Source organism: Pyxicephalus adspersus, chromosome 4, assembly GCF_032062135.1.
Source record: "Pyxicephalus adspersus chromosome 4, UCB_Pads_2.0, whole genome shotgun sequence".
In the NCBI taxonomy this organism is placed as follows: Eukaryota; Metazoa; Chordata; class Amphibia; order Anura; family Pyxicephalidae; genus Pyxicephalus; species Pyxicephalus adspersus.
This window is the reverse complement of record NC_092861.1, coordinates 60,682,746-60,750,373: the sequence shown is the minus strand read 5'-3', so window position 1 is coordinate 60,750,373 and position 67,628 is coordinate 60,682,746. Positions and strand designations below refer to the sequence as shown.

Sequence of the window (67,628 nt, the reverse complement as noted above, 5' to 3'; positions counted from 1 at the left end):
TGCACTGTTCTGCCGTAGATGTGGCATTGATAACTCATGTACTGTTCTGCCGTAGATGTGGCATTAATAAGTCCTGCACCGTTCTGTCATGGATATGGCATTGATCTGCCATGGATGTCTTTATGAATTGTTTTAGTGGTCAATATACTTAATAGGTGTCCCCTGTGCGGTGTAAACATTAATCTTTTCAGAAACAGAAAAACAACATGGGGTGTCAGGGTTACCTTGCTACGTTTTGTTTTAGAAAATTCAGAGAATACCTGGCCTAGAAGGATAAGTAGAAGTGCTTTTTATTGTTGTGTAGTAGGTATGTTTTGTGTGTCCAGTTTTTTAAACTGGTTACTTTTTGCCATCTATAGCCTGTTAAAGTAATTTCCCTTTAATGTCTGCCCTAAAGATGCGACAAGAAATTGGTGGAAATCCCTCTAAAATGGACCACATTTTCATATCTGATGACAATTCAAATTGTTGTATTTTACCTAACTTTCTATCTTAGGTTGCACTGTCATGAAATAAATAAAAAGGTAAGTGTATGAGTGTCTTATCCTGAATGACCCCAGGCAGAGGTATAAATGTGCTGAGGTGACTTCATGTAGTGATGTGGCAGGAGGAGGAGCGATGAACCAAACCCTCCATGAGGTGCACAGCACAGTCCACATTACCCCCTGTAGCCTCCATGAGGTGATAATACCCCCTGTAGCCTTCATGAGGTGATAATACCCCCTGTAGCCTCCTTGGGAAGCACAGCATTGTCTTATTCCCCCTATGCACCTCCTGTAGGGAGTATAGTCTTATTACCACTATACCCTCCATAATATTACACTCCACAACAAGGATTTTGCTACTTCGAATAACACATGTGATTTACATGATATCGAGTGTCCTGATTCCAAATCTGAATTTACCCGTACAGATTTTAAGTTAGAGGCCTGCTATAGCTGATCAAATGGTCGGTAATTGGGTAATGTATTTATACATAAGAACATTATAACAGTTGCAGCTACTACTATGCCTGCTGCCACCTCAGCTGAATCACGTGCCCTGGTGGCATGCATGTTCCAGCAGCAGCTGGGCACATCTGGACAAGTCAGTGAGCTGATGTCAGAAATAGGTATATAAGGCAAGATGGACCAAGGGCTTGTCTATAGTGCAAAACCATCTTTTTGGATAGTACAGCTAGGCCATAGTGAGTCTGTTTTGAGCTAAAGGTGAGTAGGCGCAGCTGTGTAATAAACCAGACAATGCTTGCTACATTTGTGGCAAATATACCCTGTGTGATCAACGCAAGAACCTAACTAAGAGGGTGAGATTTGCTTACAAGTATTACTTTGGATGTGAATTTAGAGATCAGGATAAAAGCTGGGCACCTCATAGCTGCTGTCAGGTGTGTTACCTTGGTCTAACACAATGGTTGAATAGGAAAAGGAATAAAATGCCGTTTGCTGTGCCTATGGTTTGGCGTGAGCCAAAAGACCATCACTCAGACTGCTACTTCTGTATGAGTAAAATTGCTGGGTTTTCCTAGAAGACTAAAGCTGGGTACACACGTCCAATGGTTCTCGCCCGATAATCGGCTCAGGGCCGTTATCGGACGAGAATCTGGCATGTGTCCAGCGCACGTCGTTCATTGTCCGAATGACTGATTTGGGAGATCCACGGACGATGGAAGACGAACGATCCTAATCCAAGGGAAGGGAGAGAGCGCAGCGGTGTGCCGCTCTGTCATTCTCCCCTCTCCATAGAGCAGACCGGTGCTGTATGTATGGCACTTGTTCATTCATTCATCGTGCAGTCCTTAGTCGTTAGAAAGGATCCTGAAAGATCCTTTCCAATGACACTGCTTGTGTGTATGTAGCTTAAATCAAAAATTGTCTTTCCTGATTGTGAGTCTGCTCTGAAGCAAGTGCCGCATGATGCAGAGAATCCATTACCAGTCCCTCCTACATCTGTTGTTACTGACAGTGACATGTTCGATGAGGAACAGGAGGATGACGTCGATGTTAATGAATGTTATGAACCCCAATTTGAAGGGGGTAAGCCATATTTTATAAGCCAATCAGATTTAGATGATCTAGTAAGGGCCCTTTCTTTGTCAAAAGAGAAGTCTGAAGTATCTGAAGGACAAGTTTGGAAAAGTTATAACAGATGCTAAACTGAAAGCAGGCAATTTTGTTGGTCCCCAAATCCACAATTTGATGCGTGATGCCACGTCAAGAGACAAACTCAACCCACTTGAACATGCTGCTTGGGATTCATTTGTGATAGTTGCATAAAACTTTCTGGGCAACCAGCGAGCTGAAAACCATGCTGAACTTGTGAACAACATGCTAACAGCACACCATCAACTGCTGCTGAATGTCACGTAACATTAATTTCTTACATTACCACCCGGACTTCTTCCCACAAAATTTGGGTGATGTGAGTCATGAAAAAGGGGAGAGGTTCCACCAGGATATTTCTCTTATAGAAACAAGATATCAAGGCCCGTGCAACCCCAACATGATGGGTGACTACTGCTGGATTCTGCAACAGGAGACAGCGCAGAGCCACAAACTCAAAAGCAAGCGCCTGAAACTCTTCTAAAGTGTACATGTGTGTAGAACAAGGACCCGGGTGAAATATGTGTAATTGTATATGTTGTTGTATCATAAAACTACGTTTTTGTAATGTCATAGAACTATGAGGCAAAAGTTAGTTATGTATAGAGATTACATAGTAACTGAGAAACGAGAAAATGTAGCTAATCGCGTAATTAACCTAACATCCTGACGTCCTAGGCAGAATCAGACTTCAGATTTGGATTCAGCGCACTTGAGATCGTATAGGACACATGGATTAGACCAAGTAGCATTTTTGTGTGATGCAGTGTTATAATTGCAGGATTCATATAGCACCAACGTATTATGTAGCCCTGTGAGGCGCATAGCCCTGTATTATCACCCCCTGTGAGGAGCATAGCCCTGTGTATTACCCCCTGTGAGGGTGCTGGATATACTGCCCTGTACATGTCTGCCTAATATTATTACAGTTTGTTCCTTCCAGAAGGCAGAGGGGTCATCTGATCCTAATGTATGAGACCTAACATAATCTTAGCTGGCTTCCAATCACAAAATGATTCAATGGATCAATGCAACCCACCATAAACCTTTCACACTGGGATGGTGGTAAGTTGGGGAGATCCATGGGATTGTTATCAAAAGTTAGTTGAAGTAGTGACAGACTGGAAGAGAAAGCTGGAGCAAAGGTACCCCATGTTCAATATTTTGGTACACCTTTGGTATGGGTATAATAAATTGGGGTCAAATGATCATTAGCATTGTTATTACACAGTATTTATATAGCACCAACATATTATGCAGAGCTGTACAAAGTCCGTAGTCATATCACTAGAAACCTACACAAACACGGGGAACCTGCAAACTCCATGCAGATAGTATCCTAACCGAGATCCTAACCTTGGACCCAGCACTGCAAAGATCAGAGTGCTAACCACTGAGACACCGTGCATCTTACATAGTCCTATGGTGGGGATGTCCCATGAGTCCTACACTAGAAGATATTCCTTGGTTGGTATCACCAGGGTTTACAGGCACCACCTGGTAATCCCATGTTACCATAGAACAGACTTGATGACAAGGGTAGGCCATTACAGGGTTTAGAACACCATGTCTACACCTATACATCCCAAAGACAGTCCACATAAAAGTACCAACAAATAATGGAACAAAAATCTTTGCAATCCAATTGGATCACATGGGAGACGACATAAGACCACAAGTTTCAGCTCTTTTCCAGCAACATACTTTGGATACTAAACTTCAACTCCAAGATGTGACTTTATGTCATTCCAGGGTCCCAGGGGTGGTGCCAACTTCTGATCCTTTACATTGATAGAACGTGCCGCAGAGTAGGTCTAACTGCTTGGCCCATTCACATACCTGGATCTTGTCTATCCACAGACCAAATTCCTAAAAATTTGTTATGTGTATGGCACTTTGTAAAGGAAAACACAGAAATATTGTCCTAGTATTTCAGAATCACTGTAAAACTTTGCACATTCTACTAAGTACAAGATTTTATGTTTTTAGATATCATATGAAGAACCCCCATGATTGGCTGTATCATTTATCACCACATTGACAGGATACATAAGTTATTAAAGCTTAGATGATAAATGGCTTAGTCAGCACAGATCAGTACATTGGCAATGGCCCTGACAATTAATGCATATCTATAGCCAAACTGCCAGTTTATTTCTTGTGTAACATTGTTTAAATAGTAAATCTCCTTACAGGTAAGATAATCGGTCCCATAGCAGGAGTTCTCATGAGGTTCTGGTGGTACCTGGATTTCCCTTCACTTGTTTAGATGACAGTGGTAAGAAGCACCATTAGAAGAATCCATTCCAGCAATGGAGAAACAGACAATAAAACTCCTCCTCTATCCAAAATTCAAAAAACAAATGTTTGTCCAGATGTTTACTTTAAATTGATACATGGTGATGACAATGTTGTGCTGTTGTTAGAGTTTCTTTGATTTGTCACACATTCCCATGTAACATGTTTGGTCTTGGTGGTTTCATGCAGTAATTGTTGTGGTGTCATATTGATGCCCAGCTGTGAGAATTGAACACAGGGACAGCACAGATCTTTGAATGATATTGTTGTTGCACACTTTACAGTATAAGCAGACTTGTGCCTGATGTTCAGCTTGTACTACAACACAAAACATTGTTTTGGTGCCCCGGGCAATGGGGGGACAATGACTTCCCAGTGTGACTTATCTTGGGTTTAGTAACTGAAGTGTTATCACTTGTGGTTTGTCTCAGCAATACACAGGAGATGCACACCACATGGCAGTATTGCTGTGCAAACTGTTCTTAGAAGATACAAACACACCCAGCAATGTAAGCAGTCCTGGTATTTTGGATAGGACATTGAGAACTAAAGGTGGTTTTTGTAGGTGCAGTCAGTACATCACAGGTACAATACCTGCAGGTTTGTTTTAGTAACCTTTAGGAGAAACTCCTAAAATAAGTACAGAAATAGAATAGTTGAATAGCTGTAGTCTGTGTCTGCTAGAAGTGACGGTGCAATCTTCAGCATCTCCTTCTGCAGGGTGTTCTTGTAACCTGAAATGAACACCATAGTGATGTGTTGTTACAATGCTGTGTTTGTTCACTTTTTAGGTCCTAAAATAGTTCCCTGAATGCAGCATTTTATGATTTACTGTAAAAAAAATGAACCTCATAATAGGGTGTTTGTGTTTGCAACATTGGATTTTCTCTGTACAGTGAGGGAGTTGGAAAGGCGGAATTGATTGGATTTTGTGGGACATCACACTTTCTGCTTTTATAATTCATGGTACATAATTCATCAATGCATTTCTCTCCACTTCTGGTACGTCCAGAGCCTTCAGGTTTCAGCATAGCACCCATTGTTCAAATAACAATCTTCCTGTGATCTAATGGTTATAAGTACCTTGGCCTACTTTTAAACATTTGCTGCAGTGCAGTGTGCATTAGACAAACTTTATATATTTTTCTTTGCTATATCCGAAGTTAAAATTTACTCACAGGAGTGGATACCTTATCTTAGTAATGCATGCTTCACGTGTTAAATCGCAGTCTAAAGTTTCAGTCAAATAATTGAAGCCACAGGGAGGTAGACATTTCAGCGTTGCTCAGTGCTCTCCTTTATCATGTATTCAATATTTGCTGATTTGACAGTTGCATGATTGATGGGACTTGATGTCAGTGGTTATTATTTAAAATGTTTTTAAATGTTCAGTTATTACTTGTTGCCTGGTTTACTAAAAAGCCAGCTTGTGTGAAATGAAAGCTGAAGTTCCACTTCAATAATATTACTAAATATGTAGGAGATAAAGATTGTTTAGAGTTTGAGGGTTAGAATTCCAGAGAACGGGGCTAAATGAATAGGTCTTTGCACTCATTACAGTTGTGATCAAGTATAAAGTGGAGAGTAGCTCAGTAAGTGAATGTTGTCTGCACAACATACTTCTGGCTTTTTGCAGTAGGAGGAAAGGATAAAACCAGTGATTGTAACAGTATGAGTAGAAGGTTGTCAGTATTCTTATGCTGTGTAGGTACTTATGGGTTGATTTACTTAAAGAATATAAGTTGTTCACTGCCTAGTAAATAATGTAAAGCTTAGCTTACTTTAGATATCTAATCATGTGCAATCTCAAATACTTTTTATTTATTTTTCATGCATGTGGTTGGGTATTCTTTGCAAAGTGAACTTTTTGCTTCTAAGAGTGAGCATGCTTCCTTCTTAAAGTATGTCACCCTCATTGTATTCTATATACGGTACCTAATTAGCAACTATTGTGATTTTTCTATCCAGCTAATAAACCATTCCCCTCCAGGTGTTACCTTTTCCTCACTAGTTGTCAATGTTATCACAGACTTTCTTCACAGACCCCCTAATTCATAGCATGCCTATCAGACTGTCCCCTATCCTAAGGTTGTATCAGCTCTACATATTTTATACATTTACTGTATCGCAGCATTTCTGCATGATCTGTCTATGAATAAAAACATTCTGAAGTATCATTACACAGTAAAACTTTACCTGTCTACCTTTCTTACCAGATTAAGTAACTTTTGTTTCAGCATTTGGCTTCCTTTTTTTAAAACAATTTTTACACCTTGTTGCCCTGTATTTGTTTCGGTATCCTGTGATATGCTAGTTAGACACAGAAATGTGAAATGTGGCTCTCATTGATGGATTCAATTCAAGGATTTAAAAGTCAAGCTTTTATAACACCTGAGGTTATTTTTGTGTGTGATGAGGATAATCACATCCTGCTTGAGATAGTTATTAATCACAACTGATCACTCATGGTTCTGATACTTGGCTTAAAAGGTAGCAAGATTACATCTTCATGCATGCTTTTTCGCTGTAAAGCAACAAATGACTAATTGGCTGAGCGTGCTAGTTTTGCCTTTTTAGCCCTTAAAGTTTTAAAGAAAAACTGAAGTCTAGAAGCTGTGCTCAAATTAGACGGCAGACTAGTTACCAGTATTATCCATAGTCTACCTGTAGCTGATGGTTATTCTGCTACTGATTTAGCATGCCATGGTCTGTACTGTGTAAAGGCAACCATATTGGTAGAAGAAGAGTTTTACTTCCTCATCTTAGATCTTCCATCACTTTCTAATATCATATCCTCGCTCAAAACCACTCCAAGTCCCTTGATTCTAGCCGTTAGGATGCAGCAGTTCTTTAGACTCACACTGTACATATGTAAATAGGGCAGGGGTCGGCAAACTTTTTGGACTACTAGGCCATTTCAGGAGGTCAAGAAGGCACATTAGGCCAAGGAATGTTTTTTTCCAACCGTGATGCAAGCGAGCAACCTCAGTCTTCCTCTCATCCGTGGTATAGTCTCTGTACGTGTGCGCGTGCTTGGCATTGAAATGGCCCTTGAGATTCAACTGCTTGAAAGTGCTGTTGGTGTCGTGTGCACACTAAGCTCAGGACTTTGTTGCCATGTTGGACGAAGAATAATCAGTCCATTCTGGGTTGAAGACACGACATTCGAGGGCAACCATCCGGAGACTGGTAGTTGCATGTTGCTTCTGGTCTTTTGGCATTGTAATTGGGGTTACTGTGTGGGAACTCGATGATATCACGAGAACTCACGTTAACGTGACAATTCAAATAGGCCGGATCCAACAATAAATAACTAGGGGGGCGTTTGGCCGGACTGGAATACTGGCTAGGTCATATCTGTCCTAAAGACCGGAGTTTGCCTACCTCTGCTGTAAGGTTACAGACACCGAGGTGCCTAGGCACCCTCGCATTCCTGCATAGACTACACTTCTGTTTTTAGGAGGATCTCAACCCTAATTAGATCATGATCTAGAACAGAAAATCCAAATGTTCCCCAATGACATAGCAAATCTTCAATTTTTAGCTTAAATGCACTTTAGGATACCACTGTCAAGTAGTAAATGTAGTTATAGTAGTAGCTGTTGCAATAAAAGGCAAACTACAATACACGTACTGTTTTTCAGGTTCTCTGATCCACAGCACTGCTAACTCTTAATGGATTGAAAGCCTTTTAACAACTTACAATGGGTTCAATTCACAAAATTATACACAAGGATAAAGATCTTTAAATTCACCCATGTGATTATAATTTTCAATCTCATTGAGCTAAGCTGATATGTGTTTTCTTTTTTTTTTTTTTAGTACATGGGATACCTTTTTTTGCTGTTTATACTTTATGATTTGAACCTGTTGTGTGTAACTTGCACTTTGGGTCACAGGGTTACAGGAGCAGCAAAATATCACCAGTGTATTCATCACATTTTAGGTCAGGTAGGTCAAGTAAGTGCCATGGGTATTTTCCCTAGCTAGTAACTAATTTTTCCTTTAAATATTGCTGGCACCAGGAATATCTTTTACATACCTAAACTTCAGTAACTTGGGCAGGGAGATAGACATGTCATTGCCCTGTATGGATCTAGCACATGAACAGTATGCAAAAGATAGAATGTTCTATCTGGTTTAAAATTCAGGATCTTGCTAAATTGTATACTAAATATGTAGGAGATAAAGATTGTTTAGAGTTAGAGGGTTAGTATTCCAGTGAACAGGGGGCTAAATGAATAGGTCGCTGCACTCATTACAGTTAGTATGAAGATAAGAGTAACTCGGTGAATGTTGTCTGCGTAACATACTGCCGGGTACAATGAATCTTTTGTCATTGTTCCTGTTTCATTACTGACAAATATATACTTAGTTGTTATAATAGGAAGATTATAAAAGAGCTGTGAGTTAACAGTGACGGTGAAACTTCAGCTTTCTCTAAAATTATTCAAAGCTTATAGCCACCTACACTGGTATCTGCTCCTGTAATAAAGGCTAAAGCTGCATACACAGGTGCAATTGTTGTCGTTGGAAAGTATCTTTCACGATCTTTCCCAACGACTAATGACTGCACGATGCATGAACGAGTCCTGTACATACAGCACCGTTCTGCTCTATAGAGAGAGAGGAGGGGGAGAACGACAGAGTGGCACCCCGCTGCGCTCTCTCCCTTCCCTTGCATTAGGACCGTTCATGGTCCGTGGACCTGCCAGGACGGTCGTTCAGATGATGGACAATGGGCTCTGTACATACGGCAGATTCTTGTCTGGTATCGGCCCTGAGCTGATTATCAGGCGAGAACCATTGGCTGTCTGTACGTAGCTTTAGTCTAAAGCCGCATACTTACTTGCAGTTATTGTCATTCCTTTTTGTAGAAAATTCTACTCCTTTAATCTGTAGGCCAACAGTTCAGACTTCTCTTTTGACAAAGACAGGTTCCTAACTAGATCATCTAAATCATCTGATTGGTTTATAAAATGTCTTATCCTCTTCAAATTGGGGTTCATACCATTCATTAACATCAACATCATCCTCCTGTTCCTCATCAGACATGTCACGGTCAGTTACATCAGATGTAGGAGGGACTGGCACTGGATTCTCTGCACCATATGGCACTGGGTTCAGAGCAGATTCACAATCGGGATAGACGATTTTTGACTTAAGCTACATACACACAAGCAATTATTGTGGTTGGAAAGGATCCTTCAAGTGTGTACTTAGCTTAGGGATAACTCCCATTTGCATCAACATTAATGTCTCACAATTCTTGTAGGTCACATATACTATTACAGATTACCCTTTTGTTTCATGAATTTCATGTCCTCATTTGTTGAAGAAGTAGAGAAAATCATTAGCCCAGGGAGGCATTTTAATGCTTTGCATATGTCACAGTTTCCATGATACAAAGTTACAGGTAAAGTCCAAGAACCCATTTCATACTCTCCCACATCATGATTTTATCAAGGCTAAGTAAAGAACATTTGTCAGGTTTTTTTTCTGTCCATTTGGGAGGATTAGCACCTACTTTCCTATTATTGTTAACTATTGAAACAGGAAGTGAGGGTAAACCTCTGTTATAAAGAGATGCCAATAAAAACCTTTTTATGCAGAGAGAGGAGACTGCATAAAGTATTTTTTGTCTATAAGGGGAAATCTATAGTTTCTAATTTCCAAAAAGAATAAGGTATTGTCTAAAAACAGTTATATAGAAACTGTTTTACCTTCCAAAGTATTTGCAGCTCCATTGATCTAGTCATGTGATTCCAGCTACCTTTCCAAATAGCATAATCCAGTTTAGTCCTTGATGTACATTGGAAGCATTAATTTATCTACTACACAATTCCATCCTGCTGATTCCACACTAATGATGATCTGATAAGTCAGTGCATTGGTTCTTGTTTGCATGTAAGCTTCCTTCCAATTTCCTGAGATTTAGGAGATCAGAGGAGCTCAACATTGAGGCATATTCAGGTACTTGCTCTAGTCACTTTAGAATATACATTTATTCATTATATTAATAAATACATTACCTGATGTTTGGGTGTTGTGTTATGTTCCTAGAGTCCAAATTAAGGATTGGTTCACACCATTGGTTCCGCAATGCACGTGTGTTGTTTCATTTTTTCAAAGGTATCCATTTTCAGTCATATTTTTAATGTGTTTTTCAGGCAGATGGGGTACCTAGTGTGAAAAGTTATCTATAGTATAATGTTTATTTTATGGTTCACAGTGTTTTATTTTGTGAAAATGTATAATTTTACATTTAGTCAAGTTTATTTATAAACTGTTTTGTGTCCAAGGATCATTAAAGCCGTGCCACTTAAAAAAAAAACTGAACTTCGTGGGTGGTGAGCTACTGCCATAATCAGTAAATATACACAGCATACATGCCGAATATAGAGCATACTTACCCATGTGCAGCCACCGTACAGAAGTGAAGGGTCTAGGACCTGCCATTGCTGCGTCAGAGGAAGACAGTGGAGACCACTGCAGACTCTTGAAGACAGTGATCTTTTTTGGTTATTGGATGGGCACTGAAGATGCAACTACTGTGCATGTACAGGGCGTTTCATTGTCTGCAAGGGCTGGCTGTGTATGGGGCACTGCTCACAATGTGGAGCTTAAACAAAAAAGCCACCTGGAGCCAGGGCTGTTTTTTTTTGACAAAGGAGACATTCAGTGTCTCTTTTCTCAGTTAGTGCTACCTCCCGGTGACTCTTTGTTTTTTGAGTTTAGGTTATTTTTAACTTGACTACAGTTTATGACTAACTTGCTAGCTGCAGCCACTAGCCAGAGGTATCTGCTGGCAGCTGACAAAGGATTAACATTTGTTTAGGAATTGAAAGAATGGGTGGTGATAAACATTTATATATAGATTGCACACAGCAAGGAGTTAACCCAAGTGGATTTATTCATATTTGGATATTTGTGTATGCTTGTAATAATTCAGCCCAAGATAAATGTACTTTTCCTTCCTGCCTAACCCCCCTGACCCCATGTACACCACCCTCTCCTTCCCCAGATTTATACATACCTGCTTGCCACAATCTTCATAATTCAATAAATAGAATCTTCTGCTGGCCCATGTCTGTGTATCCGATCCCCAAGGGACTGTCTAGGAACGATATCCCAAATGTCTCCAGCCTGCTATGTCTGCCAGTGACAGTAAAACTGGAAGCACAGCCAAATGCTGAGTTTTTATTGAACAATTTTCATATACAAAGGTTAAAATTGAACCTTTTAAAATATGTGTTAGTTTTTTTTTACAGTGGGGACTTTGAAAGCAACATCGACTCTTTATCTTTAAATATTTTGGGTAATGGTTAGAATCTTTGTTAGGTTTTAATTGTTCCTGCTGTATGATTACCTGTACTTCCCTGCCATGCTTGACCTGTGTCATCAGGAGAGGGTAATCCTGGAGGAACACATTATTATTGCTTAGGTAAAGCCATGTATAGACTTTGCAATTCTCTCCTCCCCTCTACTACAGACATATATACACTTACCCCCCACTACCAAAGAATCATGAACTCCCTCACTCAGACCTATGTGTCCTCAAACAAGAAACTCCTCTTACTGGAGAAAGCTTGCACACTTATGTTTTCTCTTCCCCATGTCATTAGTTCATTTCTTTCCAGGTCGGAGTAAGATGGACAGTCTGATTTCTTCTTCATGGTTCTAAAAGAAAGCAAATAAAAGACAGAAATTAATTTGTTCCCAGGACAACATAAACAGTTCTTTTTTCAGACTTTTAGTCATCTGATGTGAAAATGCATCCATTTTGTGGTTTGTTAGAAAGCTTTACAGTCTTATTGAGGTTATTGTGGAACAAACAGTACATGGCTGGCAGATTTTGGCAAGGATAAACTTAAACCCACAATACCCTGGAGATAGTAGTGGAGGTCTTTTACTGGACTACTGAAATGGGTCTATTTTAAAAGCAATGAATCTGACATTCACTAAAACAATTCCTCCTGGGAATCTTCCAGGTCCATGTGTTTCAATGGCCATAATAAATTCTCCACCAGAGAATGTTACATTGAATGTCACATTTATTGATTTTTTAATAGACCCAATTGTCTGATTGTCTTAACATAGAATTTATTTGGGGTTACATGATGCAGTTTTTTTCTGCATGATTTTCATTATGGTTTCTATTTTTATCCACAAAAAAGTAAGCGAGATGAAATCAGTTTATGTTTTTACTCAATGTGAAAGGGTTTCTTGATCAGAAATGTGATTATGTAAATTCAGTGAATTTCAGAATAAACAGGTGCAGGACACAAAAGGTGCTGAAAACCAGGTGCAGGGCCTTGTAACATATTAAGCACTGTGGTTTGGTTTGCTGTGTTTTGAATCAGATGTTCTGCATTTTCATTGCTATTGGTGAAATATACTTTTGTAGATGTTAAGTTCTACATGAACCCGTGAAGACATTCAGCAGGCACCAGGGGGCGGGGGGGGGGGCACTGATGTTTAGGAATAGAGCCTGTTATTGGGGCCATGCAGCTATCTTCATGCTTGTTTCGTGCGTGGGACTGAAACTACTGAAACTGAAAGATCAGCATCAGCTTCAGGCAAATACCATTCTTTACAATGAGTTTAGCAATAACAGCTAACATCATACTGTTTCAGTATAGGGCCACTTTATTAGATCTTTTATGAAGAATGACTTTTTCAGTTGTTATCAGTCTCCTTTTATTATATTTTTTTAAGTATATTAGTGGGAAATTTTATTAAGGACACACGCTTTTTACTTTTACTAGCTTTTACTAGCATAAAACTAAGTTGTTATAGACCTACTGGAGAACTGGAATTTACAGTTAAATACTGGTAATCAGTCCAGAGGTCATTGTGGTCTCACTGAAGTAAAATGATGTCTTGTATGACACAATACATGAGATAAATGCTGATTATACCTTATTTTCCCAATAGGGTATGTATTAATGTGAGCTCCTCCTGATCATTACCAAACCAGAAGAGTTCGGTTTATGTATACCTCCTGTTAGGTCACTCGTATAATAAAGGCACAGGTTTACTTATTAACATTCTGTTTATTATGTATGTAGTAATGGGTAGCAGAAGGCTTCTTTAGATGTTGGCTAAGAAGTTGACATCTTTTTTTTTTTTTTCTCTATTTAGAAAAATATAAAAACAAGAAATCAGACCTCCCAGCTATTTGAGATGGGGGAGGATGTCTACCTTTGTACTGAGGTCAGCAAATCAGAACAGATAACAGTAGTAATTGACTGAAAACATATTATAAACATAATCAGCAGTGTCACATATACTTAATTGTGTAACGGTACACAAATAAAAGTTTTATAAGAACATGAGAACAATGAATTTCAAAAGAGTAAACCACATGCAACAGAAGACTCGTTTGACACATTTGACAGGATAAGACTTCGGTTCGGATAGTGGTTTTACGGAATAAGCAGAAAAGATCCAATGGAGGAGAGTCAAAGGAAAAACTGCACATACTGATTAGAGATTGAGGGGACCCCCTCTGATATCTTAGTTATATATCAGGTGGTATACTGAAAGGGGAGGGATTTAAAGTTGAAAAGTTGAAATTTCCCATTTGTCAAAGAAAAAATTTGCTCATGTTTCATGTGCAATGAAGACTCAATCCAGTTCTTTCTGAACTAATGGTGCTGTTTAATTTGGAACATGTTCATGGTGGGTGGTAATGGGGAGATCCAACAGTGAAAGATCATCTCACCCCTACCATTTTACCCCAACAAGAAAAGGCCCTAAATAACGTGCCTTCCCACGAAAACAATGTGTCATATTAAGCTTGGAACACATTAAACCATACGAGAATTCACACAAAACTGACAGAAAAACATATACCAGCCCTAACGTGTGTTACAAAGAATGCATTAGAGCAGGGGTGTCAAACCTGGCTAAATCTGCCCCCCCAGCTTCCTTTTTTTTTGTTTTGGCCCCCAAAGGAATCCTAAATATAAAATGCAGCTGGCCCTCCGCTGCATTGAAATAGGCCTACATACTACAGTTCCCGGCATGACTTGCATGTAAAGACCAGCGGGCTCTCTGCCTATGCGTGGCCCTGCATTGGACTGTTTTATAGCTGCAAGTAATGCCGGGAATTTTAGTAGGCCTGCTATTTCAATGAAGAGGGAGTTCCAGCCCAGCATTGGCTGTGTCTGGCATTTTTCCAGCATTCCTCCTCAGCTGTACTTTTCCTTGCTACTCCTTGCATGGACTTGAATGGTTGGATACAAACAGAGAAAGGCATAGGATTTTTTCTTAAATAAAATTATTATTTTATGATCCCTATAATTTTTCTATTATAGGCTTGTTCCAGATTGAATGTGAAGCAAAACATCCTTGTTTCCATAAAAAAAAAGGTTTTTTATCTAATGAGAGTGAAAAACTTCACCAATTTTATCAATAAATTTCAAGGTTGGCCCGCGACTTTGCAAAAGTTTTTATTTTTGGCCCTCTGTGTATTTGAGTTTGACACCCCTGCATTAGAGATTCAACAACATGTAGCAATTCTTCTAACGGACAACAAGCAGATTCATTAACATTTAGGTGGATAATACGCCCATGTATCAGGGATTTCTCACTATGAGTGTTCCTATCGTACATATCTCTGAAACATTCACAATCATCATAAATATAGGCAAGTCTACAATTGAATAACGACCAGCTCTCAAAATGTACAAACGATCCTATTAGTCTTTTCACCATTAGGAACTTTGGTTACCATAATTTGATGTTACTTACTGTGTTTTCTGTGGTTAATCATCAGCAAAGACCAAGTCTCCCAATTCCCTAAGGAAGCCCTGTAGGGCGAAACGCGTCGGGACCTGAGACACTGCTGACATCAATTAACGCTCTGTGACATGATATGTAACCTATGATTAAATACCATAGTAGAACTGTGTTAGCAATAGTCTAGAGCAATAGGACTTTGTCTAGTTCTAGAGTAACAAACAAATACCTAATAGAGTTTTTATACAAGTATATCTTCTGCCTATAAAAGCCTGTCTTTTCCCTCTCTCTTTTATATTATGTCAGTATATATATATATATATAAAGTGCTGTATAATATGTCAACGCTATATAAATACTAGTTATAAATAATAATAATATTGCACTATATTTCACAAAAGCTTTTAAAGAACAAAGAAAAATACAGAGCCTTGAGTGCTGAATTACATGGTGGAGACATGTATAGATAAATTAATCCAGAACTTTTCGACATTTTTGTGCAGCCTGTTTAATCATTCTGTGGCTCTGAACTACTGAAGGCAGAGACAGATAGGCAACTAAGATTTTTATAAGTTGGCTAACAATGGTAGCTTTTGCTAAATCTTCAGAACTAAAATCTATTTAATGAAAAGGGTTGTTCAGGGACAGTAAGTTGTGGAGGAAAGAGCTAGCTAATGTTGGATGTTCATCAGCCAGGGGCTCTATCTTGTTTCAGCTTTTAATACATATTTTAAGGAGTCGTTACCGAAGCAGAAATTTTATAATTGTGTATAACTTAAGGGAATGCTGGAGTTCAGATTCAGTCCACCTGCAGACACACAGTATGGTTGAACTCTTCTGCTTTCTATAAAGATGTTTAGGAATAATGCCCCCAAAACCACATTTTTATGTATTAGGCTATGGTATGTTGTATATCCGGTTGGCAATGTGCTAAAATGTGTTTATGAAGCTTATTGTGGTTTATTTCCTTTTACAGACATCCTAAATTACATTATTTTGGCGGATAGTATTGTTTTTATTTTAGACAATAGGAATGTAATTGAGAATGATTGTTTGTTCAATCAGGGGCACACATAGCAAAGAGGTGATGTCATCTCACTTGTAAAAATCCTCTGTTGATCCCTGGTGAGCTTATGTCATTCATAATCTTACGTTTACCCAAATTTCATAAATTATTTATCGCATGTGTTAGTTTTAATTATTAAATACACAAAACTACTACGTAAACTTAAAACTGAGGTATTCTTGTTAATTCCATTCTACCTTAATGCATAATTGACCATCTCCCTGTTCACTATAACATAGCTACCCCAAAACGTTTTAATGGATAGGGATAGTACTTGCAAAACAAACGGAAAAAAAAGGTTTTCCCTGTCTTTTCTCACAACATGAAAAAAGTTTTGCCTTTAGGTATGCATTAAAGATGTGTGATGCTCACTGAATTTTTGACAGGTGTCTGCACAGACTACTTCAGTGATAAAGAAAGCCTCAAAGTTTACCATTTTGTTACAACTATGTTGTTGAATCTCAGTGTTTACTGTGAGAAAAGTACCTTGTTCCATAGTATACCATGAGGTTTTTACTGCTCCAAATGTATTGTATTTGTGCTCCAACTCACAAGTCTGAGCAAATCTGGCTAGAAAATGAAGTCCTGCAGTCTTTGTCCATGCTATGTATGCTATCATATCACATACTTTTTTCAGGAAAGCTGTTTATTTGTTTTGAAGTTGGCAAATCCAAGATGAAGTTTATATTGAACTTTTACCCCTTGTGTCAGGGAAACAGTTAGGCTGCATACACACGTGCAATAATTGTCGTTGGATGACTAACGACTGCACATACAGCACCGTTCTGCTCTATGGAGAGGGGAGGGGGAGAATGATGGCACAGCACCCCACTGTGCGCTCTCCCCCTTCCCTTCCATTAAGGTTGTTCGTCGTCCATCGTCCATGGATCCGCCAGGACGGTCGTTCGGATGATGGACAACGGGCGCTTTACACATACCAGATTCTCGTCTGATATCGGCCGAGAACCATTGGACGTGTGTACGTAGCATAAGAACAGATACAAGATGCAAACTAGCTCATTGTTTTTTTGATTCCAAGGCAGATATACAAGCCATTTGTATGCTAATATTGTAAGGTCCACCTATGGTGACTGTACAAGTTGCAACCCCAATCAATCTCCTTTAGATCTATTGAGAATGATATAGTATGAGAGTCTACCTGACTGGGTAAATGGATTATTTAGGTTGGGAGTCTACTACATTATGTTGTATATCAGATCCTGCGTATGGTTACCTTTAGACATTCTTTGTTGTAGCACCATTAGGCCAAAACAGTGAGGATCGGGCAATGAACATCTAATGTCTACGAGTACTTTAAGCCTTTCAGTGCCATCTGGCTTGGGATTGGTTGTGATGTTTGTATCTTTGCCAATTGGCTTTTAGACAGAATTCAGTATTGTATTTATCCTCTGGGAAATCAAATGTATTTGGCCTAATAGCCTAAATATAGTGTCTGCTGGTTCTAATATTACTTAAAAGGCTGTATCTGAATTGTGATATCCAACTGCAGCAATATTAGCAGGCATCAATACACTGTAATGTAGTACTTGCATGCACCTGCTGTTTTTCTGCAAACATGTAAAGACAGCTTGGGACTGGTATATGTTGGGTTACTTAGATACTTATCTCCTTCAAGCCAGTAGTTGTCAGGCCTGGCATGAAATGGTTTTCTTACATACACCATTTCAGGTCTGGTAACATACAAAAAAGGCTGGCACTTTCCAGATACAAAATAGATGTCAGAAAAATACTTGTCCGGTCGAAGAAGTGTTGTGGTCTGTTTCTATTAGTTCATCCAACATGAGGCTGAGGATACAAAACGCAGCACAAAGTCTCTGCGGTGTTCAATTATAAACTTTACTCCTATTAGGGAGAAACAATGACTAGATCTGTAATACCATATTTTCAGAATACCTTTAACCATTCAGTAAATATTTGCAGTGATTGACCCATATTGGGGTTTCCTAAAAAAACAGCGAAGAGAAGTCAGTAATCATTCCTTTTGGAAAGCTTAAAAGGTAGATTTTTTTTACAGGAAATATGCAGTGTTCAGGTCAGAAATAAGACTGCTAGAACAGTCTTGATATAAACCTTAGTCCAGTTTTTCTCAACCAGGGTTCCTCCAGAAGTTTCTAGGGGTTCCATGAGCAGTTTGTGCCTGTCACTCCTGTAAAGCTGGCTTTCTTCCCACTGGCCAGCAATGTATGGTCATTGTACCCATTGACCACCAAGCTCATTTGCTGTGAGCTGTGGATGTACTAATTATTGCATGGGTTCCCTAAGGATCTCAAAGCTTTTCAACAGTTCCCCCATGTGAAAAATGGGGAGAAGGGTGGCCCTAGTAGGTAAGGAGTGGGTCATTTTTGTAAATATTTTGCTTTCTCTGGTCACCAGGCAAAAACTTTCTAACCAAGTTGGTTTTTCTGATTCTGGTTGTTTCATCATGGCTGCATTTTAATCTAATTTAAATCATTGTAATATATCATGAATGCACAATCCAGCAGTAAATGATAAAACAATCATTGCAGATACTTACTAGTCAATAATATAAACAAGTACCACACTGTCCTACGCCTGCACAAGACCCATTTACAAGACCCAGCAGCAAGTGTAATCTCTCAGAGTCTACTGATATTTGATGTGCTTGTAATGGTGGTATGCAGGTTTGGTGTCAATACACATTCCTGGTTCATGCAGGCTAATCATTCATTTGAAATGATGTCCCAGCAGCTTCCCTAGGGAGCATGCATTTAACACACTAGCACATCAGCCAATAAATCGCTGTCTGTTTAGTTGAAGGCTTATCATACAATAAACAAGACACCTTGACAATGCCATCATTACCTACAGTGAAAATGTATTCTGCAAAATGTACAACTGGTACAATGCAAACACAAGAAGAGAAATGTGAAACATGGAGCAGGAAATGAGTAACAATGATAATAAAAGGAGGCATAATAGTATGGCAACAAGAAATAACGTACCTTTGAAGAATGATATAGATAATGAAATATTGTTTATCTGCTATTAGTTGCTTTAAGTAATATCAGTTCCCTATTGTTCTTTCTAACTGGACTAGCAGTTGTAAAGTGATAAAATTCACTATTAAATCAAGGATGACCTATACCCCAATACCATTTTTAATTCTAAAGCTACGTACACACGTCCAATGGTTCTCGCCCGTTAATCAGCTCAGGGCCGATATCGAACGAGAATCTGGCGTGTGTACAGCACCCATCATCCATCGTCTGAACGACTGTTCTGGCGGATCCACAGATGACGGATGACGTACGATCATAATGGAGTGAAGTGAAGGAGGAGAGCGCTCAGCAGGCTCCCGCTCCGTTGTTTTCCCCCTCCCCTCTCCATAGAGCAGAACGATGCTGTATTTACAACACTCGTTAATGCATGGTGCAGTCCTTAGTCGTTGGAAAGGATCGTGAAAATTCCTTTCCAACGTCAATTATTGCATGTGCATGTGCATATTGCAGCTTTAGGCATTATTCCCTAACATATTACTATTGTTATGTGCTGTAGTAACTGCTGATTGCCATGACCACAAAGGACAATTGCAAGCACAAAATAGGCATGACAAATCACGTTAACTTTATAACTTTATCTAAATAACTTTATATAGCGAATTGATCTTATTGGGTCATCAATCCATAGTGGGGATCTGTACCCAATCTCCATAGTCTTGCAGCTCACTCTGCTACCTTGAATAATCGCTTGTTCAACTTTTCATGAAACACATGGAAGATTTTGCAGCATCTTTCTGAATTTGGTGCCAAAAACAGATATCCTTTTAATATGCAATGGGTTTTTTATTATGCCAAAGTACATAGCAAGGTTAAGGCTACGTACACACGTGCAATTATTGTCGTTGGAAACAAACGATTAACGGCCGATCGTTCAATAATTATTAACAAAAAAAGTGCACAACCACGCCGATGAACAAGGAATGTTGCTGGAAACAAACGTCCATTCTGGCGGATCTGTTCAGTCCTGGGCGACTGGGTTGATTGCTTTGCGGTACACTTTGTCATTTCCTCCATCGTTCAAAGGATCGTATTTAGTGTGTGTACGTTATTGGTGTACGTTTGAACGATTGTATTGTGACAGCATGTACAGAATCGTGCACTATACGAACTTTCAAAATAATCGTTAACAATTGTTGATCTGTCATTAGTCGTTCGTTTCCTAACGACAAATATTGCACATGTACGTAGCCTAATGCTAAGTAGGTAATTGTTTAAGCACAACCCCACACCAATATCTACTTTCTAATAAAACAGTCCTTTTTAATCTCCCCCGATATGAAGCCTATTTTAATTGTCTATCTATTATAGTCATGTAGAAGAAATCCAAATACTTAATTTTAAAAGAATAAGTTGGCTTGATATTCATCAAAATCTTCATAAGAGTAATACATAGGCTTCTAATAAAGCATAGGTGCCAGTGTTACAATATCATTAATGAATACAAGAAGAAAAACATACAGTCTGATAAATGAATATAATAGAACAAGAAAAAGCAACTGTCTTTGTTTTACTTGTAGGATCTGACATGAGTTTGCTGCAGACTAAGTCAACAGTTCAGAAGCCTTTCCTTTGATCTGGCCAGAATTAAGCTCAGTTATATAGGAAGTGTTGAGACATGTAGAGATGATAGAGATGTACTGACACGTTCCTGTCTTCTTCAGAAAAAAAACTGCATACATTGAAACTTCCTTTCACCCAGAGTGTTTGTGTACAGAACTACTGTTTTGACTAATGTTTTAGAGGGTGGGGAGCTGTGCCTTCCCCTCTAGGGCCTTGCAGTAGTTATGTGCCTTTTATGTTAATGCATACATGAAAGTGTAATTTGGTTGCAGCCAACTAATTTAACAATGTGACCTTAGGGAATGGATTAAGACTATCTCTGAAAGGGGAATTTAAGATATGTAAACTCTTTTGTTCACCCACATTTAAGTAGAATTTATTTCTAAATATGTTTGCATCATATTTTCTTGGTTTGATTAATGGTATTGATTTGTATAATGCACCAATATATTCCATAGAGTTTTGGGAACATTTGCTATGCCCTTTGTGTTTCCAGGTCACATTGCTATTTTGTGCACAAAGAAGTAAAAGTAAACCTAACGGGGTCTATTAATAAAGTAGTGAATCTAACAAGTCCTATTAGTGGGACCACGTGACTATCAGACCAGGCCAGCTTATTGCTCCATGGCTTTGTTCCAGTGCTTGTGTGCTTATTGTAGGTCTTTTTGGCAGTGGACAAAGGTCAGAATATAGGCTTTCTCACTGGTATGTGGCTAGCCAGAAAGCTGTGATGGACTGTGTGTTATATTAACTTTTTCCTCAAGGCCAGTATTCTGTTTTTAAGTAATTTCTGAAACAATAGGTTTTTTGTGGGATTGAAACAAATGGTTAGCTTTCCCTCTTCACGGTGGTCCATGACTCTGCTGATGGTTTACCAGTTGTCTGTCCATTTTCCTGTTGTTTGTCATTCAGTTCCTGATACCCATTTCTTCTGCTTACAAGCTGCTGTTCTCTTTACCTGTTGGTGGTTTTTAAACATAATTTATTGTTTTAATGTAGGTTAGAAAAAGATCTATCTCCCAAAAGTAGTTGCACTACTTTTTTTGTGGTTCGATTGATTTATTGATAAGTAATAATTCACCAGTCCCAAAACATGGCTCAAATTTGTGTTCCTTCTGATTGTTCAAAGGTAAGTCAGGCTAAAGGCTGGTTCTGGGTGGGGATAAGTTAAACCACAGGACCATGCTGAAGATCCTTCAACAGAAGTTTCTACACTTGTTGAAGCTCGATTTGCGTGATTATTTGTGCATACAATGCAATTTCTATATTTTCAGTGTTTACCAGGACATTTGATCACTATGCGTCTAAACTAGGGACAAAAAATGTTTGCTTATGATCGATCTGCCATTGTATTCACTTCAGATTCCTTTTTATGGGATTAGGGATCAGATTAGAAGTAAAAATTGGCCTGTGTGAAATGCACATTTACAGATTGAGATTCCTGCTCTGTGTTATAAACTTGTTGTTAATATACCTGTGAATATGCGTCCTATATCTTTGTCACAGTGCATTCTGTGCCATGTCAAGTTAGGATAAGCGTTGTGTTGTGTCATACATCTAATTATTCATTCTGGGTAGCTGTAAATCGATGTTGATGAGCAGACTGACAAGTCAAATGAGTTTTATTGACCCGATTCATCAGGAGGTGGTCACTATGGTCAGAATTCCTGATTTGATCTTTTGTTTAAAAAGCCTCCAGTATCTCAGTGTCCAAGCAGTTCCTATTAATCTTTCTTTGTGCCAGATGATTTAGCAACATGTAAAATATTTAGAATTCCTTGCATAGTACTATTTCTTAAGCTGTTTATTACTGTTTGTTTAGCCAACACATAATTACAGATTGCCTCTATAAAGTTCTACACTAATGCTGTTTTAGTTGGAATTATGTAGACTTATTTTCTATAACCGAGCACTATTCAGTAATCCATGATAACCATGCAAAAACAGACCTTTGTCTGCCTACACTAAAAAGCTTGTTAAAAAGGCATAAAGATATCTTTTTTATATAATTTTTCATTCCACATGTTTGTATAAATTACTCAGGGTCACTTTACACGTTTTATGTTTTTAAAGTACTGGCGTTGGCACATTAGAGAGCTGATGGCAGTGAGCAGTCCTAGTACTGCATTCATTCTCTATGGGGCTGTCACTTGAAGAATCTACATGTAATGTTCCCCCAGAGGCAGAGGTTCCATGGGATGAAGAAGCAGTAAACCCATCACAAGCTCATGAGCAGTGTAAACAAAGTGTGTGTGTACCTGTGTATCAAATATTGTATATCAGGTATATAATAATACACAATGTAAATTCAATGTATACAATAAATGTGTTTGTGTTCTTTGCAGAAAAAAAAACTTTAAACCATGACCTTTTACCAATCTGCATTGCAGTGTAATTTTGTGAGACCTAATCATCACATTTTTCTGAAATGGAAAAGAGGAACGTGTTGTAGCATAACATATATGAGACCTGTCTGTTGGATAAATATGCAAAAAATGGAATCTTCTACATCCAATATGGGCAAAAAATATTGAATCTTTTCCAAGTTTACAAATGTAGTTGTCTGTTAGCGTTTGGAAGTTTTAGTACTTGCACATACTTGCATAAACTTGTATATGTTGGATAGGTCCACATTGCTGTAAACAGGTTGTAAATCTTTATCTCTATCTTCCATGTAATGACTTCCTGTCTGCAATGTTTATTGTATTTCAAAAGTCTGGTAGCTGTTTACTGCCCAATTGTAGTTTTTATATATGAGATGAGAGGGTGAATTGTGGTGTGAGTGTTGTAGGGTTGCCTTGTTTAGCTGAGGCTCTGTTGATTTATTAGGTAGGGGTTAGGTTGCTACACTACACAATACATGTTAGATTTTAGAATTCATTTCTATGGAATACACTTGTATAGTTTATGCTTATATTGTTTGAGTGCTTTAGCTTTCCAAATATGTGATAATGTTTAGGTTTCTGAAGCTGGCAGGTTCAAAGATTAATGGACCAAGATGTTTTTGTTGAATTAAGTTTTTTCAGCTTATAGGGAAGGTCACTTTTTTTTTCTTTCTTTTTTTTTTTGCGAATAATACTCTTATACCTGAACTAAAACCAAAGGACTCTCCTATTTCCATTCTCTTGCAGGACGCTGCCATCTTTGTTCCTCCCCTATACCTTTAGACAATCTTTGGCCATCTTGATTGGCTGTTTTGGGATAACATAACTCTGCACAGGCACACAAGAGTTCATTCATTTTTGGCACATGCAAGGAAAGCTGGGATTGTCAGGTTTCTTTGACAGCCAACGTTGAGCTGCGCATGCACAGCTCAGCAAACTTTGACAGCTGAGTGGTGATCAAGCAGGTAAAAACAGTTGTTACAAAAGGCACATCGCCAGTCACCTGCCTGAAACTCTAGAGTTCAAAGAAGGACTTTTAATTCCACCTAAACTTGCATAAGAAGGATAAATGCACATTGATAATGCAGGGGACTTACTAAAGTCTTTCCCTCTAGGGTTCAGCCTAGATATTAGTAACACTTTTTCTCATGGGGGTTCTTCTGGTATCTGTATCAGAAGTCACAAACCTTCAGCAAGGTAAGAATAAAACTTCTTTAAATTGGTAAATTTCAAGTGTGCTTCTCTGTGCACTCTGCCTACATTCAGAGTTCATTCACTGGTGTATTTGGACTCCTTGGCTAAATCCTCTAGCTTCAAGCTGCTTTTGCATTCATTTTAACTCTTGGGCTACGTACACACATGCAATAATTGACGTTGGAAAAGATCTTTAACAATCTTTACTTACATGTTTGTTTCATGTAAGGAACACAGAATTTTCCTTTTTACTAAAGGAAGGAAAACATCAGATGATTAACTAGTGGTTGCCAGATATCGCTCATCTGTGCTGATGGATTCATGAACAACCACTGGAGAAAGACTGCTGTACAAGTCCATGGAGAAGAGCACAGCGGGGTACTGTTCACTTGTTTTCGCTCCTCCCCTCTTTATTGAGCAGAACAGTGCTGTGTGTACAACACTCTCATCTGTCATGAGAGATTGTTTCCAGCGAGGAAAATTGCATGTGTGTAAGCAGCCTTAGTGTCTTTTCAAAACCCAACTCTTAAAGGCACTATTTCAGTTCAACTTTGAGAGCAGTATAAAAGCCAGTCATTTGCAAAAACTATGCCCTGGCTTATTCTGGTGCCTGCAGGAGAAGCATCGGCTTATAAGTATTTTCCATAACTTTAGCTCACCCTAAACTCTTAGAAAACAGACATGGTTCACGTACACTTAGTGCAGCAGGAATATTTGTGTGGCTTCTCCAGACTGGATTTCCATTGTCTGTAACTGCAGGTTTAGGAGCTTAGAATTACATCTAAATTATGTAAAGTCTTGGCATTGGGCACATGGTAGATAATAGGACCCTTTCATCATGGTTTCTTTTTCCATTGTAAGTGATTAGTATGAGTTCAGCAGAGGTAGCTCACCCTTAAGCTGCGTACACACGGCAAATTTTTCTCGCCCGATAATCGGTATCGGCCAATTATCGGGCGAAAATCTGCCGTGTGTACTGGCGGATCCATGGACGATGGACGACGACCGATCCTAATGAAAGGGAAGGGGAGAGCGCGCAGCAGGGTGCCGCTCCGTCGCTCTCCCCCTCCCCTCTCCATAGAGCATGAACGGTGCTGTATGTACAGCATCGTTCATGCATCGTGCAGTCTTTTCTCGTTGGAAAGGATCGTGAAAGATCTTTCCAACGAGAAAAATTGCAGGTGTGTACGCAGCTTTACAGTAAACAAAGTTTTAGTGCATGTTTTTGGTGCTCTATGGGGAAAATTATGAAACAAAAAAAAAGAATATTAAACTGTAAGAATCTGGACTGATAAATTTCTGATGAAAATACGAAAATGTACACTTTATGCATTTTCATCTTTAAAAATCTGTATTATTAAATATGTTTATGAGTTGTCACAATCCAACAGCAGTACAATCTTACAAAAAAGCAATCTTCCAAAAAAATCAGTTCTGAAGCTCCAGGCAAGTGAATTTATTAACCAAATGTCAATAGTCTGCTGCATGCAGGAGCCAGCAAGACAAACAGTTAAATATGTTCTCAGGGAGAGAATCTGAACAGTACAGAGTGAATAGTATGTGCATAGCGACCAAAATGCTGCCTAAAGGTTTTGCAAGAGACCTGCTTACTCTAACACTGGAACAATTATCTAACATTCAGGCTAAAGAAAACCTTTGGGTTAGTAATACCAGAAAAGCAATTTCTAACTTATTTTTAAATGTGCAGGGCAATCAGATCTTGGCTTTATTACCCTGTAATCTGCTGACAGCACAAGTATGCAGGATAGGATCTTGTACCCTTTACCAGCTGACTGCCCTTTCCAGGTCAGTGACTAACTATCTGGTGAAGCTAAAACTGACATCATAGCCTCAGACACTGTACATTTTCATAAAGTCACCAATGGCAGCTTTTATCTTTCTTTTTGCATAGGTTTGTTAAGATAAATCTTATAGATATTCTGGTTTGAGCGCATTTGCATTGTTTTCTGGACTGCATAACTGCCTTTGCTGCCAGAAATTGTTAATGCCAAGTTACAGGTATACTTTAAAACCTGGTGCATTACTGAGTTTTGCTTGCTTGCATCGCTTTAGTGTATTCCATTTGTATAAGCTGGTAACGTTAATAATCACTAAGCTGTTGGTCAGAAATGGTTTAACAGCATGACCTAAAGCACAGTGTTTGAAAAATGCTTTTCTAATTGGATAAGTGCTAAATCGCTTCTCTCTTTTTAGAGTAAGGACCAGCTGCTCCAAGCTGACCTGCAGTCTCCTGTGTCACAGCTTGCTACAAAGGTATGGGTCACATGATTAATTCTACTTGACATTATGTTTTGTTCAAAGGCAGCACCACTTTTATTTTTCCATTTCATTTGTGCATCAGCGGTTCTTTTTTATCTAGCAATAATACTATCATTTTATTAACACAGTATATGACTTATATGTCAGTCTACCTTTTCTTTTATTGTCTTCCTATCTGATATATAAGGGCAACTAGAAAGTATATCACAAGAAACATGAGCTCAACATGTGCCATTATTGTAATTTTGGTTTGTGCTAGTTTGGCATGACTGCAAATAACTCACTACTTTGAAGCAGCAGGAGGTGTCCAAAACCGGGGCACTCTGCTGAGCAAACTATAGAAAATGACAGAGAAAGCTCAAGTAGGTAATGTCCTCCGGGTTTACAAAGGGCTTATATATATAATGATATATGTGGATACCTCTTGCTCTCTTTTTTTCTGTATTGTAAAATAAATAAAACTGCAAAGCTTTAGAAAGTCAGACCCCAGTGTAAAAGCTTTAGGACGTAAAGGAGATGATACATCTGGCCACAAAAAAAGGTGCGGGAATCACTTTTAGGAAGTTTTACCTTACCATACCTCGTACCACACTATTACTCTGCATGAAGCTATCTTTAGCTTACTTATCTCTAACTGATAGCAGAATATTCAGGTGACAGCAGCAGAGCTGTAAAAATCATGTATATAGGCAATAAATATAGCAGAAAAGGCTACAAGAATGCCAAGGAATAGTACTATTTCATGAGATGTAATGCTGTATTGCTTTGGCACAATTTATATTTTTTAAAATTTCCTATCACATAGCAAATTTTTCCTTTTTTTTTATACTTTACGTTTTTATACTTTATGATGGTTTATTTTTTTTTGGGAGATGGTGGTAGGATATTGGGAAATGTATTCTGATAGGGCACAGACAGCAGTACAAACTGAGGTTCTAACCCTTCTCCACTGTATCAAAAGCAAAAGTTTTTTCTCTGGAGTTTGGCTTATACTTTCCATCAGAATGTTAATAATAATGCATATGCAAATAATGTAATTTAGAGTATTTGGGTAATGTATCAGGGCCAAATATTACTTAAGCTTGGCAATTAACATTCTATTCCTGTCCTTCCTATCTTTTTTCCCATGTGCTTCTCAGTTGGGTAATTTGTGTTTATAAAAAGAGGTTTACCAAAAACAAAACTTTGCTTTGATAAACAAATCTATTTCCTAATTTAGCTGAACTCCTACAATGTCTCTAGGCCAAAGAAGTGCTTGCTAAAACAATCCCTAATAATGTGACTTGTCCCTGTGTTTGCAGCACAGAGTAAACAAAATAAGATATCGAGGCACTAAAACCACATGTTGGTTCCTGACAAATATTTGGTGACCCTTTTATTGGAAACTTCACTGTTGTCAAGCTTAGTATTGTCTCTTAGCTGAAAAGTTTAGTTAGTGCTAAGGAATAGTTGGTTTAAGGATTAGATTATTGTTGTGGCCAGGATTTGGTGATTAGTTTAAATTTAAGATTTGGGGTTAGGGGTTTACACTTAGGTTAAGGCTGGTGTAAAGCTACGTACACACTTCCAATTATTATCGTTGGAAAACCAACGACGAACGATCCTGCAAGATATCTACGAACGATCGCATAGCACCGATCCTGCACATAGAGATAACGACACGATCGTTCGTAGATATTGTACACACAATAGATACGATCGTTTGAGCGATAGAGGAACTATGTGCACGACAGGAAAGTGAACGAACGTTCGTTCATTACGCATGCTCAGACCATGGACGATCAACGAACGATCGTACACACGAACGATGTTCAACGATCGTCGTCCGATCCGCCGGTCCGGTCGTTCGTTTCCAACGACTTTCCTCGTTCGTCGGCGTCGTTGGTTACTTTTTTTACGAACGATTTTTGCCCAATCGATCGTTCGTCGTTCGTTTTGAACGATAAAAATTGGAAGTGTATACGCACCTTTAGGCTGGTATACATTCTGTATATTGTGGTCCATTGTATCAAAACAAAAATATAAAAATATTTAGGTTCTGGTTTTTGTTCTGTTGCTGTGCCATGGCTGCACATTCTAAATAACCGGCTGCTATGACTTAAGCCGCATACACACGTGCAATTCTTGTCGCTGGAAGGGATCTTTCACGATCCTTTCCAACGATAAGAACCGCACGATGCTTGAACGAGTGCTGTTTGTACAGCACCGTTCTGCTCTAAGGAGAGGGGTAGAGCGACGGTGCGGCACCCTGCTGCTCGCTCTCCCCCTTCCTTTGCATTAGGATCGTTCATCGTTCGTGAATCGGCCAGGACGGATCCACGGACGACGCGCAGGCCACGGACACGCCAGAGTCTCGCCTGATATCCGCCCGTCGATATATATGTCGATTATCGGGCGAGAAAAATTTGATGTGTGTACGTAGCTTTACTCATGTTTTTGTTCAAATGTATTGCAACAGCATTTCACAGGATGAAAGGGGGTGGGGGGTTGCAGATTAAAGCTACGTACACACGTCAGATTTTTATCGCCCGATAATCGGCATCGGCCAATTATCGGGCGAAAATCTGCCGTGTGTACAGTCGGTGTCGTCCATCGTCCGGACGACCGTCCTGCCGGATCCACAGACGATGGACGACAGCCGATCCTAATGAAAGGGAAGGGGAGAGCGCGCAGCAGGGTGCCGCTCCGTCGCTCTCCCCCTCCCCTCTCCATAGAGCATGAAAGGTGCTGTATGTACAGCACCGTTCATGCATCGTGCACTCCCTTGTCTTTGGAAAGGATCGTGAAAGATCCTTTCCAACGACAAAAATTGCAAGTGTGTACGCAGCATAAGTTTTGAGGGTTTATTTGCCCTAGTCACAAGAACAAATAGAGAGGGTAAATCTAAAAGTTTAAAATATACACACACTTTAAATAAACAAATCACTGCTATTTTTTCACTTCTTTTGAGCATTGGAAACGTACTTCAACATTTATATCCACATTGACAACTCCATCACCTTAATCCAATCACCATCCTGTCATGTGTGTCAAGTCAGATGTTGATTGCCTCAGGCATCTATGGAGGTATGAAAGTTATAAATCATACTGTACTGATTAGCATAATCAAATCACTCCTATTCCATTGTCCCCACTGTGTTTTAGATAAGCAGTGACAACCTTTTGCATTTATTTCCATGCTCCTTACTCCTTGTTCAGTTTGGTAATGATTTATCAGTGTCTCCTTTATCCATAACAATGTGTTCCAGAATTCTTCTTGCTGATCTGTGATCTGGACTTTCTATTTTTGGTGTCAATGAGAACTTTGCGTCACACCATGTAATATTTATAATTCCAATGTGAAAGCACTCATTTATATTACATTCATTTTTGCACTGTAGGCATATTTGAGATTTAAAGCTGACTTGTTACTAACTCATAACAGTACTATGAAGAGAAACTATTTTTTATTATTAAGGAATACATGTAATATGTATGTTTTTCTTATTTTTGTGACTGTATCTTATATACAGATTTGGAAAGGTTTGCTCTAATGGACATCTGTATGTATTGGAAATTGGTAACTTGCAAATTTGCTGTTGTGTTGGCAAATCCAGGTTTATTAGCTGTTTATTATTTATAGGTAGGGCAGACAATGCTTATAGAATTTAGGCTATGGTCACCAAGAGCTTAATGTTAAAGAGCATGCTGCCTTAGCTCCACCTTGGTATTGCTCTCTTGGCCGAAGGTTTCACATGTGGAAACCACTGGAATGAGTGACCAGTGTAGCCTGACCAGGGCTGCATTTCCCATAAGGCCACCTAGGCCGTGGCCTAGGGTGCCGTGGTAAACGGGTGGCATTTCTTCAGCTATTTACCCTCCAACACTACCCCCTTCACGTCCCCGTACATCTCCCTCCTCACCTGCATGAAGATTTATCCTTGGTGTTATTACACAACTGATAACATTAGGAGCAGCGGGCATAATAGCCATATATACTGCAACAGACATGATGGCAGAACACCTATAGGAACAGGAAGGTGTAGGAAACTAAAAATTTAGATGTAAGTGGGGGACACTTGTGGCTAACATCCCCTAAAATCTCATCACTCTAACTTTATTACAACATAAAAAACTACATCTATCAAAATGTGCTGCCAAGCCATGTTACACATAAGTGTCTGCTTCCCTTCCTTGAATTCCAGTTTCTCTGGAATGGGGAGGTGGAGGTGCAAGTGGGTGTCACTTGTTGCTTACAACTCCTAAAATTTCACCATTGTGGCAACATTAGAACATAAAAAACTCTGCCCATCAAAACGTGTTCCCTATCACATATAACTGTCTCTCTTTGCTTGAATCCCAATAGCTGGCCTACACATAGCTCGCTAATACCCTCTTTAAACCCCAATTACTCAGGAACAGGATGATGTAGTGACCTGAGGATGTGATAGTAAGAACATGGCTCCTGTTAAGAATTGCGGGTCCTACAAAAGTGATAGAAAACACAATATAAATATAAACTACACTGGGTTTTTAAAACATACATTTATTGATGATATTTACATTTATGTATATATACATACACATGTGTAGGGCAACATTTTTTTTTAAATAAGCCCTAAGCATTTATTAACAAGCTCATGCTGTGCCTTGGATCTGTATATTTCCTCTACACTCACCTTTGCACATGTGTTTGAAGTCATTATTTAGGTTGATGGGAATATTTTTGTTTTCTTATGTGTTTGTTACATGGAAAGAAAGCGCTCACTGTACTTCTGTGTGCTGACATTTCATGGCAGACTGATCATTGGCTCTTCTCCCCTTCACATATTAATCGGGTCATAATCTCCACACTCTTCTCCTACACATACTGACCTGTGTCATACCCTCCATACTTCTCTGCTACACATACCTCCATACTCTGCTCCTTCACATAGTGACCAAGATAGAACCCTCCACACCCCTACTCATACTGTCTATAGTTATACCCTCTACACTCTTCTCCTGCACACACTGACCAGAGTTCTACCTTCCACACTCTTCTCCTGCATGTTATGCCCTGTGTCATACCCTTCATGCTTCTCTACTACACAAAATGACCTGGGTCATTACCTCTATACTCTTCTCCTTCACATACTGATCAAGTTAGAACCTTCCACACTCCTCTCCTAAACATACTGACTATAGGTCACATACTGTCTATAGTTATACTTTCTGCACTCTTTTCCTAGACATACTGACCAGAGTTCCACCTTCCACACTCTTCTCCTGCATGTTATGCCCTTTGTCATACCCTCTATACTTCTCTACCACACATAATGACCTGGGTCATTACCTCTATACTCTTCTCCTTCATGTACTGACCAAGATAGAACCCTCCACACTTCTCTCCTACACATACTGATTATGGTTATTTCCTTCACACTCTTCTCCTACACATTACACACATCATTTTAGTCCTGGTTTTGTCATTGAATGTTTACTATCTAAGCGTCAAATGTTAAACCATTTAAGTGCTGATTGGTGCCGAAGTTCTACTTCTTTGTAGTCCCAGTAGCACCTGCTTTCAGTACCTGCATAAGGGTCAGTTGGGTTTGATATTCACCAAATATTCATTTCTGTGTGCTGAACATAATTTAAACCTGATTAGAGATGACTAAGCAAGTCCTCCTCTTCCACTGTGACTTGTTAGTTTATTCTGCACCAAAAATAAGACAAGTGTTTCCTGACAGGAGGAATCAACTGCAGAGGAAACTTTGTGTGTAAACGCCCTATTCCAAGATGTATTTATCATGGGAGCTTTAATGCTTTGTATTCTTTTACTAGTCAAGCATTTATTTTATCATGATTTATGATGTTTATTTAAGAATGTAATTTTATTGTGTTTCCTTTCCTGCTAATTACTGATTATCTCATTATTCCATTGACCTTAAAAAACACTTCCACTGTAGTGATCATTTTTTTTTTGTACAGGACAAACCATTGTTGCTAAAGCAAGGAAAAATGTTATGGCAAAATGATCCGCATTTGTGTCCTATAATATTTATGGTGTCTGTGGAGTTTTCTTTAAAAATAAAGGCAGCCCAAATCAGAAGTTGCTAGGATGCTAGACGGTACTTTCAATTTTTTTTCTTCCCATTTTTAAGTCATTTTTAAGTCATGATATTTTGCTAGGATAATGTATATACACTCTTGAACACCATAGAATGTGCTCAGTACAGAACTGTGATTTATCAATAGTAATAATACGGAATTATTGAATTTGCTCTCATTGGTTCCCAGAAACAACAGACTGGTGTTTGTCCATATTTGCTTAAGCATCTCATGTTGGTAAGAAAGGAAGGGGAAGCATTCTCCAATATTTGAAGGACAAACAAAAAAATCAACATGTCCAGGTCATATAAAAGAGATGCATTATAAATGCTCATATCTTCCCAGAATTTTTTTTGTTGTTTTTATTGTGAAAAATTCATGAAAAAGTTTTGAGTAGTTAAGTTTAGAGTAACTGTAACTTTGCCCATTCGGTGAAGCAGGGTGATCCATCAAACCTGGAATGGATTTCTTCAAAGTAATTTGCTATTTGCTAGCTAATGTTTTCAATCTTGGACCAGATCTCTTCCAGGTTTGCTGGATCACCCAGCTTCACTGAAAGTGTATCTTCTCCAGCCTTGGAGTGCTTTAATAAATTAGGATCATGGTATCTGCACATACACCACCTCCCCAGCAATGCATTCCTATTCCACCTCAAGCATATGCCACCATTAATGGTGTCAACATCTACACAGTTACATCAGCAGTAGTGGGGGTGATTTTACTTCATACAGAAGAGTGGTGTCACCATATTTACAAAAAAGTTCCTGTGCAGTGGAAGGATTAGCTGGTAAAAACAAGTAGTCTGGCCGTATGGATATGGACAGTCTGCATTACATATGTGATTCTATAGATTTCCCATAGTTGTACTTTAATATAATGCTTGCAAAATACCCTTAACGTTCAGAACTGAAAACAGCCTATTAAAGGCAATGCCTGCTTCCTCGCCTTCCTCCAGCGTATTGTTTTTTCCATCTCTGCAGGTGCTCAGTACACTTGCAAAGCGCTATGAAGCAAGGGAAGCTCATGTGACAGAAGGAAGAATTGTCTCTTCAGAGTATTCATTACCTTAAAGTAATTTAGCTCTTTACCTTCATTACCTTTTATTATTGTAAATAAGTGTCTGTGTTTAATTCTTCATCTCTGCCTGTGCAGCTGTTATTTATGGATCGATGTAATGACACTTTTTACCTTTAGTCCACTTTGATTCCTTTTTGTTTTTACAAAAGAGCTGTAGGGTTGAATCTTTGTAAATATACAGCTTCCTGTATGCTGCATTTATGTCCTGCTTCAGCTTTGTTAGGGTTTTTCCTTTTCATTTTATATCGATCAATAAGTCAGCCGTTCTTATGTTGAAATTTAGGACAATTCCGAGTTGCACTTTTGGGACTTTCATTATAGTGGATGGGTTGCTGTGGTTTTATGTAATAACTTGTGACACATGTACTTCTAGTTTAGTTTGCTGCTAGCTAAATTCTCCAGTGTTGCCTTGAGGCTGAATTGTCATTTGTCCTGCAGTGGCATGGAATTTCAGACACCTTTGTGGCACAAAATGAGACTGTTACCTCCTAGACACTCAGTATTATTTTGTATTTCACTTCCTTCTATTAAAATATAATTTGGTACGTTTCGGATATATCATACAATATATACTGTATGTGATTGGTACTATGTAATGCAGGTGGTTCTAATCCATCACTATACAATGAAAACCATTAGATATGTTAACCTTGAAATGTAGCTCCGAGCTAATTAGTGCATTTTCCTCCTTAGTGGGTTCCTTTTATTACTGGAAGTGCCAGATAAGGGTTCCATATTAGTTTAATTGCTAGAGTCTACAATATACTGTATGTATCAGAGAAGGTAAACTTTGAATGTTATAAAGAAGAGCAGTTTTTGTTCAGATTGTAGCAAAGAGTATAATGATATCTATAGCAGCCTGTGTTACTTGTGGGAGTACAGAGTATCCGTAACTCCCTTCTGCCTGGAATTATACATAATTTGTGCCAATAGCACACCAGACATCACAAACCTGTTTTAGTAATGGTGAATTTTTTTTTCACAAAGTAGTTTCCCTAAATGTGAACTAGTATTAAAGCATTTTTGACGTTTTAAACAAAAGAACAGTTAACTGTGACTCTGTTGTGGAGATTTTTCTTAACTGCCTGCAATGTGTCCTGAACCGGAAGCTCCGGGTCAGGACACAGACTGTGATCAGCAACCCAAAGGTATTGTAATCCTTCCCTACATTTTTACTAATGCCTGTCCCAGTAGCCAGCAGGCTATGTACGTTCTTGTCATCCAGATAAATCTTCTCCCTTTTCACCTAAGCATTGTGATTCTTTCTAGACTTGTATTGGTTGTTGAAATGCCTGGGAACACTTCTGGATTTGAAAGGGTTTGCAAATTTTAGCTATCGTGTGAAAGTATTTTTTCTTCTCATTGATCTGACTATATCAAGGTGTATACATTATGGAATGAAGGATAGCCTTGGTGGTTTATGTTGTGCACATATGTTGAGCTAGCATTTTATATTGAAAGAAGGATGTTTAAATATTCCTAGATTCTCTGAAAAAAAAAAAATTCACCAGACTTCAAAGACTTTAATGTTCGTTTTACCGGTCTGCTCTTACAGTTGCCTGACGACTGCCCAGTAATTTCATTGTATCCTCCGAAAACCTTTGCTAACAATGAAATACTTGTTCATTTTCCAACCCTTGTTAATGAAGTATGTCTAAGGATGGATGGTCAGTAATGCCTAGGTTTGTGAGATGTTTCTGAAACATAAGACTGTCTAAATAATTATGATATACAGATTGAATCTGGGAAAATTTGCTATATTGGCGATTGGTTAAAGTAAGCATTCTACTTTCAGGTCATTGTTGATATATGCTACATAGAGGCTTTCTTAAGGTTAAAACTTTGCTTTTATACACACAAGCAGCTAAATTTAGCCATGTGCTTTGCCATGTCAGAATAAACAAACATGACTTTCCAGCAAGCTACTATATGTAAAAAATAAAAGTTTTAAAAAGTCCGCTGACCCAAAGTCACAGCATTTTTGGTAATGTTCTCATTCTATCGTAACTTTCTCAACTATTGCTCCCCTAAACATTGGCTAGTGATTTATTTGGGGAGCACCCAACCTGCTATGTGGTGTTCAGGGGAGCAATAATTAGGCTGCCTAGCCTGGTTCTATTATTTCCCCTTGAGATATACAGCATCTTTTCCTCCCTACCTTCACCATTTACAAAAACAAGAATGTTCTGCCAAACCGAAGATGGCCCTGCCAACCAATGCTGCTGCCTGAGGTCAGTTTGTACATTCACATCCAGCTGCCTTCCTAGATCTGTGGGAGGCCTAAAAAGACTTCAAGGACAAGGATGAATCATTTGTTCATTCCCTTACACAACATTTTTACTGATGAATCTGTTATTTTTAGGTGAATTGGATACAAAATTGCAGATTGTTGGATCTTGAAGTAGAATAGGGTTTTACATGCTGGCAGAAGTGAAAGATTGAATGTTGTGGTGCAGTTAGGTGCTAAGTACTAAACTAATCCCTGAAGAAACAAGTATGTTTCTAGGATTATACTTAATCTTGTATTAGTGAAAACCTATATTTTCTTTAAACCCTTTTTTACAGTATAACAATTTATGAGTTACAGCAGTACTGCAGTACCCATAATGGTAAAATATTTACCGTTATAAGTTTAAGTAACTTTCTTGTATAAAATAAAATATCAGTGCGGTAAAAAAATTGACATACTAGTTAAAGTTGGTTTAAGCTTTAACCCCTTAAAACTAAAATGCAAGTAGTAACGCCTTCATGCACAGTATCCTCCACTGCCTAAAGTAAAAGATGACTGTAATGGGTTTGGATCAGTCTTTGTGTACCACACTTACATTACATTAGGGTAACTGGCCAGTGTTTCTTATTCTTCTAGCAGTGATCAGTTTTGTGTCAGTCATGTAGACTGATCGCCTAAATGCTTGCCATGGGTATGTGTGAGTGGAGAGAGGTACATGGACAATCATGGACCAGCTGCTTTCATAAAACTGGAACTGTGTTTGCAGGATCATTCTTGTTATAGTAAGGAGAGGAAGTTTTTCTGCACTGACTATTTCAGTGGTGGTATTTTGATTGATATCTCCCATTTTATCTGTCAGCGATGGTTTTTATACTCAGGATGCTTTCATGTTTATAAAATATTGATTAAATATTCCACAAATTGCCTAGCTGCCAAAGCAATGACACTTAAGACAAGGCCAGAAATGTGCATAACTGTGCGGTTTCAGGTTCATTCAATATAGAAGGACCGTTTACCAATTCTTTTCTGTCTTCTGATTTGAATCGCAGCACTCCAAATAGTTCAAAAATAACAGTGACACTAAGCTATAATAAAGATGTCCATGGCAGTACAGGACAGATTCATGTCTGTTATGTCTATTTGTGGGTAAAGTGTTAAGCATTTATTTAAATATGGGAAAATATTTGGGTACTTTTTACTAACTTGAGCAGGTTTTTGCTACTGCCTCTGGTCACTGGGGTTGCAATATTAATTTGTATCTGCAAAGCATTGATTGTTGTAAAGGCTGAAAGCAAACATACTGGTACAAGCGTGGGTATGTGGGGGAGGTTTTTGTGGGTCAGGTACAATTTAAATTCCATTTAATTGAAAAAGATTTTTATTTTGAGTTTTTGCATCATTTGTCAACAAAGTTGTATTTTTTTCATAAATGCCGGCATACCAACCTATGTTTTATAACTCCATTCCTTCAAGTACATCTAAAGGTTTTGTATGACATTCTAAAGCCCTAGTCCTGTTAGGATGCTAATCATAAGACTTTTAAAGTAAATAAAAAAAAAAAGTCCTTTACCTTTCATGCCAAATCCTCCTTCATTTGTATCTCACACTTCTCCAATGACACTGCAGATCACAGGTGGATGATTTCAGAAACAGAGGCAGGTCCATGGATCCAGAAAGCATTGTTACCAAAATATAATACGAGGCTGATTTTAGTGGGGTTTACTATCAGAATGAACAGGTATTTGTAAAATCTTGCAAGTGGGATAAAATGTAAGTAAGTAAAGATGTAATTATGATCAAGTGCTGCAGTTCATATTTTTGGGAGGCCATAGTCCTACTTCAATCACCATTACCTGATAATGCTATACTGACATCCAGATACATTTTCACAGTTTGAAAGGGTTGTGCTAATTATTTCATTTTTGATTCTGAGCTATGTATGCATTAATACTGGTACCTTAGAACATAAGGGATATAAATGTCCATAAATGTGCTGCTAATAAAAGAAAAAAAAAGTTAACAATTTGCAAATGTACTCACAATATGTTAGACTTGTATAAATATCTAATTTAAAGGTGAAAGGAAAACTGCTCTGCTCCCTTTAAGGATTGAAGGATTAACTCAAGTGTCTCCACAGATCGGTTTATCCCATATCAGACTTCAGATTTTCTTTCAAAGATCTGTAGCTGGACCAAATGATCTAGTCAGATCAATTTGCTTGAGAAGATCAGATTAAGCGATAAGATGATTAACCTTACCTGACTGAAGCAGATGTCTCTAAATGTTATATTCCTCATGATGGTGGTTTTAACACCAGTGCATCACTACCTTAATTTAACTGTCCCATCTTGATGGGTAAATAACTTCAATATAATTAACCTAATTCCTTATTAATAAAAAAACATTTTAATTGTTCTGCAGATGAATTAGCATTAGTCATTATTACATTTATAGAAGAAATGTGATAATACATGCCACTGCAACAACAAGTTCTCTCCTGAAAATAAAAATTGGAATAGAATCATGACATTACTAGTTCTATCTACACTAAAAGCAGAATGTGGATCTAGATTGGCTCCTAAATGAAAAGCACAAGGACCCCTAAACACTTTATTGGTTTTAAAATAGATTCCCTTTAAATGGACTCACTGAATGCATTAAGGAACTTTCTTCAGAGAAAGTTGCTTTGGGGGATGAGTCTGTGAGATTAATGCTTCCTATAACAGCTATGCATGGCCTTATGCACTTGAAATTGAAATGTAGAGTTAGATTTTTTTTGTCCACAAGAACAGCCTCAAAATTAAAGAGCTGAAACTCCAAAAGTAAAGGTTTGTTATCTTATAGGGAATAAATAGGAATGTTAGGTGTACCTAAGCAGTACCTTGAAAAATCTACATTTTGTCCTGAATTCCTCCAAAAATAGCAATTTCTGGCTTGTGGGCTGCTAGTCTAATGAAGTTTGGACTGATGTTACTACTATTGACTGTTATACTGTTCACCTTCCTGGAGAGGAATCTGCAATGTAATGATCGTTGAATGCTTTTTCTGCTTTCATTCTGTACTTTCTGCACCACTACGGTGATTCTTTTTTATTTCTCCACCACTAATCCTATTGACAGTAATATGAAGGAGATAAGCCCTATTCCTGAACCAAGATGGTGATCTCCAAAGACACTGAGCAGAAAGGAAAGTTGGTACTGTGAGAACCATTAGCTGCAGGTATACAACAAGCAGTTCTGGTGACTAGTCTATTGCCCTCTGCACATAGGGTCGTATTGGCCAGGCACAATAATCTATAAATATTGTATAACTACAAGGGGAAAAGTAGTGATTCTTAGTGTGGCTGATAAGGGCCCTAAAATTGAAATGGACCACTTTTTTAAACTTTCTGTGTTCAACAACACTTTCAACAACCCATGTAATAATAAACCAAGCACAATCTCTGCAGACTCAAGGTTTACCTTACATTTACCAATCCAAGTCAATTTATCATCTGTTAACAAAGAGATGTTTATTGGAGAATGTCTGCTATCAAAACCAAATCATTGAGAGATGGTAGTCTTCCTCACCATCAAGATGCATCATCATGGTCATAAGATATGGGTATATCATCCAGGCCTGTTAACAAGTTCAAGGAAGTGGAGAAGAGTTTCAACATGTCAGGGTTTTCTTGTCTGTGTCTCTACCAGATAGATTTCTTATGAGAAACGTTTTCTTGGAAGTTGAAATAATCAAAAAAGAACAAGTATGAATAACTGATCAGTCTTGGTAAACTGAGCATATACAATATGTCTATTCTATCCCAGTATACCACTAAATAGATGGATAGTTTAAATGTACATATAGGACTTTTTTTTATAGTATAGGAATTATTAGCAAACTATCTGCATGCATTTATTTCTGGGATTTACTATGACAGCACAGCCAAGCCGACGACCTTACTTCATCATACTAAGAAACGCCACTAGATCATGTCCCTGTCTCCAGGTTGTCATTGGACAGCAAAAAAGCAGCAACTCTCTGAAAATGCCAACTCCCTTCTATCAGCAAGTTCCATATCAGTACATGTGTATCTAGGACACCTGATTGGCTTACATTTCCTAGTCGGAGTTACCGTATGTTGTATAGGGTATTATATGAGACAAAAAAATTGTAATCCAGCTATTTAAATAAACAACATTTTTATATAGGTTTAATGATTTTTGTGGCTTGTGTTTTATATATTTGCCTGAAGTTTTGCACCAGATGTAGTGAAAAGAACTAGATTTTAGCAGTGCAGTTTTCTTCTGATTTATAGTGAACAGACTAAAACATAATCTTCATGAAATACCAAAAGAAGTACAAGCAAAATGAAGTAAACAATTTCTGCACCACTGCTGAGTTTAGCCTACTGTTTTGACATGGTGTTATTAAGGTAGAATTGTTGAACATGGTGTCTGGAAAACATTCTTGTTAAAAAAAAAAAATTGTTATCAAGAAGTAAACATTCTGTTGTATTTGTTGGGTAGTGTTGTTTAGCAGAAATTTTGTGTTAATATCTTTTCATGCTTCAAATTCTGTGTTTTCCTTCATTGTGAGCCATGTGTCCTTCTAGTTAGATGAGGGAGAAGACATTATTTATTCCTTTTTTTAACTGCCTTGATCTAGAAAATTTCATGGCTTACTGTGTGTGTGGCACTTTAAAGGTTTTCCTGATTTAAAGAATACTTATCTAATTTTTAGTGAGGATGTTTTCATTTAGAACTAATGTTTGTGAGCTGCATGTGCTGTCAGTTTTGGTTTAAAGAAGTCTTTGACCAGTCTGCTTCTATCAATTACTATGTCCTTTTTGGAGCTTCACAACTACAGGAACAAGGTAAAGTACTTTTGACAACCTCTCAGCATTTTAATACCTTTATTTCTGAACACCTACTCTACAGTACTTGTTGTTTTATTGTATTCACTATTCCCGCCAATCCTTCAGAATCTAAGGCTGCGCACAAACATTCAATATTTGTCATTGGAAAAGATCTTTCACAATCCTTTCCGACAACAAAACACTGAACGATGCATGAACTAGCGCTGTACATACATTGCCATTCTGCTGTATAGAGAGGGGAGAAGGGGGGATGACGATGGAGTGGCACCCCGCTGTACTCTCCTCCTTAGGAAACAACATCAGGGAATTGCTGTACACACATTAGATTTTTGCCTGAGAGTATGACTGTTCATCTTGGACAACAGTCGTGTGACCTGTGAATGTAATGTAAAGAAACTGATCTTCTATCAGATATAAATGTCTTTTTACATGTGAAAGAACATAGAAACACTAAGTTTTTCATATAGTTCAACTGTAATTGACCAAATGAAGACAGGACAGGTGAACACTGTATACATGCTAAATTTTTACATGGGACGATCACATTAGTTCATCTCAGGCAGCAAAAATGTGTACATTTACCTAAATCACAGCCTAAATCACAAGAAATGCACCGCAGGGCTTGGCACAAGTGTGGTGTGCTTCTGTAATCTAAGTGATACATTGCTATGCCTTTAGGTGCCCTTGACAATCAGGAGAACCATTTTCTGACTGATTGTAGCACTGGTGTACCAGTAGAGACCCGGTGCTGGATTGGAGGCACACTGAGTGTTGCAGTGTGCAGGTGAAATCTTGTATAAGCATTCCTTCACTAAAATACATCTAGTTATATTTTGGAATAGGGACAACCTTTCTTATAACATTGTCCTCCACTATGGCATTTGTAATTGTTAAGCCTGAACTCCAGTCAAATAATAAAATTATTTTTAGTATATTTATGCAATTATTATATTAAATGTATTTATTATTCAACTAGCAGAAGTACCTGAATAAACCTGTTTGTTGGTTTCCAACATGATGGGGTCTCGTAAAGAATTAGCACTAAAGACCTATCACTGTGCTGCTGTTTTTATTCATTATCATTCCATGTTTACGGCCTCATGATATTCCATTGCTTGACATAGCTAAGCAACTAGCAAGCAGACCATGTCTCTGTTTCATGCTACCAGAGGCTCTGTGATGGTTCACAACTCTGGCATCTGCTTTATATACAGTTCTGAAGAAATTCTCTATCGAAGACATACAATGTTTAAATACTTCCAAGAATATCTCTCAATAATCTCACATTCCATTTTGTATGTTTATATAGTAGTAATCTTTGTTCCGTTTTAATATAAAGCAGCTTGACTGCTCTGCATGTGTAATACTTTGGATTAGGAATTTCAGGGGCAATCTGCTCACTTTTATATTATCTAAAGCTTAAAGACTTTCACTGTTACCCCAGTACAATAAACAGTGCGAAATTTGGCAGCACAGAACAAGTCTATTACTAAAATGGTTTAACATACTGTTAGATGGTGATTTGGTGTATACTCCAAGACACTTTGGGCCTTGTTTACAAATGTATGTGACAGAAAATTGGCCTTTGCAACCCAGAGCAACTAAATTCCAAGCATACCTGGAAGATCGCAACCTGACAAATGAACTTAAAATCGGGTACTTTTAAAACTGTTTCAAAAATAAAGCCCATATATTCATTTATCTTTTTCCTTACACAAGCTTTGTCAGATTTAATAATTCAGGCGCACACAAGCCAAAATATTTTAATCCTGGTGGGTCAATCTGGCACAGGCTCAGAAACTGTTTTTTTCTTTCACCTGGGTCAATGTTACATACTGTAATGGCTTTAAGGAGTGATTTCAAAATAGGGCAAAGAAAAAAGTCTGTGGCATTATTTCTTTGGAGTTGCATACATGAAGTAAAAAATTGGATAATGTCAGGACCTCTCCATAAGACAGGATTGTGTGTGTTCCAGACTGTAGTTACTATGCAAATTATAAAACGCAGGACACAATGATGTTAAACGTATTCTCTGCAAAACACTGTAGGGAATACTGAATGATTGGAATAGAGTGAAGTCAAATGTCCTTAACAGGTTGTATGTCTTTCTTGTTGCCTGAAACTTGTTTTCTTATTTCTAAAATTGAATGGGACTTTGGGCCTGATTTATGAAAGCTCTCCAAGGCTGGAGTAGATACCCTTTTATCAGCGGATCTGGTCCAGAATTGAAAACATTTGCTAACAAATAGCAAATGATTTAGGAAATCTGTTCCAGGTTTGCTGCATCACCCAGCTACACTAATTAAAGTGTATCCTCTCCAGCCTTGGAAAACTTATATATCAGGCCCATAGGGTGGTTCATAGTCCTGAGCAAAGCTTTTAAATGTGCCAGTGTATTTTTTCTTTTTAAAAGTAAAAGTAAACTTGCACTAAGGTCATATTACTGCTTTATAAACGGAGCCTTTCATTTTTAATTGATACATGTGCTAAAATGGGCAATGGCAGTGTAATTTTGTACTTAAAAGTAATACAAAAAGAAATGTTATAAGTTTACCTATTTAGAATGTTCGATCTTATATATTATTGTTGTTGTTATTACTATTATTAACCACCTAGCCGTTAAGCCCGACCTTCGTACGGCCAAAAAAAACCGGCTAGGATGGTTAACCCCGAGATTTTTCCCATCCATACTTACCTGGTCCCCCTGTGCTCATCCAGCGTCGTTTTCTATTATTATTATTATTATTATTAATAAACAATATATAAAAGCACCAACATATTTCACAGTGCTGTACATTAAATAGGGGTTGCAAATGACAGATAGTTACACAGGAGGAGGTGGACTGCCCACCATTGCCTACAACATATTCCATTACGTCAACCCATTTGGTGGCTATGGATAAGCAGATATGTCATCAAAAATAGCTGGCAAGAGATATGCCCACCAAATCTTTGCCACACTGAGTGTTTCTTACAGAACACATGCAGGTCTTTCGTAGTCACAAGTTTTTTTTTCACCTTTTCACAAACGTTCATGAATATTTTTTTTTTTTCTTTAACATAAAAGCCTTTACATGTTTGATGTGTTTGGTTTATTTTACTGCTTTGTTGTTAATATGTACACAAAGTACATATTAATTCTCTATATCTGGGCCACGAATAGCCACCCTTCAAAGCTTTCCTCAGTATTCTCCGCCAATTGGTGTTTGCAGACTGATGCCACTTGTGTGCATGTGCAACTCTGTGGAATTTATACCATATTATAAAGTGTATTTTAGGTATATATAGATATGTAGTGTAACTACTAAAGAGAAATCTGTACTCGAATAGCTATTGTAAGACAAAACAGTAAACCACAGCTATTGATTGTATAGCGCTGCAAAACTTCAATAAACATATTTTTATGAAAAAAAAAAGTCTTAAAAGATAAAGCTTTCAGAATATATATTTGGTTTACATCATCAACTTTTTTTTATACTTTTACTAAGTTGAAAAGCATCCACATTGTTACATTTTTGTGTCCAGTCTCCCACACCGTGCATTAGTTGGTGCTGGATATTGTATCGCTAGCAGTGATATTCTCCGCTAACCTCTTCTCATCAGATAACAATGCAGTCTCATTACAATGACAGCTTGGATATACACAGCACAGAAGATGCCATGGGTGCTACAGATCATAGCTTTCAAAAGAATGATCCATAACACTTCTGGAGCAAATCGCTGGGAACGCTTTAGATGGATGTGAGAAAGAATATAAACACTTAAGGATGTTGCTAAGTTACTACACTTTAAAGACCTAAAATATTGAAAGCACATTACAGTAGCCTTAGATTCTGAAAGCTACCTGGAATTTTTGTATCCAAAATGAAAACTGTATCTTGTTTACAGCCTAATTATGTTCACGGTTAGACATGTTACATAAGTGGAAATACATGTGGAATAAAGATATATGCTTGGCAATAAAGAAGCTGTTACTTGGTTAGAGCTCTCCACCTTGGAAAAGTATGAGTGGTGTTTGGGGAATACTTTTCTTCGGGGCTGACATGGTACTGGTCCAGGGAATGGGAAGTACAATGTAATGTCACGTACACGCTTCTAAACACTTCACACCGTATTATGACACATGATCACCTAATTTAGTCATTCAAAAGCTACAGACCTAGTCAAATCACCAAAATTAGTTTACAGGGCCTTCTTATTTTTTTTCAAAGGATCACTAAGCCTAGATCAGTGTATGATGTATACAGGGTGTGCTGGTGATGTTACCTATGCTAACCAGTCACAATGATTATATTTTAATTCCAGGTTGCACAAATGACAATTCAAAGTTGATTGTTTACTATGTGCAACAATAATTTGTTTTTAGTACACTTTTTTTATGCCTGCCTCAACATGTTTATAAGCAAATATTAACAATTAGAACAATAAGTCTGAATTATTGAAGCTCTCCAGGACTGGAGAAGACAGACTGTCATTGGGGCACCTGGGTGTTTCAACAAACCTTGAATTGATTTCTTAAAAAATCCCTTGTTTTTAGTTGGTAAATGTTTTTAATCCGGGACCAGATTCATTCCAGGTTTGCTGGATCACCAAGGTTTTTCCATGATAGTCTATCTTCTTCAGTCTTGGAGAGCTTTAAATTATTAAACCTGATGTGTGCAAGAGCAGCAATATTGCTATACAGAATATTTGCCATCTATGTAACTTGTACTTACTGCTCTGGTTAAGCTGCAATTTAGTCAAAAATATGGCAGCAAAAAGACTATTTTATAAGACTTATATAAGACTTATTATCTTTTTTTTTAATCTAGTCCAGGTTTTCTGGATAACCCAGCTTCACTGATGAAAGTGTATCTTCTCCAGCCTTGGAGTGCTTTAATAAATCAAGCCCAATGGGTTTATTGGCTTGGAATTCATATGTGCTTATGAATACTTCACTTACTTAACATTCTTCCTTTAAATACCTTCTTTTCTGATAATCTTGTGTTATTCGATGACTTTAGAAAAAAACATCTCTTCTGAAGTTATTTTTTAACTTGTATATAAAGGCTTTTTTAGGTTAGGCTCTCAGGTGCCTACACTTTCTTAAGGCTGGCCATACAATGTCATTTTGCTCATTCAATCGAGCTGTCAAGTTTCATATATTCAGCCTTTAAAGTGATTGGGCCTTATTTATTAAAGGCCTGCAAGACTGGAGATAAACTATCATGGGAGAACCTGGGTCAGCAAGTAGGCAGGAGTTACTTAAAGCCGTAGATGGACACTAGAGCTGTTCAGTGCTCATCTGAACAATAAAAAAACTGAAAATACTTTCCCATTTTGTCTGTATTCAAGGCTGGTGCACTGAGCAAATTGCCAACCAGCTATAGAACAACAAAGATTTTTTTTTTTTCATTTATATTTATCCAAAGCCTTTTTACTTTAAGTACCAATTCCATAAATCACTCTTGGGTCTTTACTTTCTATGCAGTTTCTAGTGCTTTAGCAGTAGTCTGACATTACATTTCAAAGATATTCTCTTGTAAACTAGAATAAAAATGTTTGACTCAGCAGAAGCATTTTTGCCATTTGCTATAATATTTTCCTACAGTTTAAGAAAACATACTACTGTGAAAATAAATCTATATTGCATTTTATTATTCACATACACAGTGGGGTGTATGTGGTTGATCCCATTAGGACACAAGGAAGGAATGAACTATGTTATAAAATAGATTGAATGATGGAATTTTATACATTTGTAATGAATCATCCAGTCCCATTAGACATTAGAGTAGTGTGGGAAGCATGAGGTCATGAATGGACCTGTATTTTTTTTAATTTTATTGTTATTTATTTATTGTACAAATAGCACTGTATATAGTTGCCTCTTTAGATGTGTGCAGATATAATTTATATAAAATCAATATCATGTTAGGTTGTTAATTACTTCCCACTTTGCATATTATAAAAATTTCCAGTACCAGGATAGGGTTGCAACTATGGATGTTTTATGAAATGCTGGAAAAGTGTGGTGAATCAAGTTGGCCATATGCAGATCTTTAACAATTTACACTATAATGATGCCTATAGGGCCCCAAGACTGTGTTGATTAGTACTGGAAATGTCATAAAACCAAAAACTAGTTTCCGTTACAAGCTTACTATACTGTACTTAGGCCCTAGTGGAGATGAAATTGTTACACGGATTGGGACTGGAAATTTTTTATACATGTCTTAGTTGTCTTTGTTTACCTGTCAGGTGGAAAAAATAATTAGGCATTTAAAAATGAATGAAATGTACTGTTTGCAAAAAATGTAATTTTCATATGGAAGTTACAACCCTTGCTTGCTTCCAGTGTCTATTTTTGACACCTGCCTGAAAAGGACTTGTCCTTCTCTCTGATACAACAGTTTTTTGTTTTTAGAAATGATGCAGTTATTCATTTTAAAATTTATGTAGATGTACATCTACAGTTAGGGCCCTTTCAGACCAGCTCCTGGCTGCACAGTAAACTAATTCTGTGTGCTCAGAGAGGCCACAACGATGCGGAAAAACACAGCATGCCACATTTGTGAATCACTCAGCATGTAGTAGTGCAAAGAAAGAGCACTTAAATCGTCATACTGCCACAGATTATTGTGATTCTCAGTTCATATAGTGTATGTATGATTGTTTACATGCCGGTGCTGCTGCCACCATAAAGTATATAGTGGTGTCAACAAAATGGTTTAATAAGACATATTGATGGTGGCACAACCATCATGTTCAGGCTTTTTCTGTTGCATTTTGAAAACGTTCAGTCCTTGTCTTCCATTTGTGCACCTGTGTTCTCCCTTTGTCCCATGAGCTTTTGATGTAATTTACAAGCGGTCATCTTTATTAGACATTATGCTGGCATGACTTGCATGTAGTCACCAGTTAGGATTTACATCGACTTTATTGCAGTTTGTTACTTAACTTTTCTGTCTATCAATCTTAAAGTGGAACTAAGGAAAAATGAAAAAAAGACACCTAAATTACCTTCAGTTCTACAGATCCCTCTGGAGCTGTCTTCCATACAGTCCTACGTTGTCCTGGTTTCTTGCCTTGTTCCAGGTGAAGCCCCAAGTGTTGCAATTTTCTTCCTTGTTCTTTTTGTCTTCTTCCTACATCACCCAATCTTGCTCTGCACAGGCGCAAGATTGGATGACATATGCTGCTGTTGTGGGTAGAAAAAATGCTGATCTCAATGCGCATGCACATGTGTATGAGATTGGCACCTTTCTTTTTTTTATAACTGAAAATCCTCCTCTATGCTCAATCTCAGGCAGGTGCAGAAGAAGCAGCCTGAAGCTTTCTGGGATTCATAATGTACATAACCCAGCAGGCTCTGCACTCCCATTAAGCCTTTTTGGCCACAGCAGTTAGGACAGAAGGGAAGGGGTTCTGCCTTTTTTTTTTTTTTTTTTTTTTTGCATTTAATGAAAAATATTACACATTTATATTTTATATAGAAAGGTTATCTGCCCTTCTATATTAGGTACAAATTGTAGGTCCTCTTTAAGTTAGTCTGAATCAATTTACTAAAGCCAAAAGTAAACAAGGTATATTCTCAAAGCATTCATGTGGATCAGTTTAATTATATGTATTTCCCTTTTAAACCTTTTTCATTTTCCAAACATTTTCCCACCACCTACTTACTGTGAGCTACACTTCCCACGTTTCCTGTAGATGTATGGTTTCCACTCTAAGGCTGGAATGGGAAATGTAGTGGGGAATCTATTAGTCTTCATACTTTGGGTGGCAGATTTGGTCCAAAAAATGGCATTGTGTCCACCACTATGGGTATATAAACATTGTATTTATTTATCAATCTAATTGCTGTTGGAATTTACCCTAGTCAGTTTTAGGTCTAATTTAGTATTTTTATTAAGTAGTTATGCCTGCAATATTTAAGTTTTTTAGGTAAGTAAATTTTATCTCCTGAAATGTATTCACCAAGCAGCTTCACAGGAGATTAATCAACATACTTAACATCTGCATCCGTAGTTACATTGCCTGTTTGGATGAAACCACTGTATATTGTGTTTGGGCTCTGCAGCTCTTCCAAATTTTAAGTAGCTATTACTGTTGAAGCCAATGTAAACACTTTGGGTGTTTGTGTCAGGCTTTCCACCAGTAAAGGAACCATTGTCCTTTGACAGTATAGTGTGTGTGTGGGTATATGAAGATGGTTAGCAATAACTGCATTTCAATTACTGTATAATTAGAGCATCTTGAGACCTCTGTACTGTGTGCAAGCTGAAGGGGGTAATTCATTATCCACTAGAAAGTGTGAAACAATTTTTGGCACCAAACCATGGCATTTTGATATTTTTACACAGGTAAAGGTGGTAACTTAGAAATACTGGTTATATGTCAATGTAAAACAGTTTTGTTATCTTTACAAAATGTAGCTTTGCTTTTAACTTGCATAAACTGTATATGGAGTTGGAAAATCAAGTTCCAAACTTTTTTAAACCGAGACTTGTTCACAGCATTTGTTTTCTAAGAGTTTTCAGCACTAAAAGAAATAAAATTATGCTGCTCTACTATAGTTTAATGCATTGTACCTGACATACATTGCAGCAGTGTAAACCTTTCATTACTATGTGAATGTGCATGCTATTGACATAGGTATACTTTCCACCTTGGCTGCAGTTTGTGGTGTGTGCACTGGAGGATACATGACTGTAGAACAGACTTACTGCTGTTCTCTTTGTAGATTTTGTTACCTTCTAGTGTAACGGCAAGCTGGAACTGGGTTTCCCACAAGGATTGGCAACAGAAGCCGCAGTTGACCTGGCTCAGGTTTTACACCCCTGGCTTCAAAAAGCAGACTGTGGGAAAGCATTCATGCATTCAGTGACATCTGAACAGCTAATACTAGATTCTGGGTGATGTCCTACTCAACTGGCACAGTCATTACATTTGCAGTTCTCTGTCTGGTGGTTTGATAGCGTCTTTTTTTTATATATAACTATTTTGCAACACTATACTAGTTATTGTCACATCATAGACACCACAGAATATATGTGCTTCACCTGTCACTGAGTTGGACATGAAAGCCGGAAAAATAGGCCAGCACAAAAATCTGTGCGACTTTGACAAGAGCTAGAAGAAGACTGGGTAAGAGTATCTCCAAAACGGTAGGCATACAAATGTGGTTTGAGGAAGCAGTAAACAGGCACCAGGTACATGGGTAATAAAGGATTCTTATGAAAGTAACATGTGGAAAAGTAGTCACCAGCACAGATAAAGTAGTACAAATTGATGAAAAACTTAGTTCTGTGTATGTGTGTGACATTTACCAAAGGAAAAAAATGGCAGCAGAATGCAATATAGGAAGAAGACAGGCCAGTGGAGGGGATATGACTTAAAGAAACTACTGCAAATGTATTGGTACTGGATACCACAGACCATTCAAAGGTCTTGTCAGTCCCTACCTCAACAAGCCAGACCTGTTATGGCAGTAGAAAGGGGGATCTATGCAATATTAGGCAGGTGGTTTAAGGCTTTAGCTGTTTTGGTGTATAGTATTAGAAGTGTATATAGTACTAGTTACACCAAGCTTGCATTTAAACAGTCTTTAAAGCTGAACTCCAGACAGATTCTGTTATTCATTTAGGTGAACTGTTTCTTGACCCTATATTTGACATTGTGGTCAGCCATTCTTGTGTTATTGACGTTTGTTGCCTTGCCTATGCAAAATGATAGATTCACGATGTTTCTGCTGTTACTTTATCACCTACCTACCCATTGTTACAATTTCAAAGAGCCTTTCTGTGTTTTCTACTCATTGTAGGTTGCTTAAACATTCCCATCATCATATTCAATTACATTTTTTCAAAGTGACATAACACTGTACAATGAATTAATTCCCACATGGGCTCATCTTGTAGGACCTTCCACTCTTAATCTGGTTTCTGATTGAAGAGGTTTGTGAGAGGATAATATGGATAATTTAATCATTACTAGTTCTTTTTCAAAGTGCGTGTAAAGACTGTATAATTTATAACTAAACTAAAGAATATTGTGTTGCCTGGAGTAATGCTTTAATGATCTGTCATGTGTGCTCCCATAATACACATCAAACCGTAATGCCTGTCAGTGAATTCCTGGAAAAAGATCTGGTGGTTTTCATCCTCCTTGTCCTTTCTTCCTTCCAGGCCATTGTGGGTGCTGTTTTTCACAGCATGCAATAATCAGACACTTGGCAGAAGATATTACCTTCAGTTCTACAGATCCCTCTGGAGCTGTCTTCCATACAGTCCTACGTTGTCCTGGTTTCTTGCCTTGTTCCAGGTGAAGCCCCAAGTGTTGCAATTTTCTTCCTTGTTCTTTTTGTCTTCTTCCTACATCACCCAATCTTGCTCTGCACAGGCGCAAGATTGGATGACATATGCTGCTGTTGTGGGTAGAAAAAATGCTGATCTCAATGCGCATGCACATGTGTATGAGATTGGCACCTTTCTTTTTTTTATAACTGAAAATCCTCCTCTATGCTCAATCTCAGGCAGGTGCAGAAGAAGCAGCCTGAAGCTTTCTGGGATTCATAATGTACATAACCCAGCAGGCTCTGCACTCCCATTCAGTCTTTACCAATGGGACAGTAATGACAGAATGCAAGTTTTTTTTTTTTTTTTTTTTTTTTTTTAAAAAAGCATTTAATGAAAAACAAAACACATTTATATTTTATATAGAAAGGTTATCTGCCCTTCTATATTAGGTACAAATTGTAGGTCCTCTTTAAGTTAGTCTGAATCAATTTACTAAAGCCAAAAGTAAACAAGGTATATTCTCAAAGCATTCATGTGGATCAGTTTAATTATATGTATTTCCCTTTTAAACCTTTTTCATTTTCCAAACATTTTCCCACCACCTACTTACTGTGAGCTACACTTCCCACGTTTCCTGTAGATGTATGGTTTCCACTCTAAGGCTGGAATGGGAAATGTAGTGGGGAATCTATTAGTCTTCATACTTTGGGTGGCAGATTTGGTCCAAAAAATGGCATTGTGTCCACCACTATGGGTATATAAACATTGTATTTATTTATCAATCTAATTGCTGTTGGAATTTACCCTAGTCAGTTTTAGGTCTAATTTAGTATTTTTATTAAGTAGTTATGCCTGCAATATTTAAGTTTTTTAGGTAAGTAAATTTTATCTCCTGAAATGTATTCACCAAGCAGCTTCACAGGAGATTAATCAACATACTTAACATCTGCATCCGTAGTTACATTGCCTGTTTGGATGAAACCACTGTATATTGTGTTTGGGCTCTGCAGCTCTTCCAAATTTTAAGTAGCTATTACTGTTGAAGCCAATGTAAACACTTTGGGTGTTTGTGTCAGGCTTTCCACCAGTAAAGGAACCATTGTCCTTTGACAGTATAGTGTGTGTGTGGGTATATGAAGATGGTTAGCAATAACTGCATTTCAATTACTGTATAATTAGAGCATCTTGAGACCTCTGTACTGTGTGCAAGCTGAAGGGGGTAATTCATTATCCACTAGAAAGTGTGAAACAATTTTTGGCACCAAACCATGGCATTTTGATATTTTTACACAGGTAAAGGTGGTAACTTAGAAATACTGGTTATATGTCAATGTAAAACAGTTTTGTTATCTTTACAAAATGTAGCTTTGCTTTTAACTTGCATAAACTGTATATGGAGTTGGAAAATCAAGTTCCAAACTTTTTTAAACCGAGACTTGTTCACAGCATTTGTTTTCTAAGAGTTTTCAGCACTAAAAGAAATAAAATTATGCTGCTCTACTATAGTTTAATGCATTGTACCTGACATACATTGCAGCAGTGTAAACCTTTCATTACTATGTGAATGTGCATGCTATTGACATAGGTATACTTTCCACCTTGGCTGCAGTTTGTGGTGTGTGCACTGGAGGATACATGACTGTAGAACAGACTTACTGCTGTTCTCTTTGTAGATTTTGTTACCTTCTAGTGTAACGGCAAGCTGGAACTGGGTTTCCCACAAGGATTGGCAACAGAAGCCGCAGTTGACCTGGCTCAGGTTTTACACCCCTGGCTTCAAAAAGCAGACTGTGGGAAAGCATTCATGCATTCAGTGACATCTGAACAGCTAATACTAGATTCTGGGTGATGTCCTACTCAACTGGCACAGTCATTACATTTGCAGTTCTCTGTCTGGTGGTTTGATAGCGTCTTTTTTTTATATATAACTATTTTGCAACACTATACTAGTTATTGTCACATCATAGACACCACAGAATATATGTGCTTCACCTGTCACTGAGTTGGACATGAAAGCCGGAAAAATAGGCCAGCACAAAAATCTGTGCGACTTTGACAAGAGCTAGAAGAAGACTGGGTAAGAGTATCTCCAAAACGGTAGGCATACAAATGTGGTTTGAGGAAGCAGTAAACAGGCACCAGGTACATGGGTAATAAAGGATTCTTATGAAAGTAACATGTGGAAAAGTAGTCACCAGCACAGATAAAGTAGTACAAATTGATGAAAAACTTAGTTCTGTGTATGTGTGTGACATTTACCAAAGGAAAAAAATGGCAGCAGAATGCAATATAGGAAGAAGACAGGCCAGTGGAGGGGATATGACTTAAAGAAACTACTGCAAATGTATTGGTACTGGATACCACAGACCATTCAAAGGTCTTGTCAGTCCCTACCTCAACAAGCCAGACCTGTTATGGCAGTAGAAAGGGGGATCTATGCAATATTAGGCAGGTGGTTTAAGGCTTTAGCTGTTTTGGTGTATAGTATTAGAAGTGTATATAGTACTAGTTACACCAAGCTTGCATTTAAACAGTCTTTAAAGCTGAACTCCAGACAGATTCTGTTATTCATTTAGGTGAACTGTTTCTTGACCCTATATTTGACATTGTGGTCAGCCATTCTTGTGTTATTGACGTTTGTTGCCTTGCCTATGCAAAATGATAGATTCACGATGTTTCTGCTGTTACTTTATCACCTACCTACCCATTGTTACAATTTCAAAGAGCCTTTCTGTGTTTTCTACTCATTGTAGGTTGCTTAAACATTCCCATCATCATATTCAATTACATTTTTTCAAAGTGACATAACACTGTACAATGAATTAATTCCCACATGGGCTCATCTTGTAGGACCTTCCACTCTTAATCTGGTTTCTGATTGAAGAGGTTTGTGAGAGGATAATATGGATAATTTAATCATTACTAGTTCTTTTTCAAAGTGCGTGTAAAGACTGTATAATTTATAACTAAACTAAAGAATATTGTGTTGCCTGGAGTAATGCTTTAATGATCTGTCATGTGTGCTCCCATAATACACATCAAACCGTAATGCCTGTCAGTGAATTCCTGGAAAAAGATCTGGTGGTTTTCATCCTCCTTGTCCTTTCTTCCTTCCAGGCCATTGTGGGTGCTGTTTTTCACAGCATGCAATAATCAGACACTTGGCAGAAGATTTAGAGACAAGCGTCTTCTCAGCATGAATGAGCTCAGGAGAGGTTTATTCTGTATAGTTCAAGAATTGTCATTTTTCCGCTGCTTGCAGGAAGTAAAGGAAGGAAGTGTCCTAAATGCACGTATAGCAAAGGGAGCAGCTCAGCGAAGTCAGCCAAGCCACAACTGACAGAACATTAACTTTTATAACTCACATACCTATAAAAAAGGTGCACAGATTTTCAGTAGTGTAATATCGAATTGCATTCATAGTAATGTGCGGATGAATATATGTATTTGGTTTCTCTTTATTGGAAGGGCTGTTAAATATTATACAGAGTTGTGTATTGGGTGGAGTATTGCAGCTTGCCCCACATCCCAGCACCTGTGATAAAATGCCATTGTGATGGGAATAGTTACGCACAGCTACATAAAAAGATGTAAATGAAAGACCCCATATTGGAAATCTTTATACAATATCACTATTCATCTGCTTATTGACATTAGGAATGTCAGGCCTACTGGATGGTCAGACATTAGATAGAAGGGAAGTAAATACTGGTGTGTGCTATGCAAAATATCACATGAAATGTTTTACAATCAGAAGAATCACTAGGAGGTAACTTGTATTAACAAGTTGAATTAACAAGTATGGAGTCATAGGCATGTATCTATATATTCCAAGATAATACTCTCATACTTTTTAATGAGAACTTTTGGTTACATTGAATACCAGGAAGCTCGAATAAATCCTAATGAAATGAATGAACTAATTTATGTGAGCTGATGGGGAGAGAGGCTCAGAGCTGCAAACTGGTTAGTGAAAAACAAAAGATGGAATTAGTACCAAACTAGGAGATTTAGTAAGGGTGTAATGCCTGCTTTTACTGAACATGTTAATGGAAAAAGTTTACCATAAAAAGCAAATTGTATAATAGATGCATTTATGTTCACCTAAACTAAATATATTATATCCCAGCTTAGCAGTCATTAGATGCAATGGCTGCAGTATTTTTGTCAGGCTTTTCACCTTTATTTTCATCTGGCGATACTCCCAGTGATGCTGCATGTTCACTGTACTGTATCTATGGAGGATTTGTTACCCTAAGCTGCTCTCCTAATGCATACTACGTATTGCGCATCTTCATAAAATTTGGGGATTTATGCTGTAGCTCCGAGGGGGATAAAAGCTGATAATACTGCTTGGGATTTTTTTTTTTTACAACAGTGAGAATATTGTGAGTTGACCAAGATAGGAGTTTACTGAACTATATTTCTCTAAATCCAGGGAAAACATGGTGAAATGTATGTGTATTTATTTTTTATAACCAGATATAAACTTTAAACCCTTTTCTATTCACACTTCAAAGTACTGCCTTTTTTTCCATGGGTTCATCTTCTCTGTGTAACTGAAAGTACATATGAGGAGAGAGCAGAACAAGTGAACCTTTATTTTTATGCTGTTTGTAAAAGAAGGCCTATAGTTTCAGTCTATGGTGTCAACATTGCTCAACCAACTGTACTACACATTAGAAAATGCTTGAAGTTCAGGAAGGCTTTTTTTGTTGTCTGTTGAAAAAACTTTTTTTCGAAGATGCTATAAAGGATCCAACGTTTGAGGATGATAATTTTCCAGGCTGCAGAATAAAGCACGTAGTGTTTCACTGAGTGTTGATTCTGGAAATAGACTGTATCCCGCATGCTTAAAGTGTAAATGAAATAGTTCTGTCCCTTACTCTCAAGTGGCACCAAATCACACACCTCTTTTATGTGTTTAAATCCACATTATATGAATAAAGTCCTTTTTCATTCTTTTCCAGGTTCAGGGTGCTAGTTTCCGAGGCTGGAAGGATGTGACTTCCATATTTAACAAAGATGATGAACAGCAACTGTTAAAAGGATCCAAGTCTCCAAAGTCTAAAGCGTAAGAGCAAACAGTAGAAGATTCTGGTATTCTGGTTTTATTTATTGATAATCTGCAAAGTCTAGCAACTCACTGCAGCCATTTAGAAAATCTCCTAAACTCCATCCTAACTTTTTTTGTCTAATATAGCTGAATGTAAGTTGCCTTTTCTGAGAAGTAAATCATGTCCAGTGTAAAAATCGCTATTTACATTCCCTAGAATAACTGAGATTGCTTTCTGTTGGGTTTACTGCATTTCTCTCATCATTCCTCTTTGCAAAAGTCAGCCCACCCAATATTGATATTTTAGTTTTTAGTAGATGCTGGAGAGCTAAGCCATGTTTAATGTTCTTATCAGAACCATCAGTTATCAGCCTTGTTGAATTCACTTGTGGAATTCAGAACACCTCCCCTCCATGTTACGGAGATTTACAGAGGGAGAGTTATTTTATTATCCTAACACAATTTATGTCGTAGGGTGACCCCACTGCTACCTAATAGATACAGTTCTGTGAGTGAGGCAGGATCACCTCGTATAAATAATGGGTAAAACAAAACCTTAAAATAATGAAAACCACCATTTGGGCCCAGTAATTTGCAATATATTAAGTATTTGTTCTTGAGTTTAAATGTGCTTTAACATTGACCTGATCCTAATAAACCTGGGAAAAATTGATACTATCATCAATTTTTGTCATCAATGGAAAGTACTGTGATCTCTTGGATAATACCTGCAACAATAAAGCTACCTGCACATGCTAGATAAACGTCACCCAAGATGAAAGATTGTGATTGTCTTGAGTGAAACTCTAGCATTTGTACAGCAGTCCCCCTCACTGATCAGGGATGACCACTGTCATTTCCTATGGTCTCTACCTTCCCCTCCTACTTTAATTTTAGTTTTATATGCCTTCTACTATATTAAATGTAAATTTAGAAAATGGACAGGGTTTAAATGGCTATAAAAGTCCATTTGGATTCAGCGGGCCTGTAAGCCCCCACTGTGGCTTATAACTGATACCGCTAAGCAAGGCGTTTGTTAGATTGATTTACTTTAAATAACTTCAAATTAAGGACAAGCATCGATAATGTGATGGAGAGCTATTGACTATAACTATGGGAGAAGGACCAAATGGTCAAGACAGTTCTAAAGTCTTTCACTGTAAAAGGCATGCCTATAATTGGCTTTACCTGTAAATTATTTAAAAATTCATAGTATACCATTAATTGAACTATTGTTTTCCCAAAAGCAAACTTTTTTCACCTGCTTTGATGCAAATGAAAGCAACAACAGGTGTACAAGAGGGGCAACGGCATGCCATCTTCTTCCTCCTGACTGCTTTTACATCAATCTTGCATCTGACTGTGTCCTTGTCACTTCTAGTACTGTATAGTAGCATGATGGTCCCATACACAAACGTTTGATCCTTTTTTGACTTTTGTTTTTACTATCATTTTCAATGTGATTAATGATTTTGATTTTATTTGACCTTGCTTTCATCATTTTCTTTTCAGTAGATTACAGAATGTATGAAGATTTCCAGCATAAATATTTTGGGCATTGAGATCTGCTATGTGACTATTATAGTGTTATATTTAATTTTTTTTTTTTTTTTGGAGCAGTGTACAATCTGCCTTAGGCTGTATAATTTTTTACATGGCTTCTCTAACTGTTTTTATTCTAACTATTTGCAGAGCTTCTTTGAAGACAAAAGAAGAAGCAAAGACAGAGAAAAAGTCTGGGTTCTGGGACAGTTTGGCAATAAAACAAAATGTTCAACCAAAGAAACCAGATGAGATTGAGGGCTGGGAGCCACCACAGATAATGGTGGAAGAAGAGCCAACATTTACAGAAGACCCTCTAGAGGATAACCACTCCTGGCCAGGCTGGGAGGATGAAACAAAAGGTTCTTCTAAATACACTAATCTGACAAATCCAGGGAATACATCTAGGTGGAGCATTAAGTCAGCTGGCAAACTAGTTAGTATTAGAAGGCGGAGCAAAGGTAACCTTACTGAGAGCTGGGAAGAGCTAGAATGACCACACTGGCTGTTCACAATATGCAATATCTTTAATGAGGGTAGCAGGTTTCATGAGTTCCATGCTGTCATTTTTTACCAAAATACTCTTAAGTATTAAATAGCTACTTTTATAAATATCGGAGTCCTACACTAAATTTGCACTCATGTTCTTTACTTTCAAATTAGAAGTCAAAAATAGTTTTCATCGGAGAAACCACATGAGAAATGTTAGGGTGGCATTACTTGTGCCTACGTGACAGTCCAAAATGTGACTGTAGTTGGTTTCACCAGAAACAGTTATTCCTTAGTGAATGTATACACTGGCTATAACTTAGACTGCCTTATACTGTTACCAGTAAAGGGTAAAATATGCCTTGCACATTAACCTGTCAAGTGCCTGTATGTCACCTTGATGATGTATTTGTGATGCACAGCTTAATTTATTAATAAGTTAATTTTACCTGATTCTGTTGCTTTGATGAAATGATTATGTTGTTTTTAAAAGCTAGCATTTGTAGGATGAAATTTAAGTATGTGTTTTGTGTAGCATTTTATTTCCAGCTATCAGAACCTAAATTCTTCAGCCAGTAAAGTACACAGTGTACTTCTCATTAGGCTATTGTATTATGCCTACTTGCATAATAACTGTATTAATCTGACCCTGCAAATCAGGTTTTGACAACCTTTGCTTTCAGGTGTCTTGAAACAATAAGGCTCAGTTGGGCTATTTTATAAAAATAAATGTGTGTCGTTTATTGCAGTCATTTAGATTTTACAGTTCTAATAGATTTGGGAAAAATGCATGCAGGTGTTTGGTAGCCATAGACCACTCAGAGGTTCTTTCTACAGTTTTTAAAAACTGCCATACCATTCTATGCTATCTAGTGGTCCAGGGCTTGTTGCTTCTTCATGTCACCTAAGGTAGAATAAGAGTCTTTCCTAAAGTGAACCTGTGCTAAGACTTGTGCTTGTGAAAGTATTTACATATTCTGAACAAACATAAAAGCAGTAAAAATCAAGAACTGATTTATCTCCGAAGACATAGTGAAAAAATTAGGATCACAAAATCCTAACTTTTTTCTGTGAGAACAGAATCTTGGCGGTCAGCCAGCCTTCCTATATACTAAAGTTGTTTCTAGGCTATTAGAACAGCCATCCCCAACCTTCCTTGTACCTTGGACTGGACTGCAAAGACAACCACAAACCGAGGGGGGATAAGCTTCCTGCACAGCCGATAGCCTGGTGGTTTAAGACCCCTGTATTGGAAAATGACTAAAATCCAAAGCAAATGTATTACTTTGATCTTTGAGGATTAATTACTTTGCATTGCATGCAACTAGGTCAGGAGTGTCTTGTTTAAAGCTCTTATTGCTTGTAAAGAACATGTGAATAATTTTACGTTCATAGACTGAGCACAGGTACACTTTAGAACAACTGTGACTACTCCTGTACACGTGATTATTGCGTATAGATGTGCTGGTTCTGCATCTGTTCCTGCGGTGCCCACAGGAGTAGTAAAAACATCAATGCTGCTGTGATTCACGGTTTACTTCAATATGGCAAATAATAATGATTTGCAAAGTTCAGTAACCTCTATACAAAATTATGCTTTTGTGATCTGACTCCAGTGGACTGGTTGATATAGGTTATTGACATTTGCACATTATTTATCTATTTGCAGCGCCTTAGAGCTCACAAGTCTATTGAAGAAATAGCCCTTCCTGCAATGTGCATTAAAAACTTCAGATGTGATTATTCTAGAAATACCAGAGAGACACTGAATGTCTACCTCTGCTGTAGACCAAAAAGTGAGAGGATTTTAATTGTGTTTTTGTCTCATATTATGTAAGAGAATAAAATTTTGTTTTTCCCGCATGTGAGACTTCTTTTCTTTAGATGATATTTTTGTATATATAGGATGATAAAACATCTTTTTATTAAAATGAAGAAAGAATACCATTATTTGTGCTTGTCAAGATTGCTAGTTTTTGATATGCATGGTAAGTGACCAAGAGTTTACCAAGGTGAAAGCATTTCGACTGACAAGTTTAGTCACTTAGTCCATGCATTGTGGCATTTATTCTGTATGTTTGATGAGCTGTGTTGTTAGGCTCATTGTTTAAGTAACCAAAAGAATTGTTCTTTGGAATTGTTTTTTTGTTTTTTTTTTTCATCTTAAATAAAGGATCCAATTGCACCAAGAACAGCTGCACTTTTGTTTGTATTCATGGTTGTAAGTTTGAGGTGATGTACAGTTTACACATTGGGTACTATTTAAATAGAAATGTTTATACACTATTACCTCCCACAAGGCAGACTTATTTGCATTGCCGAAAATCTTTTAAAAATTCAGCATGAAGAAACTTTGTTTCAAAGTAATGTACCAAAATTAAGACCCTATTACAATGGATGTTTATAGTTTAGTTCAGTGGCAAAGCACTGATGTAATCACACAGAAAAGAAAATAATTGTAATTTTTTCCCCCAAAATCAAGGTTTTGAAATTTTGAAATATCAAGTAACAGTGTACAGTATCTTTCATTTACAAGACATACTTACATATTGTCAAGTACAATTACAATAGATAAACATACATGTCTGTTCATATTTATAATACTATTTCAAGTTTAATCGTGTAAAATAAAATAAACATGTAAAAAAACAGCAAGAACAGCCACCTTGTAAAGGGTAAACAACAATAAAGAAGTAAATTGGTTAGGATGTTGTAAAAAGTGCGCTTTTCCATTTGCCCCTGTGGCTTTAGGATAGAGAAAGACAGAAAAAAAGGAGGGGATATTGTGGAGAAGAAAAAAATTGTATCTTTCAGAAGGACAGACTCTCTGAAGAATCGTACACATTTCTATATTCTTGGGAGTCATAAATGTTCCACCATAAGGCCCAGGTGGTATAATATTTTAGTAAAGCATCCCGGGATGCATTAATCATTTCCTCCATTTCTGAAATACGATCAATTTGAGAAAACCATTTATATTTGTCTTTTTTTTTTAAACACATGCGGGGTGTAATTTGTTAATTTAATTATACACACTAAAGGTAATAACTGCAGCTTATGTATTTGTGTTTATTTTAAGCCACCTAAAATAAATTCCTGAGTTGATGTGCATATACTCCAGATTGAAAAGGAATCATACAAAAATAGTCAACAGAAATCCAGGTTTGCTGGATCACCTAGGTTCTCCCATGATAGTCTATCTTCTACAGTCTTTAGAGATCTTTAATAAATCAGGCCCAATGCCGTCCAGTCTGACCTTTAGGTTGCACCATTGTTTTCATATTTTAAGTTATTGCTGCTGTAAACTCAGACCTATTGTTCCAGCTATTTTTTGTGGACAATGCTTTGTAGAACTAAAGGAAGCTTTATTGTATCATGAAACCCAGTTTGGACCTAAATATTTAAAGTAGTAAACAACTATGTTATAAACTACCACAGCTTTCCTGTATAATATAAAGATAAAGGGACACTTGCTGTTTTCTTTATTGTATTCTTATATTTAACTTTACACCCTGAGGAAGTATGCATCACCTCCCTCTGTTCTTACCTCCCCAGTGCTTTTCTCCTAATTTCCTTCTTTTTTCTTTGGTACATTCTCCTACATGGCTCCTTCTCATTTTCTGTGCACTCCTCAACGCAATGCCCCCTTTTTATGTGTTTTCTTCTGTTTGCTGCTTTGCTAACATTCTTTCCCCAGTGATTTTCAACATTTTTTAAGGACTTGTATTATTTTTCTGCTCTGTTCTCATTCTTGAAAATATTCCTCAACACCTCTCCTGTCCTTTTCTTTGTTCACGTGGTTAATCCAAGCCTAGTTCACAATGTTGCCCTTTTTAGCATGTTCTCTTGCCTTCTCCTTAACATCTGCAAATAGTTTGCACTGCCTCTTCTTTCCCAAGTTCTGATCACAGTTATCTTTTTCTCTTTTAAAATTTGATCTTCTCCTCTTGGCTTTTCTCTTTCTTTGTGGTCTCACTGTTATCTCTTCAGAGCTCACCCATGACCTAAACCAATTATCCTTGACCTAGTGCCATGGACCCTGGACACAGCCCTGCTGACAACACTTATACTCTTTATCTTCTAGGTCCCATTCTTCTTCTCTGATCTCCCAGCTTTCAATATACTTTCAATAACACATATCCACTATGCTGCCCCCCAAAAAAATTCCTGCCAGATCCACCTTCCCCCAGCTTACTTCACACATGTCCCTTCTATCTTGTGTACTGTAATTTGGATAGAGTAGCCTTTTAAGACACAACATGAAGGGAAAAGGGGAGAAGTGTCCTTCCAATAGCACTGTTAAAACCTGGATATCTCGTTTCAAGACTGGACATTTCACCGTTGAAGATGAGCCCCGCAGTAGGCGCCCCCCAACCTCAACTGACCCGGCAACCTGCCATGTTGTCCGTGGGCTGTTCATTGAGGACTGGTGAAAATCTGCAAAACAAGATAGCCCAGATACTTCACATCTCACGGGAGCGTGTTGGGTTTGTTATCACCACTATCCTAGACATGCGCAAGCTTTCAGCAAAGTGGGTGCCAAAATGTTTGAACAGTGATCAGAAGAAGGAACCAGTTGAAGCATCCAAAGCCGCTCTGGCCCATTCTGAATCTGCACAGGAATTTTTGGCTAGGTTAGTGACTACGGATGAAACCTAGCTCCACATCTATGATCCTGAAATCAGGGAACAGTCAAAGGAATAGCGCCACAGCGGGTCCCCGTGGACGAAGAAGTTCCGAACCCAGAAATCAGCCAAAAAAGTCATGGCATCCGTTTTCAGGGACAAAGACACTATTCTGTTCGTGGACTACCTACCTCAGGGCTCTAGTATCACTGGACAGTATTATGCTAACTTCCTGGACCAGCTGGAGGAGGCAATTAAGACGAAACGTTGTAAAAAGTTGACCAAAGGGATCCTTTTTTTGCAGGACAATGCACCTGCGCACATGTCCAACTTTATGGCTGCCAAATTGAACACCCTCGGTTTCCAATTGGTCTACCACCCCCCCTACTCACCTGACCTGGCCCCTTCAGACTATTATCTCTTCCCCCAATTTGAAGAAACACCTGAAGGAGCACTGTTTTGAGGACATTTCTGACGTCATGCTGCTGAGAGCTGGTTTGCGGCCCAACCAAAGGACTTTTATTTGAACGGTCTAGAAAAGCTGCAACTACGCTGTACCAAGTGCATCAGCCCTTTCTGGGCAAAGCCAGGAACTTCTCAGTACCTCTCGTAAAAATTGTGAAAGAGAACTGATGCCCTTGGGGAAAGCTCCTCCTCTAACTTCCTTCTACTTAAAAAAAAAAAGGAGTTACACATGGTATCATTTTAATTTTCAATGGAAAAAATTGGTAGGAAGCTTACGTAAATTTTAGAAATATATAAACTACAATTGTCTTAGAATATTGTGGAAATAAGCTGTCAAAATGTTCCAAGCTTCACAAATATGTAAAACAGAAAATTGCCTTTTATAGACAGATCTGTAAATTTAATGTGTATCCACAGCCTCTCTACACACATCAATTGCTTACAGAGGTTCTAAATTTTGGTAAGAGAATATGGTATCCCAACATTACAGCTGTCTGTATTACACTAAACACTCCTGCAGTATCCCCTACCAAGCAATCGGTTATTCCCTTCCATTTCTGCTCTCCACAAGAGATCTGATCAATTTTCCAAACAGTAATCACACACAAGTACAATATTTACCCTTCCTACCATTTATTATTATTTTTAATAATATTAAACATGATTTATATAGCGCCAACATATTACGCATCGCTGTAAATTAAAAAGTACAGATACAGACAGTAACACGAGAGGAGGAGAAGCCCCTGCCCAAAAGAACTTTTGATTGCCATTTACTAACATGTCCCAGGAAAAAAAATCAGCTGCCTATGATTTGTTGCTTGTTGAATTCACATTAAACTTACTTCATTACTTCAAGTCTGACCATTTACCAAGTCAGAAGTAAAAGTCGTCCTGTGTGACCTTAGAATAGAAACTGCTGAATTGCAGAATGTTATGGTAAGCGGTAGGTAACTGCATAACATTGTTCTTGTAGGATAAAGTGGTATATTTGCCTTAAGAAATGTAATAATGTCTTAGGTTCATTTTTACACCACTTAACCTCGCCACAGATTTTTGTAAAGGCATGCAAGGATTAGGAAAGTGAAAAAAAGTAAAGTGCATTTCCAAGAAGAACAGGATTAAAATGCCTGAAATTCAGTCACAAAACTTTGCCTCTGTGTTTGAAGGTTCTTCAGAACTCTACACTGTTTGTTGAAATCCTACCCTACTTCATCCCTGTTTACACTAAGAGACATAAATTTATGGCGGTACAAAAATTCTGCCAATGTTCACAGAATGTTGGACTTAGTTGTTCTAAGTGAGATGGGCAGTGGCAGCATTCCCATAGCACTTCAGGTGTCATAGAGCTGATGTATGACAGCTGGAAATGGGAACAAACGCATTGGCTAAGACCTGGGCATTCCACATCTGTGCCAGATCTTAGCACAGCAGAAGTTCTTCTCTATATGGCTAGCATTTACTTGTGTGGCTTTTTTTATTTTTGTTACCTCTAAGTCCTGCTTGACAGCTTTAGATTGCTGTTTTATTCAAAAGGAAAGATAGCATCTTAGCATCTGACGTTTGGATAGATTACTCCTAAAGTGTTTGCATATACCCATATAAAGACTGTAGATGTTGTAATCACTAGAGATTTAGTAACTATGTGTATGTCAGAGGAAGCGTTTTTATTTTATTACATTAAAACAGCATGTTTGCTAAAAAGCCCACATTAACTTTATTAAACTTTATTTAATTAGCAGTTTTGTACATGCATCATGCTTCCCACCAGACTGTGCTCTTCCTATAACATATTTCATTATGAGAGATTCTTAAATAAAGAGTCCCTCCCACCTTGGAGTGTTAAAGGAGCAATTTATGGAAGGTAAAAAAAATGCTAACATATCTATTCACCCCCATGCAATAAAGAAGCTTATTGTGCCTTTGGAGTTATCTGGGGTGCAGAAACAAGATGATTCTGTTTACCTCTCCTTTTAAGCAAGAATTATATTTTTCATTATCTATCCGGCACGTAAAGGTCTTTGGATCCCTTCAGTTTTGTGTCATCATAAAGTCTAATATCCTGTCCCCATCCAGTAAACCACATTTTTGTAGCCTGGATACTGACAATCAAAGGATTCCTTAATTTGAGCACTCCAGATCTCTTAGAATTCAAGGATGCCAATGACCACTAGAATCTACTTCTTATACAACCTGCTTTAAAGTAACACCTAAATCCATTGTCCAGGACCCTTGATAGCTCAGTTTTCTCTGCGGGGGACTGTTGATCTGCCTCTGCTCTTCCACCTTTAATAAGCAATACTGTCCCAGTGAGCTGACGTCTCTCTTCTTCAGACAACCAGTGAGCTGTAGTGCCATAGCAAGCTCATTTGGCTCACGAGTTAGGTGTTCTGCCACACCCCAAGTTGGTATACCATAAGGCTGTGTGTAAATGTATTCTGTTAGTGACAAAGCTGAAGATTTTGTGGGCAGTTTGCTTTTTTTCTGATGACACAAAGACACCCAATAGCATAATTATTTCTGGAGGTGTTTTTACATGACGGGCCAACTCTATGGACCACCTGGCCTTTTTGTTCTGCTAATCTTAAAGTTATGTTTCTAACACCCCTGAGCATTGTTGAACATGTCATTTTAATTACAACTATGGTGCCATTGTGGAATGCTAAAATAAATACGGTACTTTTGATTGGAACTAATATTACTGTTCTATAGGGTACTATAGCAGCACCAATGATTTCCTGTTAGGTTATTTGGAATACACTAGAGACTGGACAGGAAGGTGATGAGAATTCCCAACCTTTGTGTTGTCTTACCTATAAAATTGATGGGAAGAGACAATTCCACCCTGCTGTTTTTTATAACCTACTGGAATTTTACTGTACGTTTTTAGGCAAAATTTATGGTTTAACCTAAGTTACATAATAAAGCAACATCTTTTCTTGTGTGAGACATTTGCAACCAGTAACTATACTGTACAGTCATATGAAATATCATATCTCATGAAAATTGTTGATTTTTTCCACATAAACATGCAAATGTTAGATCTTCATTCTAACCATACCTATAGATTAGGGGCGATTTTCTTGGAAAAAACAGTAGGAACGGTTACCTTTTCAAAAATTTATTTCTACAAATTTGTCAATAGATCTAATGCTGTAATGTGGAAAAAAAGAAATGCATCTATGGCCCCAAGATGTTGCTACTGCTCTTTTTAGCAGAGATTCTTTTAGGTATTAGACATAGTTGCTCCCCAGTCTCTGATATTGATTCAGTGAAATGTTCGACCATACCCCTATTTAAAATTCCATTAGTTATAATATGGTGTTCTTTGCATGCTGTTCTTGTTTCAAATCTCTTACAAGCATTTTATTGGGATTAAAATATGAGCTTTGACTCTCCATCAGTTTTTTGCTGGGTCATATGTTGGTGGATTTGTTAGGGTGAGTCAGGATCATTATCATGTTGAAAGATCTATTTCTGCTTGCATACAGATTGCGTCACATTTTTAAATACCCTTGTGATGCAGATTTCAAAGTTTTTAAAAAGACTGCAAGCTGTCCAGGTCCTGAAGCAGCAGAACAACCCTAAACCTGACATAGGAGGTTATATTGTGGATGCATGCACTTTGACACCCACTGTTGCAAGTTTTGGCAGCAGTAACATTTTTTGGATTCTTGAAGACTTCTTTGAACATTAATCAGTCAGGTCTTGGGCTAAATTTTCTGAACTGGTCAGTCCTTTGCAACCAGCAGTTGCTGGAAATCTATGCTACTTGTAGATAATTTTTCTTACAGTGGAAAGACTGATTTTCCTATTTTTTTCTTGCCAGACTCATATCCAGCAACCTTATTTTTGAGAGCCATATGCAGAAACCTTTTTTTCTGAGAGCCATATGCAGAAACCTTATTTCTGAGAGCTATACAGATCTTCTGATCTTGGCATAATGATACCACACTAGTATGCAGTTTTATTTACACAACAATAAAGAAAACTCCAGACCCCTAAATATCTGATGGTTAAATAAGAAAGATTCCACCTGCATGCTCCTTGTGAAGGTCTTATCATTGATACCTAATCTGGGACATCATAGATTTGAGGTGGTGATGATTTTTCATTTGACCGATCTGCATTTTTATTATTAATAATAATAATAATAATAATAATAATTTTCAAATTGTATGTTGGTTTGTATTACCCTTACCTGTAGGCACCATTGAATGAAGATTTAAAATTTGCCAGTTCAAATATATTTAAAGTCAATGATTT

The 67,628-nt window shown here is 37.8% G+C and overlaps 1 protein-coding gene across 1 annotated transcript; it reads left to right on the top strand.

The window, feature by feature from the left end:
* Positions 1-13,545: 13,545 nt before the first annotated feature.
* On the top strand, positions 13,546-60,464 carry TDRP (testis development related protein). The gene is made up of 4 exons (XM_072408407.1): positions 13,546-13,613; positions 26,603-26,662; positions 56,156-56,259; positions 57,934-60,464. Exons 1-4 carry the CDS (start codon positions 13,584-13,586, stop codon positions 58,277-58,279), a joined length of 540 nt encoding a protein of 179 aa, XP_072264508.1. The 5' UTR covers positions 13,546-13,583; the 3' UTR covers positions 58,280-60,464.
* Positions 60,465-67,628: the final 7,164 nt, after the last annotated feature.

Bases quoted from the DNA above. Each gene is read 5' to 3' on its own strand.
- TDRP (XM_072408407.1), top strand. From the start codon at position 13,584: ATGGGGGAGGATGTCTACCTTTGTACTGAG. The intron at 26,663-56,155 runs GTATGGGTCACA...ATTCTTTTCCAG, and splicing joins TGTCACAGCTTGCTACAAAG to GTTCAGGGTGCTAGTTTCCG. The intron at 56,260-57,933 runs GTAAGAGCAAAC...AACTATTTGCAG, and splicing joins AAGTCTCCAAAGTCTAAAGC to AGCTTCTTTGAAGACAAAAG.